A 72,089-nucleotide genomic window follows, 5' to 3' on the forward strand; every position below is an offset into this window, starting at 1 on the left:
ACTCAACATCAAAGCACCTAAATATATAAAGCAAACATTAACAGAACTGATAGGAGAAATAGACAGCAATACAATATTACTGGGGATTTCAACAATCCACTTTCAACAATGGATATATCATCCAGGCAGAAAATCAATAAGGAAACAGTGAACTTTTTTTTAAATTTTTTGTTTATTGCAGTAACTTTGGTTTATAACATTGTAAAAATTTCAGGTGTATATCATTATACTTCTATTTCTGCATAGATTACATCATGTTCACCACCCAAATACTAATTACAACCCATCACCACACACATGTACAGAATTATCCCTTTCACCCTCCTCCCTCCCACCTTCCCCTCTGGTAACCACCAATCCAATCTCTGTCTCTATGTGTTTGTTTATTGTTGTTATTATCAACTACTTAATGGAGGAAATCATACGGTATTTGACCTTCTCCCTCTGACTTATTTCACTTTGCATAATACCCTCAATGTCCATCCATGTTGTCACAAATGCCTGGATTTCATCATTTCTTATGGCTGAGAAGTATTCCATTGTGTATATATACCACATCTTCTTTATCCATTTGTCCCTTGATGGGCACTTAGGTTGCGTCCAAGTCTTGGCTATTGTGAATAACGCTGCAATGAACACAGGGGTGCATGTATCTTTACGCATGGGTGTTTTCAAGTTCTTTGGATAAATACCCAGCAGTGGAATAGCTGGATCATATGGTATCTCTATCCTTGATTTTTTGAGGAATCTCCATACTGTTTTCGATAGTGGCTGCACCAGTTTGCAATCCCAACAGCAGTGTATGAGAGTTCCTTTCTCTCCACATCCTCTCCAACACATGTTGTTTCCTGTCTTGTTAATTATAGCCACTCTGACGGGCGTGAGGTGATATCTCATTGTAGTTTTGATTTGCATTTCCCTGATAGTTAGTGATTTTGAACATCTTTTCATGTGTCTGTTGGCCATCTGTATATCTTCTTTGGAGAAATGTCTGTTCAGGTCTTTTGCCCATTTTTTAATTGAGTTGGTAGTTTTTTTGTTGTTGAGATGCATGAGTTCTTTATATATTTTGGAGATTAATCCCTTATCAGATGTATGGTTTGCAAATATCTTCTCCCAATTGTTAGGTTGTCTTTTCGTTTTGTTGATGGTTTCCTTTGCTGTGCAGAAGCTTTTTAGTTTGATGTAGTCCCATTTGTTTATTTTTTCTATTGTTTATCTTGCCCGGTCAGACATGGTGCTTGAAAATATGTTGCTAAGACCGACGTCAAAGAGCGTACTGCCTATGTTTTCTTCTAGAAGTTTCACAGTTTCAGGTCTTACATTAAAGTCTTTAATCCATTTGGAGTTAACTTTTGTGTATGGTGTAAGGTAAGGGTATATTTTCATTTTTTTGCATGTGGCTATCCAGTTTTCCCAACACCATTTGTTGAAGAGACTTTCTTTTCCCCATTGTATGTTCTTGGCACCTTTGTCAAAGATTAGCTGTGCATAGATGTTTGGGTTTATTTCTGGGCTTTCGATTCTATTCCATTGATCTGTGTGTCTGTTTTTGTGCCTGTACCACGCTGTTTTGGTTACTACAGCTTTGTAGTATATTTTGAAATCAGGGAGTGTGATACCTCCAGCTTTGTTCTTTTTTCTCAGGATTCCTTTAGCTATTCGGGGTCTTTTGTTGTTCCATATAAATTTTAGGATTCTTTGCTCTATTTCTGTGAAAAATGTTGTTGGAACTTTGATAGGGATTGTATTGAATCTATAGATTGCTTTAGGAAGTATGGAAATCTTAACTATGTTACTTCTTCCAATCCAAGAGCACGGACTATCTTTCCATTTCTTTGTGTCTTCTTCAATTTCTTTCAGTCATGTTTTATAGTTTTCGGTGTACAGATCTTTCACCTCTTTGGTTAAGTTTATTCCTAGGTATTTTATTCTTTTTGTTGCAATTGTAAATGGGATTGTATTCTTAATTGCTATTTCTGCTACTTTGTTGTTAGTGTATAGAAATGCAACTGATTTTTGTATGTTGATTTTGTATCCTGCAACTTTACCATATTCGTGTATTACTTCTAAAAGTTTTCTGGTGGATTCTTTAGGGTTTTCTATATATAAAATCATGTCATCTGCAAATAGTGACAGTTTCCCTTCAGGAAACAGTGAACTTTAACAATATTATAGACCCAATGGACCTAACACCCAACAGCAGTAGAATACATATTCTTCTCAAGTGCACACAGAACATTCTCCAGGAGAGATTATGTGTTAGGCCACAAAACACCTCTTGATAAATTTAAGAAGGTTGAAATTATACCAAGTATCTTTTCCAACCACAATCATATTAAACTAGAAATCATTAATAGGAGGAAATTTTTAAAATTCACAAATACGTGGATATTAAACAACACACTCCTGAATAACCAAATGGACAAACAAAAAAGCAAAAAAGAAATCATAAAATATCTTGAGAAAATGAAAATATGACTTACCAAAACTTATGGGTTGCAGCAAAAGCAGTACTAAGAGAGACGTTTATAGTGATAAATGCCTACATTAAAAAAGAAGAAAGATGTCAATTAAACAACCTAACTTTACAACTCAAGTAACTAGGAAAAGAAGAACAAATTAAGACTAAATTTTGCAGAAGGAAGGAAATAATAAAGATTACAGCAGAAATAAATGAACTTGAGACAAGGAAAATAGAAAAAATCAACAAAAATAGGAGTTGGGTTTTTGAAAAGGTAAAAAAAAATTGACAAATCCTTATCTAGACTAAAAAAACAGAGAGCATATTCAAATTAATAAAATCAGAAATGAAAGAGGGGACATTATAATCTATGCTATAGAAATAAAAGGATCATAGTGACTACTATGAACAATACATGCCAGGGATTTGTATAACCTAGAAGAAATGGTTAAATTCCTTGAGGCATATAATCTACCAAGACTGAATCAAGAGGAAACAAAAAGCCTGAACAGACCAATAACAAACAAAGAGATTGAATCAGCAATCAAAAATCTTCCCACAGAGAAAGCCTAGGACCAGAGAGCTTTACAGGTGAATTCTACCAAACATTTAAAAAAGAATTAACCCCAATCCTTCTAAGACTCTTCCAAAAAATTGAAGAGGAGAGAACACTCCCAAACTCATTTTATGAAGGCAGCATTACCCTGACACCAAAGCCAGACAAAGACACTACAAGAAAAGACAAAGGCCAATATTCCTGATGACCATAAATTGAAAAATCCTCAACAAAATACAAGCAAACCTAACTCAATAGCACATTAAAAGCATCATACACCATGATCAAGTGAGATTTATCTCTGGGATGCAAGGATGCTTCAACATATGTAATCAATAAATGTGATACACCACATTAATAGAATAAAGGATAAAATTGACATGGTCATCTCAATAGATGCAGACAAAGTATTTGACAAATTTTAATACACCTTCATTAGAAAAGTAGTCAATAAATAGGTATAGAAAGAATGTACTTCAACATTATAAAGGTGATATATGAGAAGGCTACAGCGGTCATCATACTCAATGGTGAAAAATTGATAGATTTTCCTCTAAGATCAGGAATGAGACAGGGATGCCCACTCTTGCCGCTTCTATTCAACATACTACTGGAAGTACTAGCAAGAGCAATTAGGCAAGAAAAAGAAATAAGATGAATCCAAATCAGAAAGCAAGAAGCAAAATTATCTTTGTTTGCAGATGATATGATCTTATATGTAGAAAACCATAAAGACTCCACCAAAAAAACCCTGTTAGAAATACTAAATGAATTCAGTAAAGTTTCAGGATACAAAATCAACATACAAAAAAGCAGTTGGATTCTATACACTAACAATGAACCATTCAAAAAGGAAATTAAAAAACAATCCCACTTACAGTAACATCAAAAAGTATAAATTACTTAGAAATAAACTTAACCAAGGAGATGAAAAACTTGTACACTGAAAACTACAAAACATTGATGAAAAGAAATTAAAGCTAACACAACTATATGGAAAGACATCCTGTGTTCATGTATTAGAAGATTTACTATTGTTAAAATGTCCATACTACCCAAGTGAACTACAGATTCAATGCTATTGCCATAAAAATGCCAATGGCATTTTTTACAGAAATGGAAAAATCAATCCTAAAATTTAGTGGGCCACGCAAGACCACACAAGACCCAAAAAAGCCAAAGAAATCTTGAGCAAGAAGAAAGAAGCTGGAAGCATCACATTTCCAGATTTCAAGATATGCTAAAAGTTCCAGTTATCAAAACAGTATGGTACTAGCATAAAAACAGATATATTGACCACTGGAATAGAATAGGGAACTCAGAAATAAACCCATGCATAGACAGTCTACTGATTTTGACAAGCATGCTAAGAACACAAACTGGGGAAAGGATAGTTTTTTCAACAAATGATGCTGAGAAAACTGGATATCCATATGTAAAAAACTGAAATTGGACCCCTACCTTACACCATACACAAAAATAAACTCAAAATGGACTAAAGACTTAAATGTAAGACATGAAACTGTAAAATTCCTAGAAGAAGATATAGAGAAATAACTTCTTGACATTAGTCTTGTCAATGGTTCCTTGGCTATGACACCAAAAGCACAAGCAACAAAACCAAAATTCAGTGGGACTATATCAAACTAAAAAGCTTCTGTACCACAAAAGAAACTATCAAAAGAATGAAAAGGAAATCTGTAGAATAAGAGAAAATATTTGCAGACAATATATATGATAGGAGGTTGATTTCCAAAATATATAAGGAACTCCTACAAATCAATAGCAAAAAATCAAATAATCATATTAAAAAATGGGCAAAGGACTTGAACAGACATTTGTCCAAAGAAGACATACAACACATATATGAAAAAATATTCAACATCATTAATTATCAGGAAAATACAAATGAAAACTATAATGAGATTTAGCCTCACACCTGTTAGCCTGGCTACTATTAAAAAAAACAATAGATGAGCTGGCAAGGTTGTGGAGAAATCGGAACCCTTGTACACTGCTGGTGGGAAAGTGAAACAATGCAGCAGCTATGGAAAACAGTATGGAGATTTCTCAAAAAAATTAAAAATAGAGCTACCATATGATCCAGTAATCCCACTTCTGAGTATTTTCCTAAAGAATTGAAATCAGGTTCATGAAGAGATATCTGCACTCCCATGTTCACTGCAGCACTGACTATTTGCAATAGCCAAAATACAGAAACATCTCAGGTGTCCATTGATGGATGTATGAATAAAGAAAATGTGGTATATACATGTAATGGAATATTATGCAGCCTTAAAAAAGGAAAATCCTATCATTTGCAACAACATAGATGAACCTGAAGGAGATTATGCTAAGGGAAATAAGGCAGTCACAGAGGAAAAAATACTGCATGATTCCACTCTTATGAGGTATCTAAAATAGTGAAACTCATAGAAGCGGATAATACAACAGTGGCTTCCATGGGCTGGGAGGTGGGGGAGTTGTTATTCAATAGGTACAAAAGTTTAGTTATGCTAGATGAATAAGTTCTAGACATCTGCTGTACACCGTAGTGCCTATAGTTAACAATATGCTATCGTGTTCTTCAAAATTAATTTAGATGGTAGATCTCATGTTATGTTTTCTTAGCCCCCCCAATACACACAAAGGGATACAAGGAAACTCTGAGAGGTGTTGGATATGTCTATCACCTTGATTGTGGTGATGGTATCATGAGTGTTTTCATATGTTCAAACTCATCAAATTGTACACATTAAATATGTGAAGTTCTTTACATATCAATTATACCTCAAAAAAGCTGTTAAAAAGAGAAAATATTATGCTAAATGAAAGTCAGTCACAAAAGATCACCTCTTGTATGATTCCATTTATATAAAATTCCCAGAATAGTCAAATACATAGAGACAGAACATAGTCTGTCAGAACTATAGTTATAGTCATAGTCTCTGACAAAACATAGAATATAGATTAGTGGTTGCTGCTTACGGCTGGGGTGTGGGGTAGTGTGATGGGGATTGATCACTAATGTGTATAGGATTTCTTTTGGGAGTGATAAAAATATCTAAAACTATATAGTGTGGATGGTTATACAACTCTGTGAATACACTAAAAATTACAGAATTTTGTACTTCAAAAAGTGAATTTTATGGTATATGAATTTCCTGAATAAAACTGTTTTTAAAAACTTCAAGGAGACATCAAATTTGAGCAGAGATGAGCATGACAATCAGAACTCATAATTATGTTTGAGATCAACAATCAAAGTAAGATGAGGTAGAGGAACTAGAGCAGGTACAAAATGGGTTTAGGTAAATTTTAATTGGTAGCATCTTGTTGCATCAGGAACTTTTTAAAGCCTTAGACACCACCAAAGAGATGTACTTCCTTATATAACAATATTGTGGTGCTCTGAAGCTAGTATCTCACCCAAGTCATTTTCCTATTATATTTCATTTATGAGTTCCAAGGAAAAACCTGTAGGAGGGCCTAATTATTCTACTTCATGTCAACTACATGAAATTCAAGATCTCTGATAATCTGTGATAAATGATGCATCCTCTGTATTTTTACAATCCATTTAGAAGTTGGATGATATAGCCAAGTGTTCCTCTCTAATTTAATTTTTAGATTGGTAAAATTCACCATGAGGATTGACTATCTTCTTAGGAAATAATAGTCTGCAACTTCCTTGGTTTGAAGTTTCACCAGAAATTTAATATCATATTCCCACTGGAGCCCTCCATTTGGGTCAACACATCCTCACAGTCCAACTGTGACTATTTCCAGAGGGGAATTTAGAGAGGAGGTAAAATCTTTTCCTAGAAAAGCAGGACAATATACAGTACCTAGCAGTTCCCTGGAAAATTATCTTAAGTTTGACGGAAGAGACCCACCCTCAGTCAGATTTATGTGCACACCCAAAAGAAACAGCTCCCCAATCCATCTCTCTCTCTCTTCTTTCCTCCTCCTCTTCCTCTCTCTCTCTCTATTTGCTTGTTGTTATTTGAACTCTTTCTTACTCATTCTTTAAGGACCAGTTCAACTGTCAGCTTCTCCAAGAAGCCTTTACCTGTTCTCCATGTTGGTTTCAACTTGTTCTTTACTCAGTACTTCCACATATCACTGTCTCCTCTACAGAAACATGAGCTCCTCGTTGGCTCCACACATTCCACTGTATACGTATTTCCTGGAATAATATCCATTAGGTTAGCACATGCTTAGGTAGTGTTTGTTCAGTGCATGACTATGATCTTAGTCAAAGAGATAGTCATGCTTTAGAAAAATACACCCTGAGGAACTCAAGCATTTTCCAAATAGTTTTTCTGCTCTTTCAGTTTTCATGAAGACCAACCTTCCACCTGGGAAAATGATACAGCTGTCTACATAGTATTATATGAGATCTCTAAGGAACTCGACTCTTCTTGCCCCAGGGCCTAATGCAGAGACCTTTAGAAATGAGCATTTAACTAATATTAGTGGTAAGCTTTTATTAAATGATGGCTACTATTCTGTGCTATGCATTAGTTAAGTGCTTTACATCCATTATCCCATTTAATCCTTTTAGTGTTCATTTTACAAAGTTGAGTTGATCTGGAGATTTTTCTTCATGATTTCCATTTCATAAATAAGGAAACTGAGGCTCAGAGAGGATTAACATATTGCCCAAGGTCACATAGTCAGTAAATGAATAGTAGTGGGACTTGAATTGTCATCTGCTTGTCTAGGTGCACAGCTAACATGCTAAGTAACATTTTAATTTGTTAATGTGTACCAAAGGAAACATGTTAGTTCATCTCATTACCAAATCAACATCAACACTCACCCTCAGAGAGTTTGGCTTTGTATAGAGAAGATTCAGCTATTTCTGATGAGGAAGAGGAGCAAAGAAAGATTAAGAGTGTGAGTTGCTGCAGGGTAAGGCCTTATAGAGTAGGGCATTGATTATAACCTATGAGGTCAAGTTCTTACCATGGGTAGAATTTTAAAACCGTACACAAGCAACCAAGTCTTACTATTTAAGAATTACTGAAAGTAATAATAGATGTTGTTGTAATAAAAGATGCTACTGGTGGAAATGTGTTATGCATATTAATAGTGTGAACATATAAAATAAAATGGCCAAGAAAGGAGATGAAGAGCCCTCAAAGAGGTCCGCAGGGAGGGGTCTGGTAAATAAACTTTGAAAACTTCTTAGTTCAGACTACAGCTGACTCAGGTGCCGGAGTACCAGCATCAAGAGGCCATGGGTGGGATGGTAAAGAGGAATCAGTTAACAGAGTAAATTCTGGCTTTCATTTGACCCTGTATAAGGCTTTCTTTCAAAAACCCAAAGGGAGTCAGCTGAGAGAGACATGTTAACTCCTGGAGCTGCCAGGACCATCTTAAAAACAGGACAATTTACTCTTTACTGATATACCTATTGTCACTTTCATCTTTCAGAATTCTCCTGTCTACTTTCAACTCGTGGTACACCTTATTCATCTATCTCAGACCTACACAGCCCCTGGGAGAATTAAAAATTCTGGAAGCCATACTGCTAGTTGATTTGGTTCTTTGACTGACTGATTTTTTCCATGGATTTGAAAGCTAGTACATAGGCTTATCTCTTGATCCAAATCAGATGTTTTCCACATAGCCATACCACCAAAGTCTCCTGGGGAATAAAATGTTCCAGGCTGAATCTCGGAAGAAACTAAAAGAAAAATTCTCTTTATATAAGTCAAAAATTTAAGACATTAGTACTTCCATGGCAGTTACTGCTAGTGACAATCTACTGTTTACCACCAGAAGCTTCCCATTATTTTGGCTTCTCTTCCCTTGTTATTTCTACCTCAAGTCTCTGTCCTTGCTCCTCTTCTTTAATGTACTATTACACGACTCACAACTTCACATACATATTTCTTAAACCTACTAATGGTTCTCATGGCTGAATAGCTTGCAGAACTCAAGATTATACATTTTACTCCCAAAGAAATACTCGTTTTATAAGTATTCTTGAATTGGTCAGTGGTTAAGTTGCTCCTCAGAATTGAACAAAGGACTGGCTTCAGGGATGATTGTGGCAAGGGGAAGAAAGGAATGGGAGAAACATTTGGGGCTGAACCTCAGGCTTCTTACATACTCTTCAACCAAATAACTTTGGTTTTATATATTATGCTCCCTTGTGACATGGGGTGTTCAGTGGGACTTTAGATATTTTAGTTAACTGGAAAAACATCATTGCAAATGTGGCAGCAGTATTCTGTCTTCAGAAGGGAGAATGTCAATCCACCTCTAGTGCAGGCTCTCTTTGGAGAAAGCCATTTAAAAAAAAAAAAAAAAACTTCCCTTGGTTTTAACTATACTTCTGAATAAAATATTTTCCTATTGAACGGGTATGTTAACATTTTATTTTCAGTACTTATCATATCAAAAAATATCGTAAGGATCTATCTTCCAGTTTTACTTTAAAGAAATACAATTTTTACAAGCGTATATGAAAAGAAGTTTCTTCACATTTTCATGTTACAATTGGCTGTTCACTCTTCTGCATGACTCATATTTTGGAGTTAATCGAAGACAGAAATTAGCAAGGCCGCTGTGTATAGTTTTGGAAATGGAAATCAGCACCTAAATTTAGTTCAGGCTAATATCTATTCAACTTTGGCTATGACATTCTTTTTTATTTTTTATTGGGTTATGATTACTTTCAGTAAATGCACAAATCTTAAGTGTGCACTTTGATTAGTTTTGACAAAAGTCTACACTAAATCCAATACCTCAATCAAGATGCAGAGCATTGCCATTACCGTAGAAAGTTCCCTTCTGTCCTTTTCTGGTTTATCCCCTGCACCTCCCAGAGGCAACCATTTTTCTGATTTCTGTCTCCATAGATTTGTTTTTCCTATGGTAGAACTTCAAAAAATTGAATCGTACAGTGATTACTATTTTGGGTCTGGCTTCTTTAACTGAGTATGTTTATCAGATTCATCCACATTGTTGTGGGTATCAATAGTCCCTTCCTTTTGGTTGTTGAGTAGTAGTCCATGTATAGATGTGCCACAATTTTTTATTCATTCTCTTGCTGATGGATCAGTGGATCATTTTCAACATATTTCTATTATGACTAAAGCTGCTATGAACATTTTTGTACAAATCTTTGTGTGGACATATGTTCCCATGTTTCTTAGAGAAACATCTAGAAGGGGAATTGCTATATCATAAGGTACTTATATGTTTAGTCACAGCAGCTGCACCATTTTACATCCCACCAGGAATGTATGAGAAATCCAGTAGCTCCACATCATCTCCAACATTGAGTGTTTTAGTCCTTTTAATTTTAGCCGTTCTAGTCTATGTAGTGATATCTCATTGTGGATGTAACTTGAATTTTCCTAATGATTAATTATATTTGTGCATCTTTCATGCTTTTATTGGCCATTACTATTTCCACTTTTGTGAAGTGTCTGTCCAAGTGTTTTGTCTATTTTTTAATTGGGTTTGTTTTTATTGTTTATTTGTAGAAGTTCTTTATATAATCAGGATATGAGTCCACTGTCAAATACATGAGAGAGCGAGAGAGAGAAAGGTGAGAGAATAGGGGGAGGGACATTTTAAAATTATATCTATGTATCTACCTACCTACCTATCTATCATCTATCCATTCTGTATGGTATCCGTATACTAACACCTCAGCAAACACAATTTCCAGAAAACCATGCTATCAAATATTTTGAATGCATTGCCAGACCTTGGAAGTTTCAGGGAAACTGTAAGCACAATTTGCATAGGAGCCTGGAGTCCCTGAAAGAAAAGAGATAGAGGTTTAGCCACTCTTCCTAGAGATCCAAAGTTACCAATACCTTGACCTTTGAAGTAGGCAAGATGTAAAGTAGTTGGAATGGTGAGGGAAAATGTAATATAGTCAAATTCCCGATATTCAACAGCAGGGCTGCATCACCAGAGGGCTGCATAATATACTTGCTCTGTGCACAGTATGTAATTGATGCCAAAATTTATCTGATATCAGGAATTTTGAAACTCTAGGAACGTTTTGGAGAAAATAGAGCTTCATATATAAAAATTGAAGGTGATATTTATAAAACTGTAACACCTGGGGGCTGGGACAATTTTACTTTTGTTTACTCAGGCTAAACATAACACCAGGGGGGAAGGCACATGCCCTTTCATTCCTTGACAAACCACTGAAGGGAGGAAGGCTAGAAATTGTAAATGGGTTCTTTTAAAGAACTACCCATACTTCTTGGGTTTTGGCATCATTAGGGTGTTTTGGCAAAGGGAAAAAACAGCAACAATAAGAATTTTATGTATGTAGGGTATCACTGGATAGCAAGGTGTTGGCTTGGGCTTTCTGCTACTTCCTTTGAAAGATTACAAATAATTGATTTTTAACTTGTAATTTCCCTTCTGAATCCGGGTACCTTTGGTGAGGCCACAGAGTAACATGCCACGTATTTTGTTCTTTAGCTGCTTCTTGTCTTTCCCAAGGTCCTACTTAAGCAGAATCATTACAGCAAACTTAGCACCAAAAAAGCCACTCATCTGAGAAAGCACACATTGTTCCTGCATGTGCTAATACAGTTAGCACAGATGCAGCCAAAAATTCCCACCAAGCTTCAAATAAACAACATAAGGATAAATGACACTGTTGTTCACATTATTCCAACATCCTGAAGAATCTCTCTTCTGATTCTGATATTTGAATACAAAATTGTCCAGCTTTCCAGCTCTTATTTCTTCTATGTGCTAAATATTGTTTCTTAGAAACAAAATTGTATTTTCACCTTTATCAAGGAAAATGACCTTGATTTATTAAAATGACTTTGTGTAGTCTAAAGAGAAGTAAACTCATTTGGGAATATAAGGCAGGAGTGGGTTAGTCCCAGTAGGAACTGGGCAATCCTCTCAAGTAACCCTGCTATCTGTACTCAAGAACTGACAATATATTCATGGACTGAAAGAAGGGCCACATGCACCCATGGGTACCAGCATGTGTGTGCAAATACACACAAAGATAGAGACATAAAATGTAGTATAGAGAGAAGTCAAAGCAGTATAGTGGGGCAAATTGTAAAAGACTTCATGGAAGGGATGAGTTTATTGCCAGGTTTTGCGAGATATAAAATATGTGAATTGCTAAGTTGGTTCCTCCTGGATTCCTCTCCTCTAGAGTGATACATAAAATATTTGGAATACTTCTGAGGAAAGAATAAGAGAACCAAGCTAGATCTCTGCCAGCAGAGCATTAAGAAAATGAACAGGAATGAAGATGGGTTCACTTGTAGGAGGCAGGATCAATCATTAAAACATGATATGACAAATCCAAGAAGGTATGGATCGAACTTTATTTAATTCAGGTAGCTGTCAATATCTGAAAGATCTGATATGAAAGAGATTGGGCTTGATTCATTAATTCAACAAACGTTTATTGAGCACTTACTATATACTTTGTAGCCTTCTAAATTCTGGGAATATGTCAGTGAAGCATGCAGACAAAAATCTCTGCCCTCTTAAAGCTCATATTCTAGTGTGGGGAGAGAGACAATAAACATAATAAGCACACTATAGTATATGTTAGAAGGTGATAATAGCTATAGAGAAAAATAAACAAGAAGTCATCACAGAGAAAATGGCATTTTAGTAAAGTCTTGAAGGAGATGTAGGCTAGATGCAACATTAAGATTTCTGGCACTGACACACCATAGCATCTGTGGAAAATAGGTTGCTATACAAGGGCATTTGATTAAAAGAATTGATGACTGAGAAAAAGTTTCAGCAATCTCCAGGAGAAGTCTAGAGAATTAGAGATCTACTTGGCAACAACTCATGCCTGACCACTTGAGAAAAAAGTAAAACCAGGTGTCAACACCCAAAAGCAAAAGTGAAGTAAGCAAACTGGCAATGGCTATCTTCATCAATGTAATAGGTTGAATAAATGACATGTGGCTCCCAGGGTTCTGTTCACCTCTATGCCCTTGTCCAATGGGTATTAGGCATCTGAGGACTATATCCAGATCCTACTTGCAAGTTTTGAGGAAACATCTTAATAGCTTATAGAGCAGTCTTGAATAATAGACATATAGAAAGAAAGGCATGTGAATTTCTGTACCCATGTCCTGGGTACTCAAAGTTCTTTTTAGCAGTTTCTTGCTTACTTGTCAGATTCAGATGGATGTATGTAAAGGAAATAGCTCTCTTCCATGTTCTGCTTTTAAGAAGAAAATTGCACTAAGCACATGCATGTCTTCAATACCAATCACCTGACACTATTTCCTCCTAGATCAAAGAAAACATTTTAAGACTTCTCTTTGTTTTTCTTAACTGTATTAATGTCACTTGGTGCATAAAAAAATGTTATTTGAGATGAATTGCAAATATCATGCTAATTCGTCTATTATCTTTTAAAATCATCAACGAGATAAAAGTATTTGGAGGCCTTAATGTGCATATGTGCCCCATTTAGTTTAACCAATAAGATGAACTCCATTAATAATTTTGCACACATTTACTAAAAAATATTGAAGATATTAAAGTAATTATCAAATTAGTAAAGCATTGCTTAAAGCCTTGAGATGTTTTAAACCGGGGCACAACTAAATCCTTGCTAGACATTGTATTGCAAGGATTCAAATTAAACTATCCCATGAGCTTTGTAATAGATTTGCTGTAGAATTAGAATTAGGCAAAGGAAAACTAACTTGCACTCCATTCTAAGTTACCAAAGAATCTCAGAGAATCATAGACTATTAAAAATAAACTGGATGTTAAAATCTATTATCCCCATTTGCAAATTATGCAACTTAGATCTAGAGAGGAAATAACTGGTCTAAGGTGACAGAAGATAGTAGTGGAAATAGGGCTAGAACCCAAGCTGCTTGATATCTAGCTCACTTTGGTCTATCATACAACTTCTCACCACTATAGGATGGCTATTTTAAAGTGGTGGGGTGGGGGAGGTGAACATTGATTTTAGTATGGTATATTAATATAGACAGAGGAAATGGATGTTATTTAACAGTGCATGCATATTCAAAAACTTTGATTAGGGTCATAAGTAATCCAAAATAAGAGCTAATCCTCACACTAGTACATCATTTTGGGGATGCATTATTTGATTTTGTGGGTAGGTAGTAGAGTTAACTTTTTAATATTTTTAGCTTATGCCCATTTCCTTCAATGGAGTGGAGACCTCTGGCTTTCTGACTCTTAAAACTTGGCTTTAAAAAAAAAAAAAAAGCTAGTATTAAATAGGATTTTTCAAAAAGTGGCCTATATGGGGCTACTGTGAAATGAGAGCTATTCAAATAGAATGTGGATAGCCTTGAAGAAAACAGACCAGCAAGGAAACAACTCCAATGTGCATAAATGTAGAAATGAGATCTGGATAATAAGCTTCCCTTGTATAGTCTATTGGTCTTTGTCTAAACTCCATTATCTATCACAAACCCTTCTTAGGATTCATGCACTTCCTATGTTCCTTGGTCATTCTCATTCCAGCGGCATGGGAACCTATGTGTGTATTTGTATGCGGTGGGAGCAAGGATGGTGATGGAAGAAAGTGGCTAGGCATCAGGCATATTTTCTTTATCTAGATTGACAGCAAAAATACAGATATTTTATAAGAATATCTTCTATTGCTCTCATTAATCCTTTGGTTACAATCCTTTAAACACAGATGGGCCATTATCCATCATCATCATTATCACCATCATCATCAATAATAGTATGATTGAATAAAAAGGTGAACAGCCATTACCCATCACAACCAAGCTGGATGGTCTTGTTCAATTTAATTTATAAATTATTTCAACCTACAGCAAAGGAGAATTTCATGAGAAGAATGTATTAAACAAGAAAAGATTAAATCTTTGAAAATATGGCAGGGCAGGATAAATTGCCTTCTAGCACTAAAAAGATGGTTCCTATAGAATAGTGGATGTCAAATATTAGAGAGGAGTAGAAATATTATGATATTATGATATAACCACAGTCCAAAAATGAGTTTGAAAAAAATATTTCATTTTATATTAACTCATATTATAGCACAATGGATCTCTATATATGGGGGCCCTCTGTCTCACTCATCTGTTAAACAAATGTGTGCTGACTGTCTACTCTATGAGAAAGCATTGATCTAGTTGCTAGACATACAACAATGAACAATACAGACACAATTCCTGCTCTTATAAATTCTACCTTCTAACAAGGGAGACAAAAAAAGTTTTATACACACACACACACACACACACACATTTTAGCAGAGACTTGAATGAAGGGTGCTGATAATAATAGTGACTAGCATGTCTTGAACACTGTATGCCAGACACTTGCTAATGCTTAACACCCATTATCTCATTTATTCAGTCCTCATAAATAATTCTCTGAAGGGCATGTTATTCATCCCTATTTTACAGATGAAGAAATTAATGTTCAGAGAGGCAAAGTATTCTGCCCAAAGGTTCGCAGCATGTAGCAGAGTTAGGATTCTAATCTTGATCTTTGCAACAATCCTCACCGAGTATGGGGGCCAAATAAAGTTTTCCCTTCATAGGCAAACTATGTCTTTGGGTAACAGGTTCTTCTATATGCTTAAAATATACTGTTTAGCAGCTCTGTCTATCTGGGCTCTAGGAAAGTTTTGGTGGCTTGTAGGTCAATGCTAACACAATTTTACAAGGGCAAATGGTAGTAGTTGTGTGTTGCACTCAAAGTAAGGCTTCCTGGGCTTTATCAAAAAGAAAATATCAATACATGAGTGAGGACTAATGAAAATCTCTGGACTGGAATTCAAGAGGCTTGAGTTATGAACCTAACTTTGTCACTTATGTATATAAGTGGACTATGGACATTGATCAAGTCAACTTCATCTTGCTTGAGATTCAGTTTCTACACATGCTCCATGTCTCTAAAGAGTTATTACTCTGAAAAACACAAAGAATAGACTAGACAGCTTTTTTCCCTTATAATTTTCTATTTGTCAATCACATAAGAGAAGTTAGACTATGCCTTTGCCTCCTGCCCCTGTTATATTTTCCTTTTAAGAAACAGCATGTTCTTTCCCTACATTTTCCTTTCAGCTGTTTCTGGGTGTGTCAGGGGATGATGTGGCAGTAAGGTGAGGCAAAATTCAACCATTTCTGCATGTTAATGAGCTGACAGATGGAATACAGCTGGGCATTTCTTCCTTCAAATTTCACCCCAGGGAAATCCTTCTCGAGTTACACTTCTGGAAATGGAGATTTGGTGAATCTCAAGGCATGGCCAAATATTGAGTCAATGGCACTTGGTGATTCCCCAGAGAAAGGTGGGGATTTGGAGTCTGGCCCATTATGCACGTTTATTAGCTAACATCTGTTCAGCTGTCATTTCCTGATTGTTTCATTTTAATTCATTGACATTGTTGCTAGCCTCAACATAGGAACCCATTACAAACTAGGTAAATTCTCTGATGAAATGAATGGGAAAGCATTTAGATCACAAGTTTCAGAAATAATAAACAATTCTCATTATCTGTCATGTGTCTTATAAAAGAAAAACAAGCTGACATATGTCAAACAAAATGAAAGGCTGGGGAGCAAAAAGGCCTCCACAGCTGGCAATGAAGTAATGAGGTTGCTTCCTAAAGGAAAGGAAAAACTACCTCCTGAAACAAATGGAGGGCGAGGTTAAAATTTTACATCCCCTGGTTCAAAGGATACAGATCAATTTCTGTTTATACACCAAGAGAAACAGAAGAATCTATTTTTTCCAAGAGCAATTCTCATTGCAAAAAAAGTTACTATAGGTGGAGCTTTTCACAAAGAACTTCCATAGGGACTAGACAAGGGATTCATGGATCACAGAATTACAGACAGCTTAAGCTATAGATAGTGTATCTGGTCAAATTCACCTACTGCACTTCACACATAAGGACAATTATCCCCAAAAGGGTGAAGGAAATTGTCCTGAATTGCACAGCTGCTAAGTGGTAAAGTCAGGCCAAAATCCAGAGAATGATTTCTAGTTTAGTGTTCTATACCACAATGCTTTGTTTTCTCTACTGAAAGGTATAGAAAGGGGAAGGGGGAATTATGTTTTCCCTTGCTGATGCTCATATGTCTGGTTTTATTCCTCTTAGAACATGTGATCCAATTGAAGTTCACCACGTTGCAAAGACAGTAAAGGGAGTTCACAGCAATTGCTCAATGTGATTCATTTCCTATGGAAGTATATATCTCAGAGAACTGCATGCTCCTTAAGGGCAGTCACTGTTGTGCTTTCTTGCCTTTGCTGCCTTTATTACTATGATAGCATGAAATATTTGAGTACAGCAAATTTATATAAATTAGTAAGTTAATTAGTATCCTATGTATCATTTTGTAGGTAGGTGTGATTTTCAGAGAAATCCTACTACAGTCTTAGTAATTCTTGCATTCTTAAAGGTTGGACATGTGTTAGGATTATATATAAATTAATTTTTTGGCTAACGTTTATTTAACATGGTTCAGTTAATATACTCTAATATATATTCAAATAATTTCTTACTATTTACCTTTATTATATTTTTCTTTTGAATTCTTATTATTTTGTTAAATCCCCAAATAACAAAAGTGGATCAATGGTGCAAAACCTGTACATCAAAAAATGAAAGTAATAGTAAAGATAGCGATATAAATACCACAGCTCAGAACATAACCATAAATACAAATCATGATTTTATAGATATACACATATAAATATATAAAATGAGATTATGTATGTGATAGTACACGTGACTTTGCAAGTGTGATGATTTTAAGGAAACAGACAAAAATAATGAGGTGGGTTAAAAATGAATTTCTATGATTTTAAATAACTTGGTCAATTGGCATACCTCAGCAGTGACCCATTATGAATTTCTTATATATAAACCTATTGTTTTAGGGATAAAATATCTTGCTTATTTTTATGCTAAAAATAAAATAGCAGAACTGCATAAGAAGACTCAACTGTGATGCAAGCAACTTGATTACCAAGGGTTTGCCTCTTTTGGAATACTTGGTAATATTCTTTACTCATCAGAGAAAGAAATCAATGAATTTCTTTAGGCATATTTAAAAACCATATATAGACGTTGCAAAAGAATATGAAGACAAATTTCCCAGAATTGAAAGAAACCAGAGAGTAGATTAGCAATCCATTTATATCTATCAGGCAGTGTGAACATCCAAACATCCAACTTTTGCATATGATATATTCATCAACTTAGCTACTGACAAAGTGCTGAAAGCATTCTTAAGTGAGAAATATATTTTTGATAATTTGGGGGTTTCATACAAATATCTACCAATATTTGATGGAGTCATGATACCTAATTATATTTCGTAAGGAATGGCAGTGAGAAAGTTAAAATTTTCAAACTTCATAGAAATAAATTCTAAGAAAAGAGAATTCAATATAAAATCTGATCTATTGGTCAAGCTGTAATTCAGCAGGCTATAGATGCATCTGTGAAAGTTTGTGAACAATAAAGTAACTTAAAATATTATATTATTTTTTGTTATTTTAAAATTATAAATACTTTTTATACTTACCTAAAAGTGGTAGTTGTGTGTGTAGTAAATGCCCTTTAACTGTTGACTATGCCTAAATTTCCAAAACACAGGGCTAGATGACTCTCTTATTCAATCAAACTCACTGAGTTGATTCTTTTCTCTCACTCTTCCTAGGCCTATCTCAATAACTTTTATTTCTTTTGCCTCTTTCTGTTTCTTCCATGTTAAAATTCTGCTTCTTTTAAATTATTCTTCCTGGATGCTTCCCCTTTTACTCTAAACTAGAACACCTTGAATCATCTAATGCTAATTTTCCATTCCAGTCTCAAACGTTCTTCAATTCATACTCATATACTGTCTGTACATATGGACATACATATACCCTTGTTGGACGTGAGGTATGTAACATAAAAGTACACACCAAAGTATTCCATTATATAGCAACAAGCTTCCATGATTTTTTTTTTTAGTTCTCTTTATCCCTTTACTCTAGCTAATTTTTAGTTCAACATAGATGTGTGCACAAGTAATGGTGTTGACTGTCTTATAACAAATACTTTTGGCTAGTTATCACATTTAGGTAACCCTGCATGAAAAACATGACAAATTCAAGCTTCGTGTGGGTCAGTCAACTTCACACAGAGAAAACCTATTCCTCTGCCTCATACTATGTCCCTAAGCTAGATCAGCTGTCTCATCAATGCCTAATTTTCACTCTGCCCTTATCTTACCACAGACATGAATTTATACACCTATAAGAATAGAATCATATTAGGTAAAGTGGAATTTCACCCAGCATTCTACTCTCATACACTTTTCTTCATGTATTTTCTCACTGCCTACTTGACTCTCAGCTATTGTCACTGTAATCTCCAGGATGACAGTTAAGCAATAAACTAATCTTGGTACAGCTTTAACCTCTTACTGAACACTCCCCACACCTTCTTAAAGTAACTAGAACTTTTCCCCAAAAACACTTAACATTCCAATGGATGCTTTTCTATCCTCATCTCTCTCTTTGACATTGCAGTGTGTACCACTTCTTAATATTGTTGCTCTCTTGGCTTCTGTGATAACACTTCTTTTCTTGTAGGACACAAAGTATCTAACATAAAAGTACATACCAAGATGGTTCATGATCACAGCTACATCTTTTATTACTTTATTATTCCTCCTTCAGTCTTACTATGCCTAGTACTATGTTAACATACTGTTTGCTCATGGAAATGCGTTTGACTAACTGACTAAAAGTATTCATGCTTTAACCATTGCTTGCCCCCAGAGTGCTCTCCTTGGCTTTTTTCCCTGCTCATTCCTCACTTTCTCTCTCAGCCATCTCATTCATTCCCTAGAATTCTATTGTCACCTATATACTGATGACTCAGAGAGCTTCATCTCTAGTCCAGCTCACTTTACAAAACTAGATTTTTGCAGCCAACTATTTAACAACATTTTCAGTATGCCTCATACATAACTCAAGCTCAACATGTTTAAAACTAAATTCATAATAATTTCCTCCATCCTCAGCCGGGCTAAATCTGCTCCCTATATATTTACAATCATGATGAACGTACCACCACCTACTCAGGAATCCACATAAGAATCTAATGTCTATCCTACACTCTTCTCTTTCTTTTATTACCTATAGCCAGTTGATCACTAATTCTAGTCAGTTCAACATCATAAAAACCTTAGTTATTGGCCCCATACATACATTCCATCCCTACAGCCCCCTATTTATTTCTCTCCTTCACTATTACAATAGTCTTCCTCTCAGTTATATGGCTATAGGAACTTCCATTTTAAATCTAGAAAGTAAACTTTCTAGCACATGTATCTGACCAAGTTACTCCTTTACTTATAATAGTTCAGTGGCTTCCCATTATCTACAGGATAATGTTCAAAGTCTTTAGCATGGGAAAGAAAGCCCTTCATGACATGCTGCCTGCCTACATGTTCAGCCTCATCTCCCACCACTCACTATACACGTCCTATGCTCTATATCTGCATACTCACGGTCATAACTGTACACTTTAGAGTTTACCCTCAAACAATTAGTTTGGAACAACACTGCAGTTGCCCTGGGGTAGAACTAAAGTGGTAGAAGCTCATCATATTCTCTAACTCCTCATATCTTGGAAAATCCTATTACCACTGAGGAGTCACTTGAGACTGCTTCTCACTCATAGCAGCAATACTAAGAAAGCTTGTAATAAGTAAAAGATTTATTAAATTCACCACTGACTGAAGCTTTTCAAGTGATTTGAAAGAAGCTTTATGCAGGTTCCTTAGTTTCATGGGCGTACTAGCATATAGCTGAGCAAGATGACATTTCAGGCTCTAAGCATTGGCCTGGAGTCAGAAAAAGCTAGGTTAGAACCTTTCTTCTATCACTTGATTTCTTTGAGTCTCAGTTTCTACATTAGTAAAATGAGGAGATAATAATTAGTTTGTGAGCTGTTTGGAGAATTAAATGAGATAACAAAGTATCTTGTATAGTGCCTAGAACATAATAGGTGCATGTACTTATGACTATTATATAATAATAGTGTTGACAAATTGGAGAGGTTATGGATTTGGAGGGCAAGATAGACACATAACTCATTTTTCATATAAGAATAAAATGATTTTTTAATAATAAATATTCTTGGATCTTTATAAGCTATCAATCAATGAATATGTACTGGTATGTGTCTGGCTTTAGGCTGGGAGGGGTGGTTACAAAACAATAAAACACATGCACGATCTCTATCTTTTAGAGACTATGTTATAACTGGGGAGCGAAGAGAAACACCTGAAGCAAAGCTCTCTTGCCACTACTGCACATATGAGGCACCAGTTCCAGGTTCCCCAATCAGCATTTCCTATTCTCAGCACTTTGCTGTGTACCCAGTTCCAGGGTGGAGCCAATTGAAAGTGAAATATTTTTCTCAATTTCTGGCTACTTGCCCCAACCAATAAGGAATAGAAAGGCTCTGGGCAGATTACCTGAATAATTCATATAGGCTGATAATTGATGATAATTGTGTTTGTAATGAATATCCTTTCGCTGAGCAACATGGAGATATAAAGCGGACAGGGAAAGAAAGCACAGTAAGTTCACAAAAAAACACAGGAATTAATTGTGAGAGAGAATTTCTCCTCTCTGGGACCTCTTCAAAATTTCTGTAGACCCTTCCAAAATAGCGGAAGTAGTCACTATTGCTAAATAATCATAAAGTATTGCTAATAATCTTGGCAGGTAATTATCTTCACTTTTAAGCATAAAGGTTCCACATTCAGAAGAAAGGGAAATTTTGGGAAACTAAAGCACTTGGGGAAACTAAGAAAATATCAAGGAACAAAGCTCGTGTGGTTGCTATTGCCCTCAGCCCCACAGAATATCCTCAGGAATTGCATTTGACCATTTGCTCCCCTAACCAGCCCAGCTGCTCTCACCAGGGTTTGTTCTGTCCTAGAAAACTGCCTGGTGTGTATTCTATTTTAGAAGTACACTTATCATTGCTCCTGAAATTCCATTTTGCCTTTGGAAACACTCACAGGAACTAGCATTCAGAAGGTGAAAAGATTTTTGGAAGCTTGAAAATTATTTCCCAGTAGGAGCTCCAATTCTCAGAAAGCCATAAAAGAACACAGGCTGGGTCATAGCTAATACAACAACAAAAACAAAGCTGATAATATCACTCAAACCATAATATTGCGGTAATAATATTACAAGATGACAAAAAAATTATTATCAGTATTAGTGGCCACGCATTGTTTCCTACTTTTTGCTAATGCTTTACATTGATTATCTAAATTAATATTCACAACAGCCTGTATAAATGTAGAAATTGAGGCTCAGAGAGGTTAAGCAATTTGCCTACGGTTACTCAATTACTAGTAAGTTGGCCAAGATGGGATGTGAAGCCAAAGTGTCTGCTCTTCCTATCACCCCAGTCTATTTGAGTCTCATCCAGGAATGGAGCCTAACCCTTGAAACAGGGAGAAATGTGATGGACCCTTGAAGTAAGTAAGCTGAGCTCTGCATTTATATGGTGAGGAAAACAGTTTCTTCTGACATTTTGTATCCGCTATATTTTATCTACAGACATCTTTTGCTTTTGGGGTTTCAAGAGAAAATGGTGCAGAGTTATAGAATTCTGAGAAGATATTAATAATTGATTTGTGTCCAAGTACTTGGACACAATATATGTCAAGTACTTTACATATATTACTTCTTATTTTTAGGACAGCCCTTCAAGTTATATAGTATCATTGCCATTTAATTTATGAGAAAACTAAAGCTCAGAAAAATGGTTATACAGCTGGAACCTGAGTTCTTATATTCCAAAGAGTCTTAATGCCTACTTTTGTGTTTTAGCAATTGGAGGCATTTTGGTACTGATGCCCTCTTCCTCAATCCTCTCCTCTTCTGAAGCAGCTTTTGTCATAAACAATTTTTAAATTAAAATTAAATAGAAAAAAGACAATTTTGTAAAATCCTTTCCAGAATTATTAGAGGAGAGGTAGAATTATGAAATCCTGCCTTTGGTCAGGCTTTGGGTGTACGAAATTTAGTTTTTACCGCATGAATCAAATCAATCAAATATTTTAATGAAATTCAAGCCATAGTTCATTTTATTTGCCAATAGTGGATTATTGAAATGTACCCATGTAGGATATAGTAGCTCAGAAAAGGGAGGCTTCTTCATTATCTATGGGCATCAGTTGTCAAAGGATACAGATTTCTCCCTCCATCTCTCCCTTGTTTATACATTAACTTGTTTCTATCAGTTACTTATTGCCATAATAATGCTGTGTAACAAACCACCCCAAAACTCAGGGGCTTTAAAATTGTAAGCCTTTATTTAAGTCAGGAGTCTGTGGGTTGGCAATTTAAGTTATACTCAGATGGATGGTTCTTCTGGTCTTAGATGGGCTTACTTATATGTCTGGTGGTTGGTGGTTGATAGTTGGGTGATTGGGGTGTCAGGGCCACATGTCTTTCATCACGTAGCAGTCTAAACTATGCATGTTCTTATGTTGAAGGGAGAGTAGCAAGAAAAGAAGCAGAAACAGGCAAGCACTTTTTAAAGCCTTTGCTTGCATTAAGTTTTCTACTCTCTAATTAGCCAAAGCAAGTCACAAGGCCAAGCCCAGACTCTACAAAGAAATATCATACAGTTAGGCTTGGTACAGATGGCCATTAATAGAATACATATATCATATTCCACTCTTATCATAATTATTCACATCCTTCCTACATGCAAAATATGCTTCCCTCCAACCCAGGATCTGAAAAGTCTCATTCAGTCATGTCATCAGGCCCAGAATCCAGTATCTCATGATCTATGATCAGGTGCTGAAGTGGCTCCTTAGATAAGGATCCAAAGACCAATAAACTAAAATGACAATTTATTTGCCACCCACATACCCAACATTCTGTAATAATAGAGGGACTGGATAATTATAAAAACACTCTCTCAGAAAGGGAAAATATGGGACGCACCTAGCCCTGGTATATATATATAGCAATTCCTATTGGACAAATGTGGCCAGGAGTCTACAAAGTAGGGGTGGGAAATGTTTCCTAACTATATCCCATTATGCTTCCTGAGAAAGGCTCACTTGTTCATTGTTTTCCAAGGCCCTTAACTTTATTCCCTGAAATATTATTGTTTATCCATTCTGCTTGGTCACTTCTGAAGAGGACATTTAAAAATATGATTTCTGAGCAACTTTTTAGCCTGTTTCCTGCTCATAGAATATTGAAGTCCCAGTGTTTTTCTAAATTTTATACATTCTCATTCTCATTTAATCCAGGCTGCTAGAACTTTTGCCCATATAACTCCCTTAAAACTTTTTGGGCTTCCTGTAAATACAGTTCAAGTTCACTCCACTGGCAAAAAGCCACAGCCATAATTTTTTTGAGATAAGCCTCTCTTTCTCTAGATTTTATCAGTTTTTTTTGGGCATGTCAGGCTGCTGTAAGACAATGCTCTTAAGATTTCTAGAAATACTTTTGTCTAGTTGAGAGGGTCTACTTAGCACCCCCTTAATTCCTTCAGAGATCTTAGAGTCTTACAAAACTGTTTCGATCTTTAGTACTAAGACCATATGTTTCTGGCAGCTCCCTGGATTTGATCTTTTACTAGCCTGAGAGGCTAGAGATGAGAAAAAAAAATATTTTCCAATCCAGTAAGTTCTGGTGTTCTCAAATTTTACTCACAAACTGGCCAGTTCTTTCTTTAACTTACCTCTTTCTTGTATCTTATCATACACAGCTAGTAAGAGCCGGGTGACATTTTCAACATTCTGTCTGTCAATATCTTTACTTAAGTATAAACGTTAATTTGGTATATTTTCTATATTCTAAGCTACCATGTTTCACCAGTAGGTAACATGGTTTGCCATTTATCCAGCCTGCTGTAGCAGTTTCCTCACCATTTTTCGAGCCTTTACTCTTTTGACACTGTTTTTCCAGTCTCTACCCAGTGCCTTTCCTAAAGCTAATGACACATATTTTATTACAACACTTTGCTTATAAGAACAAATTTATATATTAATCTACTGTAATCTTTCTGTAATTATCTACTGCTATAATAATGCTACATAACAAAATAACTCCAATCAGGGATTTAAATCACTAAAATTTATTTAGCTCACAAGTCTGTGGGTTAATGATTTAGAATGGACTTATCTGGGCTATTCTTCTGGTCTTAGTTGAGCTCATTTACATGTTTGGCGGTTGGCTGACTATCAACCAGGGTGATAGCCATGACTGGGCCATGTGTCTTACCTCATCCAGCAGGCTAGTCTGGGAATTTTATCATGGTGAAGGAAGAGAAAAAAGAGAAGTGGAAACAACCAGTACTTTTTCAAGCCACTGATTGCATCAAATTTTCTAATGTTTCATTGGCCAAAACAAGTTTCATGGTCAAGTTCAGAGTCAATATGAGAAGGCACTGCCAAATGATATTGACACGGGGAGACATGAAAAATTGGAGCCATTAATTCAATCAGTGTAAAACACTTGTTATATAATTGCCTCAAATGTGTTAATATTTTTTCTTCCCAATATGATGATAGACATCCCCAGGAAAAGGAATTGCTATGCCTTTTTTGCTTTTACTAAGAATGGCTAAGGAAACACGTATTTTTTGAAATGGAAGATATGGAAAACAGAGTAATAGTTCAAAGAGATGAGGACTCATATAAGGATTTTCAATATCCAATGCCCACAGGCGTTGAAGGTAGTGTAATTAATAAAGCCAGTAGGGGCAGGAAACAATGGGCTGTGATAGAGACAGTGGTGACTACAAAGCCCCATCTAAAAGAAGAAGCTACTCTTCAGTTCCAACAGATCATTGTCATAAAGATGGACAGTGTTGCTAGATGTCCCAATTTTTCAAAAGAACCTGGAAATCTAGATTTTTTATGTGAAATCTCCTGCTTTTTAATTATTGGCAACTAAGCCAATGAAAAATAAACAAACTCTGAGAACACCATTACTCTATGGATTCACACACACACAAAAAGTCCACAACTGCAAGCTGAATCTGACCCATAGGTTGCCAGTTTGTGACCTTTGCTCTAGACCTTTGTAGATAGATGTTTTTTAACTTTTTTCCAGCTTTATTGAGGTATAATTGACAAATAAAATTGTAAGATATTTAAAGTGTACAACTTGACGATTTGATATACGAGTACATTGTGAAAGAGTTCTGCCCAACAAGGTAGTTAACACATCCATCACCTCACATATTTACCTTTTTTTTTTCTTTTGGTGAGAACATTTGAGTTCTACTCTCTTAGCAAATTTCAATATATAATACAGTGTTATCAACTATAGTCACTATGTTACACATTAGATTCTCAAACCTTATTCATGTTATAACTGAAAATTTGTACCCCTTTACCAAACTGTCCCTATTTTCCCAACTCCGTAGCCCCTGGCAACCACTTTTCTACTCTCTGTTTCTATAAGCTTGACTTTTTTTCTTTTTTTGAGATTCCACATATAAGTGGTACCATGTGGTATGTGTCTTTCTTTGTCTAGCTTATTTAACTTAGCATAATGCTCTCCAGGTTCACACTTTCTTTATCCATTCATCTGTCAACAGACACAGGTTGTTTCCATATCTTGGCTATTTGTGAATAATGCTGCTATGAACATGGGTACAGATTTACATGGGATGATAGATGATTTTTAATTGCAAGTTTGATACATCACAAATAACTCTAATCTAGCAGTGAGTTGCAAATTAGCACATAATCCAGGATTTTCCATCTTTCAATGATATTACATTTGCATCTAGATATTTCTCTTGGTTTCGTGATGATCAGGCAAATAAACAAAGCCTGATTCAAACTGGCATAGGCTTAATGAGAATCTGGCATAAGACCTGATTTCTCTTTCTAGTATTTCCCATATATGTTGGTCTCCATGGAAATCTGGGATTTTCCCTAAATATGCATACATACAATGCTCTGAAAGAAGTCATTAAAGAGAAGGCTAAGCTTGATCCAGAAGACCTTTAGGGTCCCTTCTGTTTCTGTTTATAATGTCTATGATTCTATTAAGATCATAGGATATTTTGATTTAAGTAAGACAACCAATAGAAGCTTGAAAATCTCACATTCATCGTCAAAAAAGTAATAGGAGAATTTGAAATAGCAAAATAAGCAGAATCATAGAGGAGGAGAGAAACCAAAATTAATCTGAGGTTAGTGTAACAACTGATGTAAGCTGTCAAGTCACTTGGAGCAGTCTGGGATAAGAGATCAGCCATGGATGAAGAAAGACCATTTTAGAAGAGAATGAGAAACAGTCGCTGAGGATGGTAAAGTAATTCAAGCATTAAATTAATTCTTACATGTTTACCAAAGGGATGAAGAAAAATATGCCTACTCCTCTGTGTCTCAAAAAAAGTATTTAAGTCACCAGGGTGACTGAAATGCCAAGTAGCTAGACAAGATCAGTGTCAAGTATTAACCCTAAGTTTGCCTGCACCAAATTTCTGTATCATCCAAGAGAGAAATTCTAAGCCTGTCCTTGACTCCTTGCATTTAGGTTAAGTAGCACCAGGAACTGGCAAAATGCAAGTCAGAGTCATGCCCAAAGTACTCCCATCTGTCTGCGACCAACCGGTTTTTGTGCCCACAGGGCAGAAGAGCCCTTCACAAGATTGAATGAAAAAGAATTGGCTGAACTCCAGATCCTGAGGCACTAATACAAATTTGAATTTTATTTTCAAAATCTTGCTTTCATAACACAGTCTACTTTAGTTTGCTAATTTGCATAACTTTCCCACTCCTATTTCCTTATCTATATTAAGGATGAGTTTTGTCTTTAGAATAATTGAGGCATGAGAGTCAATTGCAGTCTGCTCCAAATAAAGTCACAAAGAGAGAACAAAAGTTACACTTACTGGATTCCCACTGAATGCACAGTTCTGTACTAATTATTGTGCGGCTACAAAGAAAAAATAGGTGCATCCCCTGACTTCAATGAGCTTATAGTTCCTGGAGCAAGACAGGACAAAAATACTCCAATTTGACAAACATTAACTGAGCACTCACTAAGGGCTTAGGTACTTCCACAAAGTTGTTTTAAAGTGGATATTGTCCACATCTTACAGATGAAGAAATGTGAATTGCCTATATGGTAACCATATGTACTTTTTTGCCCTGGCCAATCCCAGTTTACTTCTGTTGTCTTGGTCTAATTTTTAACAGCATCCTTTTTCACTCTCCAAAGTTCTCCAGTTTTGATTATAAATTATATAGTCACCTCAATTATCACAATAGTAGATGGCAGACCTAAAATTAAAATAATGGTCTGCTGATTTCATGTATTCTTTTGAACATGGTGTTAAACTGGTTATTTATAGCGAGAATATGACAGAAATCAATTGTTATCTTCTGAAAGTTCATTGCTAACATTACTACTTCCAGACAATTACTCATTTATCTTCACGTAAGCACTCTTGTCCCTTTGTGGCCTATGCTGCCTGCTTGGTCATCTTCATCTGTTCTTTCCTACCTGTATCACAGCCACTACCACACATTTCAACTTATGACTGTAGAACCTCAATATTTGCATTGTTCATGCATCCAAAACCTTGGCCTCTTGACTCCTTAAAATCATAATCAATCCACATGGGACACCCATTCCCATGACCATTTATTGGATACCAAATGATTATCAGGAACTATTCTACCTCTTTTTTTTTTTTTTTTGCGAGGAAGTTCAGCCCTGAGCTAACATCCATGCCAATCCTCCTCTTTTTGCTGAGGAAGACCAGCTCTGAGCTAACATCTATTGCCAGTCCTCCTCCTTTTTCTCCCCAAAGCCCCAGTAGATAGGTGTATGTCATAGTTGCACCTCCTTCTAGTTGCCACATGTGGGACGCTGCCTCAGCATGGCTGGACGAGCGGTGCATTGGTGCGCACCCGGGATCCGAACCCCGGGCCGCCAGTAGTGGAGCATGCGCACTTAACCGCTAAGCCACGGGGCCGGCCCAGGAACTATTCTACCTCTTAAAAACTAAAACTGCAATACCACTTCTATACCAAAACTTCCCTTTATTCCAGCTTTCTTGCAATCATTCCTGCCTAACCAATTTCCTACAGTCTCATTCATAGTTACTTTCTGTTTGTTGACTTCCATGTTTTCTGCCAGATAATCAAACTATTTCTGGCCTCATTTTCCTTTTTACTCAATCTGGACTCCATCAAAATCTCATCCTACAATTTTTTTTTTAATATATTTAACATGGAAACAGAGTCATATGTTTGTAGCCATAGCACCGCACATAAAAACCTGGGTTATAATGGGTACCGAATACATATATGTTGAGTAAAGGAACTATCACAGGTAGATTGGCTGCTGTATGTTAAATTTTCTCCTTCCAATTCTCATAATGGAGTTATAAATAGCATATCTGAAAGGTCTAGCTGGTATATTACTGATCTAATGAGGCTTCAGCAATTAGTCAAATCCTCAGGTGAACCAGCTTGCTTTGACCTACTACATGATGATAAAATAATATCCTAATCTTTGATCAGCTATGCCACTTACCATTACTTTTATGATTGTATTTTGTAATATTAGTACTTGAAAATCTGTTTATTTCTTCCTTGGTACTTAGCAACATATTTTAATTGTTGGCCAGTAGGTATGCAGTGGCTCCTGGCCTTTGGGTTTATGCCCTAAACACCAGAATGTCCTACAGGAATAGCCAATTTATAGGCACAGTTAGAATTACATGTTGAACATAAGAGGTGCTCCATAATTCACAGATAGATACACACATTTTCTCACTCACACATGCACTGAAGAAATAAAAGTATAATTATATAAAAAGAGCCAAATGGGAACATTTAAAAAATTATGTACCATTCATCAACCAATATTTTCAAAATAGAAATAGCTTCATATAATGAACCTTATTTATAAACAATTTGACAATTTTAAATAACTCTGTAATAGAAGTAGGCCTTTGTGAGATTTATTTTTTTACTCACCCTGAAATTTTCTTGAAGCTCAGGTTTGCCTGTAGTTCTGCAAACTCTATCCAGCTTTACTTCATTAGTCTTTGGCAGACTTATGTTTCTGACAATGGCAGACTAGTTACTTTCAGGTCAATCCAGCTACAGAGGACACCAAGAAAATCTGAATGAAACACAAAAATAACATTTTGGTATAAAATAATATAATGTAATATAGATTACACAGAGAGTATATATTCTATATATTAATTATATAATGTAATACAGATTATGCAGCAAGTATATATTCTATATATATTGTGTGTGTGTGTATATATATACATATACACCATAAAAACTATAAACTGTAATTCAGGATTCATAAAAAAAAGAGGATACTTGCTAAACATCTAAGGTTTTCAGTTTTGAATTTGAAGAGCTACACTCCAGAGCAAGGATGAACTAGAGTAGACAAATCCTCATGAGGACACTCAAATCTTCATAGATTAAAGAAATCTGGGATTGTTAGTACTTTCACCTGGCTATTCACCAGGATGAAAATTAAATCATCTCTGGAGGAAGAGAACATCATCTAGAACCTCAAATTTATCTACAATTTTATACATAATTCTTTGGCCTTAAATAAAATATAACCAACTATGCACAAATAAAGGATTTCAGAAATTAAAGAAAAAATATACACTAAAAATAGACAAACAGGAGATTCATATATTGGAGTTATCAGACAACGACTATAGAATAATTATGACTACTATAGTTAAAGAATTTAAAGAAAATAACGAAATTTGGCAGAGAGCCAGAAACTAGAAATTAAGAATCATATGGAAATTCTAGAATTTAGAGATACACTAATTAAAAGTAAGAACTCAAAAAATAGTTTTAATGGCAGAGTAGATACAACTGAAGAAAGACATAGTTAATTGGAGATTAGTCAGAAAAAATATTCATCCTGAAGCACAGTGTAACAAAATGAGATGAGCATGAGTACAGGCTTAACATCAGGCCGGGAACTTGGAAATTCAAGTTGTATAAATATTGTGTCTATATCTGCCTTATTTTCTATGTGAGACTGCATTTGTATTGGAAGAGATAATGAGTTGGCATTTAGGACTTGGGCCTGCATGAATAGAATGATATTCAATGGTTAAAAACTAAAGCAATGATATATTTTGTCAAAGTGATCCACACACATCTTGGCTCTTATCTTTGGAAGTTGTAAATGGCCTATGTGCATGACAGACTGACCAACACTGTATATACTTGGGTATCTTTTGGGCCCCCTGACAGAATGAAGGTGCCATATCTGCTGGATTTCTTGTCTTTGAACCTGTACTCACAATTGTGGTGCTACAAATGAAAATACAGAAAATAACATAACCAAAATATTGGATATGATGGAACAACCATATATATATAATTTTATATATAGGTGATTATATAATATGAATCATATGATATATACCAATATATAACATATGATATATATATACCTAACATATATAATACATATATGATATATAATAATTATATATATACAGATATATAATTGGAGAGGAGAAAGAAAATTGATATCCAAGCTGATAAATGACATTAAGCCACAGATTCAAGAACTACTATAAACTCTAGGAATATAAGTACAAATAAAACAAAACCTAGATACATCATAAGATAACTACTAATAACCAAAGACAAAGGGAAAATATTAAATCCAGCCAGAAAAAAAAAAGACATATTGGCTTCAAAGGAGCAAGGATATCACTACGGATAACTTATCAACAGAAACAGTGTAATGATATTTTCAAATTTCTAAGAGAAAATGATTGTTAACCTATACCTCTATAAATAGCAAGAAGTGACTTCAAAATGAAAGTATCAAAAGTTTACTTCTGACTTAGTAGCAGGCATCAGACAACCCCTTCCACCAAGAAAAGTTATAATGCTATATAAGAAATAAAAAGAGTGGTTTGAAGGCATACAACCACACCCAAGGCAGCCAAGACTTGAAGAGTCAAGCTCACAGAGAGAATGGGGACAAATTGGAGTATATGAAACACAAAAAGCGCTGTTTGAAGACATCAAAGTGTACCCAAGGCAGGCAGGACTTGAGGCATCAAGGTCAAGAGAGAATGAAGATATATTGAAGTAACTAAAATTGTGGCTATTTTCCCTTTTAGGGTATTTGCCAATTCTTGCAAGGAACATGAAAGCTAACAAAATGCAGATTTCTTGAGTTTACAGCAGTCTCACTGAGCTTAGAAGACAAATATTAGCATTTAGCACTACCAAAAAAGCCATAATCTCGGAGCCAATATTTCAGAGAAAAGGAAACCACACAGAAGTGACCCTAACATTCTATACACAATTTTCCCTTGAAGCATTTTTATGAGTCCCAAGCTGTACTTGTGTAGAGGGTTATCTGAGAAACCAAACTAAAAGTAGCAGTAAGAGGTGAAAAGGCTAAGCAGAGATTATACCAGTGTCATGGCACTGAGAAGACAAAAAATACAGTTCAGGGCCTACAAAGAAGAAGAACCTTGGTAAATGACCAAGGCTTTCTGGTAAGACTCTGAAAGCTGTATATCCTAGAGAAAGGACAAAATAGACCATCCTCAATGGGATCAAGGTAACTGATCATACTCTCTCTTCCTGCAAGAAGAAAAGTTTATCCTTTCCAAAGGAAGATAACAGGATCCAGAGCCTCTACATTTTTTCTTGCACCATGTCTAGTATTCAATATAAAATTAACAAGTATAGCATGAAACAGAACCAACCGACTGAAATCCAAGAGAAAAGGCAGTCAATAGAAACAGACCCATCAGTGATCCAGACATTGAAGTTATCACACACAGACTTATATACAACTATGATGAATATCTTCAAGAACATAGATAAAAATATAGAAAATTTCATAGAGAAATAAATAATAAAATAATCAAAAGTAAATCCTAGATATAAAAATTAAGATGAATTAAAAATTTAAATAACTGAAATTAAGAATTTGGTAAGTTTAACAGCAGATCATATAGAGTATAATAGATGAATAGTGACCTGGAAGATAGGTCAGTAGAAAATTTACAGAATGAAGTATAGAGAGAAAAAGATGAAAAATATAAAAGGTCTATTATATGTGTAAATGGAATCTAAGAAGATAAGAGAGAGAATGGATCAGAAGAATATTTGGAACAATATCAGCCAATAGTTTTCCAAAAGTGATGAATAGCATCAACCATAGATAAGAGAATATCTATGAACCCCAATCAGGATATATACATATAAATATATCTCCACACAAAGCACATCATGTTGAAACTTCTGAAAATCAAAAGCAAAAAGACAATGTTAAAATCAGCCAAAGGAATTTTCTTAAAGGTCCCATTACCTTCCAAGGAGCACTAATAAGACTATTCGCTGATTTTTTTCCCAGAAAAGACTAAAGGAAGAATAAAATAGTTCTTTGAAGGACTGAAAGCAAATAACCATTCAATTTACAGTCAAAATATCTTCATACATGCAGGCAAAAAACTATCTTCAGACAAACAAAAGCTGAAAAAATTAATTACTAGCAAATATGCACTAAAAGACATACTAAAAAGGAAATATTTATGAGAGGGAAATGACCTAAGGTAGAAGTACAGTAATATAGAAAAGAATGATAAACTCCTGAAAGGGTAAATTTAAATAGATATTGACAATTTAAAGCAACAATAATGCTAAATCATGCATCTTTAAATATGTGTATAATCAAAATTCTTGGCAACAATGTCACAAAATGTAAAAGGAATATGAACAAAGGTAAAGTATTAAAAGATCCCTGCATGTTTGGGAAGTAAAAAAGCACTAATTTATATTTCACTTTAATGAGACAAGGATGCATTAACAAGGGTAATCATTAAACAATATGAAATGATTTATTATTAACAGGGTAATAAAGGAAATAATAGAATAACAAAAAACCGGTTGATTAATTCAAAAGAATCCAAGGAAGGAGAAAGAGAAGAACATAACCAAGATAAGCCAAAAAGAAAGTATATGGTTAATTGGTAGATATAAACCCACATACATCAGTAACTACATTAAATAAAAATGACTAAAGGCTCGAAATAAAAGACAAATATTGTCAGACTAAAAATGAAAATAAAACCCAAACACATGCTGCTACTAGAGACATACCTCAAATATAAGGAAATATAAAACTTGAAATTTAAGGGTGGAAAAAATATATCATGCATACAACTAACCCAAAGGAAGGAAGGAAACCAATGTAACTATATTAATATCAGAGACCTTAAGTAAGAAAATAGAGAGGAGAGGAAATAAAGAGGCAAATTTAATAATGATAAAATGTCAACTCAACAGGAAGGAATTCTAAATCTGCATGTATCCAATAATATAGTTTAAAAATATATAAAGCCCACATTGGCAGGACGGAAAAAATATACAGACTCACCATCAGATTAGGAGACATTAACACACCTCTTTCACTGAATAACCAAACAACCAGACAAAAAAATTAGTGAAGATATGGAAGATATATAAACAAATTGTCTCAGTTTGGGCTTTCCCAGAAGCAGACCTGGAGACAAGGATTTAAATGCTAGTAATTAATTTGAGAGGTCCAGGGAATACTGGTAGTGGGCTGGGGGATTGTTAACGGAAAGAAAAGCCAGCTATTGCTTTGTACTGCTGTGGGCAATGGAGCTTATTCGTGTGAGTCATCTCTGAGAAAGAGTAAAAAAAAAAAAACTTCCACAGTATTATTCCAACCCAGGGGTAATAGACCTGGAATATTTATACACCTACTCCCAAGAGTCATCATTTAAGGGTGGCTCTCTAGTGATATAAATTCTCTAGCACTTCTGGCCTACAATGTGCACATGGGCACCATGACTTTCCACCTTTCTGGAAAAAGCCCTCAGTTCCAGAGTTGCAGGTCGCTGGCAATTTGAAGTAAACCAGAGCACACGGTAGTGTCCCAAGGATATGAGTGAGACACTGACAGCATCTGCTACAACAATTAACAAAAAGTGACCTAATTGACATTTATAGAACACTGAGCTGAAAAACTGTAGCATACACATTATTTCCAAGTGCTCGTGGAACATTTACCAAAATAGACCATATGCTGGGCCATAAAGCAAGTCTCAACAAATTTTAAATGATTAAAATCATACTGAATATGTTCACTGACCACAGTGATATTAAACTAGAATTTAATAACAAAATGATAGCCAGAGAAAGCCACAAATGTTTGTATGTTAAATACCACACATCTAAATAACCCACAGCTCCACTTTTAAGAAAAACTGATGTTGTCCAGTGTGGCAGGGAAGGCCTCCCTGAGGTTGAAAAATGTGACAAGACATGAGAATCAATCAGAGAAGGATAGTGAAAAACCATGTTCCATACAGAGGGAATAATATGTGTGAAGGCTATAGAAGTCAGGGAAGGCTTCTTGGAAGAGGCATCTTGAAATAGACCTTAAAAGATTATTAAGATTTGGCTAGGCAGAGGAAAAGAAAAGAAAGGACATTGCAAGCAGAAAGAACAATTTGAGTAAAAATAGGAATGAACACAACATGTTGGTGACAACGAATCTTAATGAAATCTATATTCCTTGTTGTGTGGCCGTGGGGAACTAACTTGGTGAAGTAGGATGGGATCAGATAATGGTGTGGAGGGCAAAGATTTTACCTATAGCTCAATACACAAGAGATGCCTGTGTATATACTTATGGAGCAAGCTTCCTTTATAAGGGAAGCTTCAGTAAAACATTATTTAAAATCCTATATTTACCCACAGAGATAGTAAAAGCCACTGAGTAAATAGATCCTTTTAATAGCACATGTAAAAGTGGTCCACCTTCTGTTCCAGGAAAGGCATTCTTCTGTTTAGTATATATTGTAACAGCAGGTTGCTATCAAGCCCAATACTATTTAGTAACAGATTGTTACAGTAGAACAATCTAAGTCAGCCCATTCTTGGTCTTCCAGCAGTCCAGCAGTAATAGACTGTTTCGGTTAATTGAATATTCTGTACCTTTGCCATGCAAACACAGAAGGTTTAGTAACATTTACAAAATTTGAGCACAACTCAAGTCACTTAACACAGATTACAAACTCAAAATTCATGTGCTTAAATTCTCTTTCACTTCATTTCAGTTTATCTTTCTTTGTGGATTCAGAAAGCTCTTTAGGATCTTACAAGTAGGGTCTCAGGGTCATTTTTAGAAACACTGATTCTTACTAGATTATGTGTTCAGAACTGCTGAGCCAAGAAGTATCCAGTCAGGGATTGCTGAAGAAATGAATTTCTTATAAGGTGATACTCTAAACCAGTATGGGAAAAAGTGTGATGGGTGTTGGGAAAACCTTGAAGAACATCCTGCCAACAGTTGCACAGGTTTGGAAAAGGAGAATATCTCCTGTGCTGGGCGTAAGGGATGTAGGGCTGTGTATTCCCAATTAGAATCCTCAAAGAAGATACTGCTTCTGTCCTAAGTCACAGTGGATATATTCTATAGCTCTGTTCATTCACAATGATCACCCTCTATGTCCCTATTCTAGCCTCTCATTCCAAGGTGAGAGTGCGTCACCATCTTTGGATTCTGCTCCCTTAGGTTCCAGATCTTCAGAGTTCCGAAACCCAGAATATTATAGATGGAAGAATTAAGGTAGGACACCATAGTAGGAATCCACAGGGACAAGGATGCGTTACAGTATGTGCAGGATGATATGGAGAACTCAGAAAATAGAGACAAAATATATTCTACTGTTTAAACTGTTTTGAGGTCCAGAGAGTGTTGGTGAGAGAACTAACATTTAGTAAGATTGAATCTTCACAACTATTATTATTATTATTATTATTCATAACATGTTATATTTATGAAATTATCCCCATTTTATAGGCAAAGAAACTGTAGTTCACTGAGATTAACTAAGCTAAGGTATGTAACCTATCCATACTCACATAGCCAATATGTTTTTGAATTAATATTTAAAGTCAGGTTTGTTGATTTCAAAACGGCTCTCTTTTCACCATTCCCCACACTCTCACGTCCATTTTGGCAATAGCTCAGGAAAGTAAAGAGGAAAATAATAATAGCTAATATGCCGAATGCATGTGTCAGATAGTGAACTAAGCAATTGTCACATGTTTTGTCATCTTAAAGTTTTAGAAACCAAGGTCCAGAGAGCTTAGGTAACATGTCCAAATCTCATAGTAAATCAGGGAACCAGAATTTGAACCTAGGCGCTGTGATTTCAGAGTCTACTTTCTTAAGCACTATGCAGAGGATGCATTTCTCAGAACGTACCCCTGTCATTATGTAACACTTGACTATATTAATGGAGTACAGTGTTACATGTAATTACACTCAGCTATAGAAAGGCCAAGGTTTGAAATGTTACAAATAGACTAACCACTCCTACTCACACACTACTCATTTATAATACTGGTGTCAGAGGGGAAGAAAGGCCTGACAGCTGTGTTCTAAGTGTCCTTTGTTCCATCAGATCTTTCCACTAAGAAATTCTTCCTCAGGGGATACCCCCTCATCTGAGGAGTGTCCAAATCAGGTACAAGGTGATGAGGCAAGGCATCCTACCTGTGACCAGTAGCTCTCTAGAAGCAGGATTGGATAAACTACGGCCTGTGGGCCAAATTCAGACTACCGTCTGTTTTTGTAAATAAAGTTTTATTGGAACACAGCCACGCCTATTCATTTAGGTATTATCTATGACTGCTTTGCCATTACAACTGCAGAATTGAGTACTTGCACCAGAGAATGCATAACCCACAAAGCCAAAGATGTTTACTATCTGGTTCTTTATAGAAAACGTTTGTCAATCCCTGGTCTATGGTAATAGTTGACTTGGAAACTGTCAATGAACACGAAATCAACCAGTACAAATTCCCCTCAGGTGCCTTTTGTTCCCCTCCACCCTCCTGTTGTTCTCTCTCCATGTTCACTGGAAATCCTAGAAGGAATATGCCCTATAAAAACTAACGTGGAGCTCTTGAAGGAACTTGTGATTTCAGTTAGTGGAAAAAAGAATAGAATGAAAAAAAAAAAAAAACCCTCAGAATATAGAACATAAGTGCTAGTGCTGAACTGAGAAGAGGACAAATTTAGGAGGGTTTAAGTTAACATGAATGCACTTAGGATCTCGAGAGAGAATTTTTTGGAGTATGAAAGGTTTTCTAGTGCCTATTTATCTTTAAATTTTTAATAGAAACGTCCTAATTCATACAAAGCAAATAGGAAGTAAATAACTCTTCTTTAGTCCTTATATTCATTCATTCGTTCATTATAAATTTTTGAGCCAGGTACCAGACTAGATGTTAAGAATGCAACAGTGAATAATCAAAGCTTGGTTTCTCTTCTCATGGGGCCTACAGTTTAGTGGGGATAACAGGAATTAAAGATATATTCACAAGAAGTTATAATTCTGATAAGTACCATAAAGGAAAACTATAGGATGCTCTAAGAGTATATAACAAGAAGTCCTTATCTAGATTGAAGGAGTGGGAGGTAGACGATCAATAATGGCAACATTGATAAAGAACATTTAAGCTAAGACCTGAAGTGCGGATAGCAGTTGATATGAATAGCTCTTTCTCCCATTCCTATTCTTGCCTGGGGTAAGAACTTGGCATCTTCAAAGACTTGAAAGAAAACCAGATTCCTTAGCAAGGGTGAAAGGAATAGAATCATTAGGTTGAATATATAGATAGAGTCCAAATCACACTGGACCTTGAGAACTCTAGATTTTTATTACAGTAATAATGGAACACAATGTATAAGTAATGGGGCATCATGATTTGACTTACAATCTTGTTCTATCATTACAGGAAAAAGGTAAAGAATAGATGAAAAGGGTGGGATGTCATAGGTTACATGGGCAAAGTCTTCGGGGGCTCTTGCAATAGCTTCTGTTTCTCCTCCTCATGTTTATGCATCTTTTTTTCCTTTTCCATACTCTACTTTTCTGGTTACTTTCTCTTTTTCCTTGCCTTCCTCTCCTCCACTCTGAATGGTACACTGCCCTTGCATTTCAGCTTTCAAGCTTATGCTATTAGTTTTACTGCTTAGTAATCAAATCATCTCTTGTGGACTGGCATGGGAAGCCAGACACCACGTAAAGTGTTCGAACATAGGTTGCATGACAGGTTGAGGCTTGTCTATAAGGGAAAATACCTTGTGTTTGGAAGTTGGAAAACATTTGTACTATAGGTCTTGGCTCAGTGGGTGCCCAACGCTTGTTTACTCATAGGTTACAGTGGACTCTGTCTTGGCATACAAATTGAGCAACAATACATAAGTCCATCTCAAGGTCAAAAGATGATGGTTGTGCATGTGTGTGTGTTTGTGCACATGCACACTCTAGGCATCTTGCTTCTTTCCAACTAAATTGTAACACTCAGTCCCTTGTCCATCATTGAACACACACCCTGGGCTCTCTGACTTTCTCCTCTCCTACTTCTTTTCTTCCTTCCTTGTTTGTTATTTCATTTCATAGCATTTCTCTCATTAAGGAACAAGATGCTTTATCTCCAGCTAAAGAATTGTGTCATCAGCAAGCAGATGGAAAAAGCATCTTTTGGTACAAGGGTCCTTCTGAGCACAGCTGCAAGCTCACCGTATTCACAACTGACTACTTAGGCTAAAAGGAAGGCTGGCCTGTTGCAAACATTTACAACTACGGACTAAAAGACCACTGCCTACTGTGATTCAATTATTGTTGCCTATATACCTCATATATCAATGCTGCCCATCACGATAATGTGCAGCCATTAGAGCCCTTATGTCACAGTACCCATAGCTTGAATAATATTGTGATGGAAATTTCTGTTTAACAAAAATTTCCAAGCCATGAGTGATGGCCCACTTATTTCAAGCAATATACATTTATATAACCTTCATTTTCTGCCACCTAGAAACCAAAAGCCAGGGTAACAGTGTACCTTCTATTAGGTTTAAGCTCTCCATATTTGTGTCCTGTCCTAGGGTTTCTTACTTGATCAGACCTCCTTCCTCTTCTCTCCTCCAATGCCTAGTGATAAGTCCCATGAGAAGGAAATAAATATGTAACCATAGAACAGCCTCTGCCTTGTCCTCGAGTTTCTTAGGGATATCTAGTTAAAGTAGTCAGTTTGCTGCTGAGATATCCAGGTGCCCCTTGAGGCAACAGGGCCCCTAGTTGCTCTGGGTAACTTAATGTATTTTTGTCCTTATTCCACCTGTGTTCTGGTCTAGTTTGGACCTGCAGCTGCTGTTAATTCTACTGCCATGTCCAAGGTACTGCCATCACCACTTTCAGAAATGAAGCCTACACTATTCTTTTCTTTGGTGTTTCTTCTCAATTTCAGCTTCTTTCTCCACCACTAGTTTTCTCCAGGTGTTACTTATTTTCACCAGTCACTGGCCCTTTTACTGTTTCATAGATTCAGTTTATTCTATTGGAGATTGGTGTCTCCTTAAAGGGTGAGGCAGCATACCATTGTCATTTAGAGCAGTGCTTCTCACAGTTGAATGTGCATAGGTATCACCTGGGGATCTTCTTAACATGCAGATTCTAATATAGAGGTCTGGGGTGGGGCCTGAAAGTTTGCATTTCTAATATGCTCCTAGATAATGTTGATGGTCCTGGTCCACAGGAAGATTAACACCTAACATACAGGTTTGTGTATTAAATAAGCCAACCAAATGAAAGTACCTAGTAAGAAAATGAAGGGAATCAACATATTCTTGAGTCCTTATTTTGGGAACTGCTATGAGATTTCCATATATGATCTAATATAAACCTCACAAGAACATTATTACGAAGCTACTATTAGCTCCATTTTCATAGACATTTCATAAAGACACAGGGTTAAGGTAGAACAGGTACCTTGTCCAAAGTTCCAAAGCCACAAATATGCCTGATACAATGATCAAGTTTTTAACTGTTACATTATACTATATCTACGCTTATTAAGAAAATAGGCCAAAGCCAGCCCTGATGGCCTAGTGCTTAAAGTTTGGCACTCTCACCACTTCGGTGGCCCGGGTTCGTTTCCCAGTCTTGGAACCACACCACCCGCCTGTCTGTTGCCATGCTGTGGCAGCAGCTCACATAGAAGAACTTTCAACTAGGATTACAACCATGCACTGGGGCTTTCGGGTGGAAAAAAAAGAAAATAGGCCAAACGAAGAAGTACTTAGTAGGGTAAAAGTAATTATTTTGACCCAAGGTATAGCCACATAATTATAGGTGTTCAAAAGAGCTTAGATACTTGCCTGAATATGGTGTGCAAACACTTGATTATCAAACAATTGGTTGGACAAGACAAGAGTGAAGATTCCTCTCAATAACTTAGACTCTACGAGGCTATATTTGGTAATGGTGACATTTCAGATGACAAACATTGATCACTATTCTGGATTAAGAATGGGTACAAGAAGCCAAATGAGGTTCAAATAATCAGCTTTATCTATGGTAAATCTAAATTTGAAAACTGGATTTGGTTCTAAAGGTAAAATTGGGCTTCCTACTCCCTCAACACTCCCAATTTGAAGATAACTGGACTCCAGTAAAGCACAAGCATGATTTATCAATCCAGGTGAATACATTAGAAAAGAGAGAGCTGAACAATAGTGGGCTTAAAGGAGGGAGCCACTACAACTGATTTGCTTATTCCATGAAGACTGCAAGCATATATGAAGTTCACCTTGCCTGAACATAGGGGGTTTAAGAGAGAAAAAAGAAAAGAGATGAGAGAGAGAAAGACAGGGAGAGAGAGAAAGAGGTTGAGATGAGCCTGCCCTGCCTTTTCAATACATTTATTCTGTCTTTTGGTTAAAACACAGTCCTTGAGAAGGAGTGTGTAGAGTTTGGAAGATAAACTGGAAATATTCTCTCCAAAATATCTCTCCATATCCCCTTTACCCCCAAAAAGCAAATCTGAAGTTCCCTTATATAAAGTTCTAGGCAGGAATCATGAGACAGATGAAAAAGTGTCCTCTCCCCAGGTAATGATGAACATTTACTTTGTTGACTTGGCAGCATAGAGTAGAGATTAAACTTATGTTTTCTAGTTAAATTGCAAGGGCTTGAATTCTGGTTTGCTAATTACTCTGTAACATTGGGAAAGTCACTTAAGCTCCCTGTATGTCAATTTGCCTACATCTAAAAGGATGATAACAGAAGAGGAGATGGTGGCAACAGAAGCACGGCTTTTGAATCTCCCTGAATCCTCCAACAATAGCAGATAGAATAACTAGATATTAAAATTAAAAACTCAAGGGGCTGGCCTGGTGGTGCAAGCGGTTAAGTGCGCGTGCTCTGCTGCAGCGGCCCAGGGTTCGCCGGTTCAGATCCCAGGCATGCACCGACGCACCGCTTGGCAAGCCATGCTGTGGCGGCATCCCATATAAAATGGAGGGAGACAGGCATGGATGTTAGCCCAGGGCCAGTCTTCCTCAGCAAAAAGATGAGAATTGGCAGATGTTAGCTCAGGGCCGATCTTCCTCACAAAAAAATAAATTAAAAAAAAATAAATTAAATTAAATTAAATTAAAAACTCAAGAGCAACATTTATAGCAAAAGTACGTGGCAAGATATCCTTTCAACCTCCAAATACCAGCAGATCAGCAGGACAAATATCAATATGGCAAGACCAGCATGATATCAGGGGGTGTGTAGAATAAAGTAGAGGGAAGTAACAGGGCATCTGATGGACCTTAGAACAAAAGCACACCAACATAGCCTAAAAGTGTTCACTGGAAATACAGAAGACAAAATTGAGAATAACAACTGAAACTGGATGGAGAAAAGAAGAAAGGAACTAAAGATGTAATGTAGAAGAGGTTAAGTAAAAATCATATAGCCCGAATTAGAATTGGAAGTATACATATGAACTCACGAAGTATTATATTTTTCTGTCTATCTATCTATCTATCTATCTATCTATCTATCTATCTAATCTTCACCAGCTCTATATATGGGAAAGGCCTAGAAACATTGATCAAACAAGTAGTAATAAGTTGTCTAACATGCAGATTGCAGACTTGAAACACTGCGTTCCATCATAAGACAATAAGGCATCTTAGAGAAATGTCTGATTCTAGGTCAGCCACATCTTATCATACAAGATATGAGTATGCTATCAAAAACTATTAGGATCATGTTAAAAGAACTCATAGGCTAATTTGCCAAGGATCTTACTGACCAAATATGGGAAAGCTTGAGATTCAAAAAGGGTTACAATAGGGTACTAATGTCAGCAAAATGGCACATAGGCAGCTCCAAGGTTTCATTCCATCACAGAAACATCACAAAAAACCCAGAAATTGTCAGAACTAATTTTGTCAAAACTCTGGAAAACAGTCAAAGGTTTAGAGCAACCAAGTGAACACTGAATCAAGAAAAAGGCAACTTTGAAACAATAGAAAAGATTTATGGAACTTTTAGTAGGGCTTGACCCATACCCTCCCCAGCATTCTGGCAGTCTTGAAGATGGAAGTCTGTATTACCAGTTTGGGATCCTGGGCCCTGGATCCAAAGGGAGCAGAATAGAACTTATTCATAAATTATTGTACATGTGCATTCTAACCTGTCTGGGGGATAGCTGAAAGATAAACACAAGGCAATTATCTGTTTCACCTAACACAGAGGTCAGGCTAGAGAAGTGGTAGGCTTTGCTCAAAAATGCTGCAAGCTGAAGTAACAACCCACAGATGTCTGGGGACAAAACACACAATAGTCCGCCTAAAGCCCAGGAGACAAAACTGGAGAGTTTCTTTGGGAAATTAATACATTTAGAAGGACCAGGGAAATTTAGAAAACCACATGCATGTTCAGTAAAGACCTGAGAATACTAAGCTTTCAGCTAAGACTGATCCCTAAGCTCAGCTCAAGCTTGGCTAAGTGTGGAAGGAATGTTCCTGCAAAGACTGGGAGAGGTGTTTGTGTTCTTGGGGGGAAGAAGGAAAGCATGGTCTGTTTTTTGTTCTTTATATTTTTTAGCTCCTAGCACGCACAGAAATCTCTGTCAAATATTAACTGAACACATACTAAGGATGAGAGACTTCAGAGACCACACACGACAATGAATATAGTATTTACAAAAATAGTTTGGGACAGTCACTAAAAAAAAGAACTACTACAGCCTTCAAAACAACAATAAAAAGCAAACTTTGAGGAAGGAGGAGAATCTGATATCCAGAGTAACTACATTATAATATTCAAATGTTCCATTTTCAACAACCAAAAAAATCAAAAAGCATATAAAGAAACAGGAAAGCATGGCTCATTCAAAGACACAAAATAAAGTGACAAAAACCATACCTGAGGAAGTCCAGACAGTAGACTTACTAGAAAAAGACTGTAAAGAAACTATCTAAAATATACTCAAAGAGCTAAATAAAACATGGACAAAGAACTAAAGGAAATAGGGAAAGTAATACATGAACAAAGTGAGAACATCTATAAAGGGATAGAAATTATAAAAATAAACCAAACAGAAATTCTGGAACAGGAAAGTACAATAAATGAAATGGAAAAATCACTAGAGGGGCTTAACAACAGATTTGAGCAGGCAGAAGAAAAAATCAGATAACTTGAAGATAGGCCAATTGAAATTATAGAATCCAAGGAGAAGAATGATAAAAGGATGAAGGAAAGTGAACCAAACCTAAGAGACCTGTGGAAGACCATCAAACAGAACAACATACACATCATGAGAGTTCTAGAAGGAGAAGAGAGAAAGAAAAGAGAAGAAAGAATATATGAAGAAATAGTGGCCTAAAGCTTCCCAAATTCCATTATAGATATGAATCTACAAATCCAAGAAATGTCAATGAACTTCAAGCAGGATAAACTCTAAGAGACCCACATCAATATATTATAATCAAACTATTGAAATCCAAAGAGAAAGAGAGAATCTCAAAAGCAGCAAGAGAGAAGTGACTTGTCACATACAAGGGATTCTCAATAAGAGAACAGTCTATTTCTCATGTGAAACCATGGAGGCCAGAAGACAGAGGATGACATATTTAATGTACTGAAAGAAAAAAATATGTCAACTAAGAATTATATATCTGGCAAAATTACCCTTCAAAAATTAGAAAGAAACTACGACATTCCAATATAAAAAAAAGCTGACGTAATTTCCTACCACTAGACATGCTCTACAAGAAATGTTAAAGGGATTCCTTCAGGTTGAAAGAAGGGGCATAGACAGTAACTCAAAGCTGTATGAAGAAATAGAACTATGGTAAAGGTAAATACATGGGCAAATATAAAAGTCAGTATCATTATATTTTGGGGTTATAACTACCCTTTTTATATCCTACAGGATTTAAAGACAAATATATAAAAAAATTATAAATTCATGTTATTGGACACATAACATATAAAGATATAATTTGTGACAACATAAAGGAGGAGAGGATGGAGCTGTATAGGAGCAAAGTCTTTGTATGCTACTGAGACTAGGTTAGTATCAATTCAAACTAGATTGCTATAAATTTAGGATGTTCAGTGTAACCCCATTGGTAACCACAAAGAAAATATTTTTTTTAAATATGCAAAAAAGGAAATAATAGAATCAAAAGGATAAACAACAAAAAAATCAACTAAACACAAAGAAAGGCAGTGAGGGAGGATATGAAAGACAAAAAAAGAAAGAGACATACAGAAAACAAATAGTAAAATGGCAGAAGTAAGTCCATTCTCATCAGTAATTACTCTAAATGTAAATGGTTTAAACTCCTATCAAAAGGCAAAGATTAGCAGAATGAAAATAAAAAACCCATTATCCAACTATATGCTGTTTACAAGAGATACAAAGACACAAATATCTTGAAAGTAAAAGAATGAAAAAAGACTTTTCATGCAAATAGTAACCAGAAGAGAGCTAGGGTGCCTACACTAATATCAGACAAATAGACTTCAAGTCCAAAACTATTACAAGAGACAAAGAAGGACACTATACATGTATAAGAGGCTCAACTCATCAATGAGATATAACAATTATAAATATATATGTACCAAACAAGATCTTCAAAATATATGAAGTAGTCATTGATAGAATAGAAGAGAGAAATAGATAGTTCTACAATAACAGTTGGAGACTTCAACGCACCATATGCTATAATTGATGGAATGACTAGACAGAGATCAATAAGGAAATAGAGTACTCTAACAACAATATAAACCAATAACACATAATAATCATATACAAAACATGCCACCAAACAAAAGCAGAATACACATTCTTCTCAAGTGCACATGGAGCATTCTACAGTATAGACCTAATGTTAAGCCATAAAACAAGTCTCAATAAATTTTAATAATTTGAGTCATACACTGTATCTTTTCAGACTACAATGGAATGAAGCTAGATCAATAACAGAAGGAAAACTGGAAAAGTCACAAATATGAGTAAAATGAAACATTCTTAAACGATCAAGGAAGAATTCATAAGGGATGTTAGACAATACTTAGAAGCAAATCAACATGAAAACACAATATATCAAATGTTAAGAAACGCAGCAAAGAAAGTGTTCAGAGGAAAATTTATAGCTGTAAATGCCTTCATTAAAAAAGAGGCAGCATCTCAAATAGATAAACTAAGTTTATACCTTGAGAAACTAGAAAAAGTAGAGCAATTTAAGACTAGCAGAAGAAGACAGGACATAAAGATTAGAGCAGAAATAAATAAAATGGAGAATAGAAAAGTATAGAGAATTTTAAGAAGCAAAAATTGGTTTTTTGAAAGTTAAACAAAATTGACAAACCTTTAGCTAGACTGACAAAGAAAAAAGGGAGATGACACAAACTACTAAAATCAGAAATTAAAGTAGAAGGGATGTTATTTCCAACCATACAAAATAAAAAGGATTGTAAGTGAGTACTATGACACTTATACACCAAAATTAGATATCCTGGATGAAATGGACAAATTCTTAAATACACAAAAATTACCTAAACGGACTCAAGAAGGAATAGAAAAACTCAGCAGTTCTTTAACAAGTAAAAAGATAAAACCAGCAATTGAAAATCTCCCAACAAAGAAAAGAACTGGACCAGATGGCTTCACAGGTAATTTCCATCAAATATTTAAAAAGGAAAAAACCAATTTTCCTGAAGCTCTTCCAAAATATAAAAGAGAGGGGACCACTTGCTACCTCATTTTATGAAGCTAGCCCTGATACCAAAGCCAGAAAAAGACATCACAACCAAAGAAAGTTACAGACCAATATTCTTTATGAATATAGGTGCAAAATACTAACATACTGATTTCAATAATATATTTAAAGAATTACACACAATTACCAAGTGGGATTTCTGAGGGGAATACAAGGGTGACCCAACATAAGAAAATCAATCAATGTAATACACTACATTATAGAACAAAGGAAAAAAACACATGATTTTATCAATTGACAAAAAAGGCATTTGACACAATTCAACACTCTGTCATGGTAAAAACACACAAAAATAGAAAGTAGATAGTGGTGATGGTTACACAACATTGTGGATGTAATGCCACTGAATTGAATTGTACGCTTTTTAAAAATGCTTAAAATTGTAAATCTAATGTGATGTATGTGTAGCAATTAAAAATTTCAAAAAAGATTGCGATGAATTAAAATCTATTAAATATGTTAAATCCATGAGTACATAATGATATTCAGCAATAAATGGATTGTTCCCCTTTGGAAGTTCATTTTTCTTTATATAGAGACAGGTAAATAAAAGCGAAGATGAAGCATTTATCCTGCCCCTCCTATGTGAATTTTACCCCTGACTAATCAATTGGTAGATGAGAGGATGCATCTATTTATAAGTGAACTATCTATAAGTAATAATAGAATTTTTACCATTTTCAATCCCTAATTAATTACTCAAACTAGGCATTGAACATTAACAGATGCTAACATCACAAAAAGGGAGAGAACCAAACATTTACGTGCTTCATGATTATAGAACACTGTCCGTGGTTTTACTAAAAAGAACTAACTTGAGTCTGATGCAGGCTTCGGGTCCAGCTTCCAATTCACAAGAAATACTAAGGATAGAGGAACTTGCTTAATTACACCATGAGTATGTAAAATATTCTTTGGGTTCTTCATCAGGTAAATTTTCACAAAAACAAAAAGTTGGAAGGGGAATCTGTAGATTAAAAGAAATTTTAAAAACATAAGTTTCATAAAAATGGACAAAACAATAAATACAAGGAAATGATTACTATAAAACCAAGATGGAAGTGATTTTAGAGGAAGGGAGAGGTTTTTGACTGGACAGGGAGAGTGGAAGGGCTTCTGGGGTGGCTGATACAATTCTGTTTCTTGACCTGAGTTGGGTACACATGTGTTTGCCTTATAGTAACTCATTATGCCATACATTTGTTCAGTGTGTTTTCATAATCTATGTTTTATTTTATAATAAAAACACTAAAAAATTAATTGATTAAAAAGAGAAATGCATTCACAGAGTTTAAAAAATGGCAACAATAGTAGTACTACCTTAAGAGGATTGTAAGAGTTAAGTGAAAAGTATATATATAAAGCACTTAGCATGTCTAAAGTTCTATTATTATTATGGCACATTTTATTTCTGATCCTAAAACTAATTTTTAAATCTACATAGTTATAATACAAATTTAAACACATTTGTTATCTCACCATTATCACAACCATAGAAGTGATGTATTCATTCTTTGTTTCAGATATGTAGCTAGCCTTTGCCCTAATATGTAGGAGTTAAAGTATCTGTTTTGCAATAATAACGGTGAGTTGGAAATTAATTCAATTATGAGGCAATTGACTTTGAGTAAGGTACTTTGCCATTTACAAGCTGTGCAAAATTTCGTGTGTGAGAAATAAACTTCTATTCTGTTAAGTCCTGAGATTTGGGGGAACTTATTAATATTATAGCAGCTAGAATTATCGTAACTAAGACAATTTGGGCAAGTTATTTAACATCTTTGTACTTTAATTTGCTCCTCTGTAAAATGGGTAATAGTCTCTACCTCATAGGGTTATGGTGAGGATTAAGAGAGTTCATCTTTACAAGAGTTTTGAACCATGCCTGGCACCTAAGGCTCTCACTATTATTAATGACTTTCTGGCTGCTTTTGTCAGAACTGACTCAAGGACTGGGTACTGCTGGTCCTGTTATTGATGGAAAATTCTCAGGACTGCAGCTGACAGGGCTTGGGGCAGACAAAGCCCAAAGGTAAACGTGGGCTTTTGGTTATCTTTTTATACAGCTTAATTTATCTGTGCTGACCACACATTCAAAACACCTCAAATCTTTTCTTTCCCTACTCCACTTCTGAATCATTTGTGCTACTTGGTAATTTATGGGCTTCTTCTTCCACTTAACCACAGGGGTCCTGTCATTTGTACAAAGTAGCTCCTCCTAGAAGCAATTCAAAAGTTAATAATTCCAATAATATTAACCTGAGAGAACACACTGTTTGTCTGAGGCTGTGTGGCTAGTCCCTTAAGTGTCACTTGCTGCTTGCAATAAGCTGGGAATGATGCCTTGTTATAACTTGGCCTGCTTTCTACACTTTCTTTGTGGTCCCTCAGGTGAAATAGGTAATACTCTCAAAGTAATTAATTATGGCTAAAATGAAGAGCTGTATTTTCTGAGCCTGAACCCCTAGAGAATGGGAATATGAGGACATTGTCCTCTCTGGACGAATTTGCTTATGTTTATACATTTTAAAACTGCTTATGCCTGAAGAAAAGAAATTAAGTCTCACAGCTATGGATTGGAGAGTCATGAGGCCTTTCCATTTTGAACACAAACGAAGGTTAAGAGGAGTGGCTAAAAGTAAATGCCCCAAATTCTCTTAGCACTGCAGTTTTTCAGAGGGCAGGACTAATATCCATCTTAATAGCCATCTAGGGTTGAGCAGGCTGTTGCTGTATAGGGTAATGTTCCAGGATGTCAAAATGTGACTTTTAGAATAGGCTCTGTCCTGTTGTAAGTGGCTAGAAACCTAGGTCACAGGCATAAAATGAGGGTTCTAATCCAGTCTTCTCCATTACTAACTGTGTACTCTCGGGAAGGTCACTCACAATTCTCATTATAAAACAGTTCCACAGACATATATTGAAACACCAACTGTGGAAGTCATTATGCCAGGTGTTCAAGTGACAAAGATAAATAAGACATGGTCCTTCTCTTTCTCTTAAACACAAGTAAGAAAATTGAAGCCATTGAACTATGTGATCTCTAAGGCTCTTTTCAATCCAGAAAATCTTTGATTCAACCATGCCCTATGTTTCAAGTGTTTTAATTATTATATGTTTCAAATTTAGTATTTTGAGGTTGCAGCAATTTGGATGGATGTCCCTATTATTCTCAATGATCTATCACTTCCAAAATGTAACAGGAAAGGCAGCAGAGTTTAGCTGTTTCCCAAATTTGGGCTCCTGTAGGCAGCTCTCCTGCCCTGCACTCTTTCACTTGAGATATGGGATGAATGGTTTATATCAGTTCCAAATCTGAAAGGTCATCTTCTATCTTAATATGGATATTATTTTTAGTAAGGTTCACTACCTTCTTAAAACCTATGGGACTTCACTAAGCAAGGACTACTTGCTAAAGTGACAGTTGGAGATGTGCCAGGTAGAAGTATAAGTTAACCTCTGGTGAAATATTCCTTAACTTAGGTGCTTCAATGTGCAAAGACATATACTACAACAACCTGCACAGGAAAATAGAAGAGAGAGCATTTTTCATATGCTCTAGACTCAGAGAGGAGAAAAAGGAAAGACAAAATAGGCGGGTTCTATGTCGCTAAAGAAGGTAGTGAACTGGACTTTTGAGAATACTTGATGGGAAATCAAACAGTACTTGTGAAAGGCAAGAAGACACAAGTTTAGCTAATGGCTAGGTTCATCCCATCTCTCTCAATTGAGTAGACCTCTTTCCCAGGGAAGGCCCCAAAGGGCATCCTAAACATCCCAAGAGTTGATATCACAGTAACTGAAGTATGAGGATGGCAGAATAGCACCTCAGAGATAAATATGGAGATGAAATGATGTTTGTTCATCTCTTAAATAGAAAACCATAATAATAGTATCTATTTCATAAGATTGATGCGAGGATGAAGTGAGTTCATATATGAAAGTGTGCCTGATACATAATAAGCACTATAATTGTTTGTACAACAAAAAAAGAAAAAGAAAATGAATCTCACCAATTGAAGACTGAATCAGACCATTTTTTTCATAGTTTTCTTCTCAGAAGTGATTTCAAATATATTTGTCACACACACTTGCACATGAATGTGCACATGCAGACTTTATAGTATGGTTGAGTTGATGGGAGTATAGGTGTACATGTGTATACATGGGCAGGGAAGGGGCTAACGTGTATACATGTATAGGAGGGAAGTGTGTGTGTACTTGGTACAAGCTGAAGTTGGACAAGTACTTGGACGTGATTGAGTATGATATTGCATGGTTTTGCTTAATATTCCTGCTTCAATAAAGCCTTTTTTTGTAATTTATTTACCTGCACATCCAGCTACCATCTAGTCTACCTGCTTGATTCCTCTTCCTAATACCTTTCCTAATATACTAATATCCTTATCATTTTGTGTGACCCTAAAGCATTTGCTATAAAAGAGATTGCCTGCCCTATTCCCTATGTACTAAATTTTTAAATATAAAATTGGCTGACTTCCTGGTTGATTTTTCTCACTAGCACAATGTCCTGAAGATACCTCTTTCTACTGTGCAGGCTGACACATAGCAAATAGGGACCTTTAATACCTTCTATTGCCTGCTAATCTGGTTCTCCACCAGACTTAAATTTACTTTCTCTATTCATCAGGATGTCAAATAGGATCGAGATATAAATCTAATAAGCATCTCCACTATCTTGTGATTTATACATGACGATAAAAACTCTAGGTCAAAATGAAAATCAAGGCAGCTATGATAATTATGTACCAGTTAGCTACCTTACCCTTCCTTCCCATAGCCCTCCCCATCTGTACAAAGATGTGTCAAAGTTCCACCAACCCAGGGAAGCATATCCGTAGTTCTTCAGATTATTTTTAGGAGACTGAAAATAAGGATCCAACTTTTTTTGAGCTTGTTCATTACTAAGTGATTAAATCTTCACGTTTCCCTTTCTAAATAAGGTAGCTATATTGTAACAGAGGGCTTCAATGTGTTTGGTTGTTTGTTTTTTAACATCTGAGTAATCCCTTCAAGATTCATGGCACCATGATGAATTGTTAGGGTTTCTTTCAACTCCCTCAGGTCATACCACTTAGGATTAGATGTGTTCAGGTGGAATAATTGTAGTAAGAATCAGTGATAGGACCCCAAATGTAAGTTTGAGGCATTTTAAGAGATTGTTTTGTTAACACGAAGACCTGTCATTCAAAGAAAAATATATCCCTGTGTACAAAAGATCAAGATAAGTTTAGACTGGAAACCCTATAAGAATAGTTCCATATTAAAGGTCAGAGTTGGCAAGGATAATACAAATAACTCTCCTTCTATATATTTCTTCTTTTTTTCCTCCCCTCCTTTCTTCCTCCCTTCCTCCTTACATTAAACATTTACTGGGCACTTGCTATGTGCCAGGCGCTGTGATAGCTGCTATCTATGGGGGATACAATGAAGAGTAATTTATAATCTCTGTACTCAAAGAGCTCACAGTCTACTGTCCATGCACCTCCTCACCATCTCTATTAACTTGTTAGGCAAGTTGATTATAGCAGTAAGCACTGGTTGGTATGAGGGCATGGAGAAGTGACATATAACCCAAATTATAAAGACAACTGAAAAAGCACACAATGTTCTAATATTTTTTGTTTCTCTGTAAAGTCAAACCATCACTGATAGTTCAAGTACTGATTTCAGCTCAATAAAGTCAAGAACTTTCTCCTGCTCAGTTTTCCCAAAATAGAATGGACTAAATTGTATAGCTATGATTCATTTTCACTTTGAATAATCAAATATAAGTTTGTATCTGCTTGCTTAAAGCCTAAACAATGTGGAGATTGGACTACATGAGGTCTAATGCCCCTTCAAATTCTATATAATGATTATATTTAAATAAAATAACACAGAGCCCATTCTATCTCTTCCTCCCTCCTCCAGTTCATGCACAGTGTATCATTTTGGCTCAGGGCCCAGTGAACAAGCAGCAGCCTCAAGCCCCATATCAAGACATCTACACTGCTGTTAGGCTAATTCTCCACCAATGTGTTCAGTCCCAAAGCTTAAGTTATATAACAAATGTCTGTGAATTTTTGGGGGCGGGGGGCTTGTTTATACACCCTGAATTTGATATCTGGCAAGGATTCTAGGGATTTGAAATAGAAATAAACTATGATAAAAACAAATAAGAGTCACAGCAAAATCACTGTAAAATTTATTTTAGACCTGAATGAGAAGCATTTAGGGAAAATAAACTCCTTGATATAACATTACTACTACTACATTTGCTTCATTTGAAATGCAGAAAAAAAATCCGGTTGAATCAAAACTACATTTTTCTGTTCATTCAAGCATACACATATATTTTTATTTATTTGCTGTGGTTTGTTGTTGTTTGTTTTTGGTAGCCTCTTCTTAATGTAACATCCAGTCAAGTGAATGCTTTTCCTGCAGACTTTATGCCATTATTTCCAACAGGATAATAAAATTAAAAAAAGAAATAAAAGATTCTATATTCACTAAGAGCACAAAAATATAAGCTTGCACCTGCTGACACCACAAGATTCACACACATACACACATAAGGAGAGAAAAGAGGTTAAAATTTGTTCTAAAAACAGACATTTAACATCTAGTTTTAAAATCTGGATATTGTTCCCAAGATTTAGACTTAATTATGTTACTATTTCCTTTATATACTTCCCTCTTAGTGATCTCATCCACTTTTACTATTTCAACCATTACTCCTAGTAACTGACTCTGTAATCTTTAACTCTGTATCTGTCTTTTCTACAAATCTTCTCCACCTGACTTCTGCACATCTCCACCCTGATGTCTCAATGGTATATCAAACATAAATTCAAATGTAAGACTACTCCGTCTCCTCTTAGTCTGCCTTATTTCTATTACTGTAAAGGAAAATCATTTTCCTAATCACTCAAGTTGTGAACACTTGATCACACTCTTGCCCTTCATTTTGGCTGTTCACATGTAGCCAATAATCACATTATGTTGACTCTTCCTTCACAGTGGCTATTATCTTTCTTTTCTTGCCCATGGTTTCTACCTTATTTTAGAGATTTATCATCTTTAGTCTTAGGTATGGGAATGATCTCCTAAATGAGCTCTACCCAGGCTCTCCCTTTCCAATCTACTTCACAAAACACTATCAGACAAAATCTTCTGAAAATAATATTTGCACACATCATATTTTCTCAAAAACCTTCAATGGCACTTCCAATTCTTTTAAGGACAATGTCTGAAATCAGTAGCCCAGAATTCAAATTCATACATATTCAGGCTCAGCTATTATTCTTTTATTTTTTACATTAATTGAAGAGGCATATGTTTACTATCCCTTACCACATTGTAAAAGGAGAATGAAACAGGATAAAGAAATAAAAATATTGTGCAGTAAACACGAGTACAGGATTTTCAGGTTAGGTCTGTGCCTCTCTGTCTGTGTCTTTGCTTATGCCATTCTCTCCACCTGCAAAACCATCACTGATTCTTTCCTTGCCCAGCATATGCTTACCCATCCCCAATATGTGCTCATGTCCACAGTGATCACTCTATTTGATCTTCTCTAGCTCTATTGTCTGTTTCCTTCTTGCATTTAGCATCTTCTGCTTTGTATTGAAATGATCTCTTTCTGGGTATCATTTAAATTGTCAGCTAACTAAGGACAGGACAAGGCCTGGCACTTCTTTTGTAGTTCTTGTGAATACTAGCCAAGTGCTCAACACATGTGGGTGTTTGATTATTATTAACTAAAATTTTGCCTTTGTCTGGTTTAGGGTAAAAATACTTGATTGGATTCAATTCTTTATTTTACTGATGCCAGTTTGTGTTTCTGTGTGTAGACCTAGCCCAAATTAGCCTTCTATTCCTATATATTATAACCTGCAGGGCCATATACCTAGCGTCTCTCTGCAGATTGAGTTTCAAACTGTGACTGTTTCTTTTAAGCACATCAGTCAAAATCCTGCTTCAGAGTTATTTAAAGTGGCTTGTATTTTATGGTCCTATGAAGGCTTCTCATTGCAACTGCTGAGCTTTAAAAACACAGAAACTAGAAAGAGGATACAAGGAACTGCCATCTGTCCCTATAAACAATTATCGGCCGGCCATCTGCCCATATACTGGGTAATGATTTTAATGCTGGTAATATCTGACTGAAATACTCTCTCTCCAAGGAACCAAAGAAAGGGAACCCATTAAAAAGTGCTGATCCCTCTAGTTGTTGCTTGAGAATGTTTTCTCCCATACAAGAGCCTATCATTTAATTTGTATCTCTATGCTTTTCATTATGTATTGAAGTTATTCTTCATGACCCATCTGCAAACATCTGCATCTTTGCAAATAGGTGCTTCTTTTTACAAATTACCGGAAGAAGTTAGTGCAACTGTGGAATATCATTTAGACCCATTCAAAATAAACCAAAGTGTCCAACACATTATAAAAGAGAGTTAATAGTAAAGGGATTAACAATTAACCTCAGGCTCAAGCTAAGCAGGATAAAGAAACCCACAGCCAAATGAAAACCAGTTCAGGAGAACTGCCTTTTGAAATCAACTCTGCAAAATTCATAATCCAATGTAACCCTTCTAATGGATTTATTGCTTTGTTTATTTTTCTGTGATAAAAACTGAGGTAAGTTAGCATTTGAGTGATAGTGAATTATTATTTGAATTTGGGCAGACTCCATCTAGTCATTTAAGGCAAAGCATTGCTATTTGACAATGCATAGATTTCTAGATGTGTGACTTAATATATGAAATGAAGGTCTTGCTGGTGGTATTAAGTCTGAGTCATGGTTCATTTAGCCCAGATTCTTTTTTTATACACAGCTGTTCTAAAAGATATGATGTGGTAGTTTGTAGCCTTTATCAATAACATAAATCTCAAGGTTAAAAATATTACCAAAATGGGCAACGTGGATTTTCAGCCAATGCCATTTCTTGAGAGGCATGCATTAACTTAGTTTCAACCCATAGTGTCCTATACTTATTTATTTGTCCTTAAATTACTTGTTATTCAAGTGTAGATTCAATTTTTTTATGAAATGTGTTTCAATACATTTGCTGTTTTATAAATTTCATGTGAGATAGAGATCTTACAAATGTGGGAGATCAAGATTTGGCCACCCTGAAATATATATATCTTTACCTTGATTGTTTTCTCTGACGGACATTTGACCTCCCCCACTAACTGCCTAAAGAATTTGACATAGAAGATCTGTTCCAGGAAGGAGTTACTATCTGATGGCTGTAATATAATGTAAAATAGATGTTACAATAGGAAAGGCACCAACAAGCCCATCTTATCAAAAATTCTGTCTCTCTGGCCACATTCTCTATATGGCCCTGCAAGAAGTTGCCATACAAACATTTACATTTATAAGGGAAATCTCCATTTGTAAAGGTATATCCCTCTCTGTATTGGGAAGAGGGGGGATGACCTCATTTCTAGAAACTTATCAATGTGGAAGGTGAGGCCTTAAATCTGCATAATAACCTTACTTTGTTTACTGTGCTTTAGTGGTAACCTCCTGTAACTGACTCCCCCCACCCCCAACATCCTCCTTTGTCTTTAGCTGAAGATGGTATTTAAGATGAGAATCTCTGCTATTGTGTTGAGAAATGCAGTGTCCCTTGTTTCTCCCATGTATACATGTTATTAAACTTGGTATTATTTTCTCCTGCTAACCTGTCTTGTTAATTATTTGGCCAGCCATAAGAACCTTAAGGGAAAGGGAAGAGGGGGATTCTCCCTCTTCCCCCACACAAACATGTTTCACATCTAAACTAGTTCCAACAATTTATACTTAAAAAATTCAATTATGTTTATCAATTTTTTTGCCTTGCCTTTAGTTATTTATATTCTTTCGCTTCTTTTCTCCAAACAGCATGGCATCTCAGAAATCTTGTTTAAGTAATGGGTGATTAGCTCCTACAATACTGGCTAGCACATTGAAACTACCTTGGAAATTTTCAGATAGCTGATAGAGGGTATGAAGAAAATAATTCTCAGTCACTCTGCCTGATATAAGCTTTGGTTGTTCTAGGATGTGAGAACTTATGCTGCAAATTTTGGATCTGGATCTAGAAATAAGCATCACTCCCATCGCAACTTCAGGGGCTGGAGTTTTAATGGCTATTAAAACCCTAAGGAGAATGCATGCTCTTCTATAAAATGGCCAGTTTCTTTGACTTGGCAAATGATGTTAGACAATGTGTAAAATAAAACTGCAATTAAAAGCAAATAGCTATTAACAAAGTAAAGTTTTATTTATAATTTTAAGTAAACAAATAAAAAAGAGAAAAAAATCAATGACAAATCTTCTTACAGAAAAAAATAAAATGAGAGACATTTATTAGTGTTGTTTTAAAATGTATATAAGGGGCCGGCCCCGTGGCTTAGCGGTTAAGTGCGTGCGCTCCGCTGCCGGCGGCCCGGGTTCAGATCCCGGGTGCGCACCGAGGCACCACTCCTCCAGCCATGCTGAGGCCGCATCCCACATACAGCAACTAGAAGGATGTGCAGCTATGACAGACAACTATGTACTGGGGCTTTGGGGGAAAAATAAATAAATAAAATCTTTAAAATGTATATAAGAATTTCTTTTTTCCTCTGCACCTGACAATTTTAAATACATGGGTAGTGCCACTTATATTGCAATAATCATAACAATGTTGTTTAAGAATAAAGGAAATCATAAAATCTTCATGTCATTCAAACTTTCATTTGAAATCTTTGCTTTCTATTTTTTCTAAATCTTTTCTGGGACTAACAGAAATTTATTTGTGATGATCTTGACATTTCAGGTGTGAAAGAGACATTAATAAGGTAGATATTACCGTCACTGCCCCACTATGGGTATGAAAAGATAATAGTGTATCTGCCAAAAAAAAAGAGAAAGAGAGAGGAAAATCTATCAGTGGCAATATTATTCACCAATGTCAATTGATGACTCATTCCCACTAGCTAATTCTGTAGCCTGCCAAGGAACTTTGCAGGAGAAAGGACTCCTTCTGGGCTCGGTTACTGCAGTGCATTTTTGCTTGATGGTGTTAGATTCCTGCAGCTGTTGCTCTTTCACGCAACAGGGGCCGCCTCTACACAAGCTCAGATGCTACTGCAGTAGCAATATGCATTGGATACTCAGAAAGTCCTTGGTAAAACCGTGAAGAAAGTGAAGTAAATGCCTGAGAGTCAGGCAGACCTGAGTTCTTGTACCAGATCTTTTGCAAATTAGATGTGTGAGCCTTACTAAGTCATTTGCCCCCTTTAAGTGTCACCTTCCTCATCTGTAAACTAAAAGATACGGATTCAACTATATCATCCCCACTACTTCTCTTACTTTATGACACTAGGATTGTCTTCTTTTATCTTCCTCTGACTCAAATACTTCCAATCTTCACCCCTTTTTGACTTATTCCTTTCCTTCTCATTTTTAGATTTTTTTCCTTGTCTACTGAGGGAACAATATACAATAGACCTCCGAATAAAGAATTTTCTAGTTGCAAAAAATTAAGACAAAGGAAGAGAGAACAGTAATGCCATAGAAGGCCTATGAGGAAGGTATTTTGACGATTATAGGGATTTATAGAAGTCAAATATATATGAAAATTTTTGCTATTTGTATGTAAAGCCATCTTGAATGGAGCCGGTGCTAACTTTATGGAAACAATGGAAATTTCACTTTCTCCTCTCACAGCCTATATGTTTAACATTCAAAATCAGTATTGAGTGGTTACAGCACTGCGAGATAGGTAGTTTATTCTTTTCAAAAAGATTTGGTAGTGGTGAGAACAAGTAAGAAGAATAAAAGAATAAACAATGATATGGCAGTTTTGTCTTTTTCTGTATTTCAATTTCCAATTGCTTGAGCACAAACCATGCTCTTGACCTGAAGCCAAATCCACTGCTCACATTCAAAAATTTTAATATCACACTGATTTCATTTATGCTAAAAAGAAAATCCAGACTAATTTCAATCCTATCAATAAATTGATCAATCAATCAAAAAAGAAAAATCAAAACAAATACCCACTGGAATTGACAGACATCATTAAGGTTAAGTAATACAAACCATTCCATTTCATCCATCAATTCTAAATACTAGCATTTACATTCATTAAAATGGAGGATTCCTCTTAAGAATATTTAAAGAGGTCTAACTATTTTTTCTTTGGCTTAGGTACTCTGCTTAATGACTGATCGAGCTGTGACTTAAAAATTTTTCAGGCATAACCACACAAATATAAATATTATGCTGGCCCCAGGCCTTTCTTTAAAAACAACCATACCAAAATATCCGAGTACCTAACACAATATGCAATCTCATGTACTAATAGTTATCCTATTGTTTGCTATTTAGCAACCATTCTCTCCTTACTCCTTGCTACCCATATCCCAATTTTGTTCAGCTATTGGGTGGCCAAATGCTTCAGGGATCTGCTCTCTCCAGTCTCAAGGGATGAACTGTGATTAGTCTAAGCCAATCAAGGTAATCCCATTTCTCAGCCCAGAGAAATGTAAGGGTAGATTTTCTGGGATAGGTTTACTTGTTCACAAAAAAGGATTTGTAAAACTAAATATGTGAGAATGTGATGCCTGGATCACAAAATGCCACAACTATTTTGCAAACATGAGTGACCAAATTGCTAAGGATGGCAGAATAGAAAGAATGAACTTGGATCCTTCTTGACATTATAGAGTCTCTTAATTAACCAAACCCTGGTGTCTCATAGTTTGATATTTCTTGAGAGACAGTAAAATGTTTTTACTGTTTTAGCTACTTACAGTATTTTTTTTTGTAATTACAGCTACAAGCATCGTGATAAACATATTTAATTAAGCAAAAGAAAAGAAAGTATAAAAAAACAAACTGAACACATTGTAGATTTTGCCCTCAAAATGATGTTTCTACTCAAAAGTTTGGGAATCTTGTTTCCTTTCCTATTATAGCATGTAAAAGACAGTAAAACTTTCTAATCTGCTTATTTATATTGATAGTTCCAAATAGAGATATCTGCATTGTGTTTGATGCTGAAGCACCTGTTAACCAAATTTTAATTATTTTCTTGAATGTTTGTCTATACCATCCCACATATTCAGCATTATTGAATTTTATATGCAAGTTACTAAAATGACCTGCTATTTTGGAGTTCTGTATATTTTATCATAGAGACACAGCTACTTTTTATCATCTTATATTTAATTCACAGAAACTAAAAACAGTAATGTATTATGTCACCAGATGAGAACATCATAAATTATGAACAGAGAGTGCAAGGTTCCCCAAATGACAGCTCAATTCATCCACCTGATTTTTTTTCATGGAGGTTCGGTGTGGGTCTCACTCTCAACCAAGGGCCACAGTTAGATCATTCTATATTCCCCAGTAGGAGGCATCCTCAGAAATGAGACTCATACTGTCGTCTGAATCAAAGTCATCCTGGCTCAGAACTCTGGAATCTCCCTTTGATCCTCTCTTCTCCACCTCTTCATTTGACAAGTATCAAATCTAGTCAGTCCTCAAGTTCATTTTTGCATAGATTATTTGCTGAACACTGGTGGATGCTGGGTTTTTGGTGGTGAACAAGATAAACAAAATTCTGGTCTCCTGAAGTTTACAGTTTAGTGCTGTCATCCTGTCTCTAGTGTCACACTCTCTACTATCCTTGTAGTCTAGATGGTTTTGTGCCCTCCATGCCCTTATCCAATATATTTGGAAAACACATACAGTTGTTCCCCATTGCTTACAGAAACTTGGAGAAGGTTTTTGACAGACATATACAGGGTAGAGTTTGGACTTTTTAGAAGATGAATTTACCAGTAAATCTCATGGTCTCAGCTTCAAGACTCTCCAAAATTTCACCCAATTCTACATCTCCAAATTTTTTTTTCCAGCACTATGTTACACTAGCCATGGCACTAGTCAGGCTGGGCTATTTGTTATTCTCAGAATTGGCCACAAGCATTTTTGATATCCTAAATTGTAACTCAAGCTGGCTTTACCCACAGAAATAAATCATACTGGCAGTTAGGTATTGTTGAAATGTTGCTATAATTAGACATTTCAAGTATATTGTTGGTTAAATCTTAAAAGCTTAAGCACCAAGCATTTAAAATATTGGAACTCAGAACTCATTTTGCCATAGAAACAAACCATTCTATTACAAATAAATTTTTGGAGCACAAGTCATTTGTAAATTAGGTATTAAATGCTTGTTTATGCAAAATGTCACCATTCTGATTTTTGAAAAGAAAATTAAATATCACTATTTATACTTTGACTACATTTTTGCAAAAGTACATGTTACCACTAAGCCTGGGCAAATGCTCAATAGCGTTCTGGAACAGTCTACTACGAGCTTGTTTTATTATGCTTTGCCTCCCTGTAATGTTTTAAATCCCTTCAAATTTAGTTAACTAAGATATCCTATTAATTGCTCTCTGGGTAATTAGAATTTTACTATCTTCACAAGGCCAAGATTAAACTGATTCATTTGAAAGAAAGAGTGTGCTGCTATCAATGAATGTTATAATCATTTCCCACCAGCTATCTTGATAAAACATTTCCATACTGGTTCCTTTCCTATGCTGCGTTTCTTTGCCATGCTTTAATTTCTGAACAGAGAATAACTTAGGGTATTTGAAGAAAGAAGAAGTACTCACCCCTGGATAACAGAAAAGAGGAAGTGGTTTGTGTGACAGGGAGGGCAAAAAGACTCCTTTAAAAAAAAAATGGACCTAAAAGCTCTTTCCGATCCTAGTAAAGTTCAAAGGCATGGAAAACTCAGAAAGTATCAAACACAACTCTTTTTGAACATTTAAATATAAAAGTTGTTAAATGGGAAGTGGGAATCTTCCTAGTCATCTCTATTCACTAATCCCTGAGAAGGACATATAAAATCCCCAACCTGGTTTTGTTTGATAAAGGTAGCAGATTCATTCATACTGAGTAGTCCCATCTGGAAACTACCTTTGCCTCTAGTCCCAATCCTTCAGCTAGCATCCAATAGAAGGGATTCTATTTGACCTTCTCCCTCTGACTTATTTGTAACTAGTATTTTGGAGGTGAACATGATGTAATCTATGCAGAAATAGAAGTATAATGATGCACACCTGAAATTTTTACAATGTTATAAACCAATGTTACTGCAATAAACAAAAAATTAAAAAAAATAAAAATAAAATAAAAATAAAAAAAAAAGAAGGGATTCTAGCTCTCCTGCACTTGGAGTCTGTCCTTACATTCCCACTCTTCCCCCACTAAAGACTCAAATAAGCACCAGGAAGCGCTTATGTAAATAGCAACTCATCAGATTCCATCTTGAAACAGAATTCTTATGATTCCAAATCATTCTCCTGCCCACATCCTAAACATATGTCTTTAAATTCACTTATCTGAGAGCACCATGAGTAAGCCTGCTGTTTCACAGATAAACTTGTGTAAGAGGATTAGGAAAGCTTCACATTTTGTCTCAGAGTAGTTAAAAGTCACAGGGAAGATTTGCCTCAAATTTTCAAATAAATTCACTCTTTTTGCCCTTTTACCAATTCATTTCAACAATGGTTAAATAATATTTATTTTATTTATATCGTTTCATTTTAACCCTTTTCTTACTCACAATTTCCTTAATGTATAGCTCAGAATAAGGAAATTTTAGCAAGTTTTCCCTCATTCCTTAAGGGAGAGCCTGATTATAAATTTTCAATTTCTTCTTGAACCAAGAACTTTCATTAAACTCAGAGATGGATTGTAGGGTATTTTCATGTGACACCACTTCAGTTGGCCAAAAATAGAAAAAAAAAAATCAGTACATTCACTGATTGCTTTGTATATACAATGACGACTAGTCAATTAGATAGAAAATAATGTGTGACACGAACCTGGGTGTTTTAGAAAACAGATATATGAGAAATATGAGATGACTGACTGGAAGCAGGTGAAAGTTTAGAGGAATGGTTTGAAAAAAGAAAAAGGAATACCTACTTTTCCAACCAATCTGCTTAGTAACAGATTCTTTTTTAAAATTTTTCTTTTATTGTGGTAAGAACACAACGTAAGATCTACCCTTTTAACAGATTTTTGAGTGTCCAATATATTATTATCTAACTGAGATTCTTAATGGGAGAAACATACTACAGTGAATGAAGAGAACTGTGAACATATTGTCTATCTTTGTCACAAGGATGGGGTGGGTATGTAAATCTATACAGAGACTTTTGAAGAGATCTACTGATTGTGGTGGATAGACGTCTAAATTCTGGAAATTCTTAAACTATATTTTAAGTCTCATCTCTCACTGGAGTCAAAAGTGTTGGATTTTAGTTAAAGATCTGCTGCTTACTAGAAAAAATGTATTGCTTGTTAGTATGTTAAAAAAATTATTTATCAGTAAATTCTATATTCACAATGAAAAGTGTTTGTGGAAGAACATTACATTAATCTGGCCAACAACACAGTTTCACTGTATGTTCATTGTAATTTTAGTTCCTCAATTAAACTCAAGTCAATAGGAATGTAGTAAATTCTTAGTATGTACAAATATGTACTGAATATTGAGGGTGAGTGAAAGAAAATGTACAGAGATGGCAAGACATAGTTTTTGCCCTCCATGGGCTCACAGTCTATTGGAAGGGACAGTCAACTCACTGTTACAGAAAGCAGAATGAAAGAAACGCTTTGAAAGAGGACAAGAAATATGATATGGGATTAACTTCCATTTTGTGTTGGAGTTATTTATGTACACTTTATTCACCCCACACAGAACTACAGTTGACACCCTTTGAGGACAGAAGATGAGTGTTGTACTTATATTGGATTTCCAACAGTGCCTTTCACATAGCTGGTTGTTAATAAATATCCGTTGAACTATAAACTGCACTCATGTGCTCTTAAGAGAAGCCCAACATGTGTGTTGTGATGGATTGTAATTAGTCTCTGGGTGGTGAACATGATGTAATCTACACAGATAGAAATATAATGTTGTACAACTGGAATTTATATAATGTTATAAAACAATGTTACTGCAATAAAAAAAAGGAAGAGGAGGAGGAGGAGGAGGAAGAAGAAGAAAGAGGAGGACGAGAAAGAGGAAGAAGATTGACAACACAAAAACAAGTTTTCCCTCTTTATACCCAAGCAAAATTATATTTGACATAACTTTTCCCTATTGCCCCCCATTGCCTGCTATATATTTTTAATTAAAAAAAAAAAGCGTCCTATGGGAGGCTGTTTTGCTCTTTACAGTTATGCTACTATCTGTAGTGTAGCTTAAGTCTTCTATGTTTGGCTATTTGAGTGTGCAGAAAAATAAACAAGTAAATATATTACCTTTCAAATTTTTTTTAAGAAATTAGTACAAAGGAAATAAACAGTAGATAATAAAGTTGACTGCCACCATTCAGTTTTGAGCCAGTCACTTTCCCTATCTTGACCTCAGTTTTTCTACTAGGGTCCATCCAGTTCCAGCATCCTGTGATCTCTCCCTTGACTACAAGTTCTCCTCAATCTACTTCCTCATTTTCCTGCTTCCTAGCAAATTTTCTCAAAACTGAGATAATATTCACTATTTTCTTAAAATAGTAGCTAATATTCCTCACCTCCCAGTCTTTCATCAACCCACTTCAGTTGAGGTTTTCTTCCCACCACTCCACTGAACTACTCTTGTCAAGATTATCAATGACCTTCATTTTATTAAATACAATGATTACTTATCTATCCTTATCTTCTACACCTCTCAGCAGCATTAAACAGTTGATCATCATCTCTTTCTTGAAATTCAGTCTTCATTTGTTCTTCACGACAACACACTCTTTTGGCTTTCTTTCTAGTTCTCTGGCTTCTCTTCCTCAGATTCCTTTCCTTGCCCTACCTCCCCTAATTGAGTGCCCTGCACTCCATCCTGGAATGTCTGCCTATTTATGTCTATGCTTTCGTATTATGTGATTTCAACAAATCCAATGGCTCTAAATACCACTATATACCAAGGATTCTTCCTTTTATATCTTCATCCTTGAACACAATACTTTTACATAAAATTTCATGCTTTGCATCTCTAGTCCAATGCCTAATAGGCCACTGCAATTTGTCCAAAACTGAAGCCTAATCCAGAGCAATTCTTTCAAACCTGCATTATCTTTCTCCTCATTATTTACCTCCACAATGTTGATGGCTAAATTACTATAACGTTCTTCTACAAACATTGAAAACTTTGGAAATAGAACTTACCATAAAATAATTTTCTAAGCATACTGCCAAGAAACTCATTTTTTTTCCTAGTAAGTAGCAGATCTGTTTTCAGCTGTGAAATTTCCATTTTTTCATAGTTTATAATTCTCTGCTGAGAACTACTCTCTTTTCATTCATTTTAAAAGTATGTATCTTTTCCTCATGGAGCATGGCTATAATAGCTGCTTTGAAGGGTTTATTTTATAATTCCATCATCTGGGTCATTTTAGGGTTAGCATCTGTTGATTTTCTTTTCCCTTGAGAATTGGCTACATTTTCCTGGAATTTTATATGGCAAGTAATTTGGGACTATGTCTTGGGTTTTGAATATTATATTGTAAGATTCTAGGTCCTGTTAAAATTCTCTGGAGGATGTTGATTTTGGTTTTGGTTTTGTTTTAGCAGGCAATCAACCTGGTTATGTTTAGACTGCAAATTGTTTCTCACTTTATGTAGGCAATGGTTCCAATGTCTGTTCAGTTTTCAAAGCCTTTTCTATATTCTTCACATCAGTCCTGCATATGAATATCTCAGTGGTGAGTCTAGGACTTGGGTGGCATTGTGTATTGTAGTTCCATTCTTAAAGCCTTTGTTATGTTTCTTTGGGTCTGTTTCTTGTATGCATAGTTTGGGCATAGCCTGGGATGTGACTGATTCATGCAAAGAATTTGGAGAGCCTTCCTTAGTTCTACCTTCTTCGGGATAGATAACAGGGGCTTCTTTTCCAGGTTCCTCTAGCCAGAGAGACAGGTTTTGTCTCAGGACTTGAGGTGTCCACATTGCCTCCTCTACTGCCACTGCAGCTATGCAGCTTCTTGTCTGGGACTTGCCTCAAGGCAAGGCCAAGGGAGAAAAGAGAGGAAAAGAAAGAAAAACAACTCGGGTATTCTTCATACACTCTGTAACTTACAGGGTCCACTTTTACTAATCCCCTGGCTAGAAAGAGATGGTTTCTCTCAGAGTTTTTGCTTTCTGCATTCGAAGTGCATTTCTGGGATTTGGTTGATCCTTAGGTTAAAGCCAGGTGGTAAATAAGGGAAGAAAACATTGTTTTAAGTAGTAAAAAACCAACCTTCCTGCCATTTTTTACTTTTCAGCATCTTTAGGCAGTTACTTTTTGCATTCTGCCCTGTAGTTTTAGCTGTAATCAATTGGAGAAATGGACTGTAGTGACATACTCCATCCTAGCCAGAAACAGAAGTCTCACTATTTTATTTATTTATTCTATTTTGCTTGTTATTTTCTGTCTCCTCATATTAAAATGGAATATCCATGTATGCTTTCATATTCACTGCTGAAGTCACAGTGCCAAGAACTGTGCTTAGCGAATAGTGAGTTCTCAATATATATTTGTTGACTGCATTAATTAGCAATTAATGCATATTATTCTTTTCTTCCATTGACTTTCTTCTAAAAAGATGCCAACTATGGGAATATGAGTTTTAGGACCTCTCAAGATCTTGGCTCATTTAATGATGTTGTTTCCCTTCTCATGACACTGAAAAGTGGTCCTTCCATGATGTTCAATTTAGGAGGATGGAGATTAGGATTAGAGAGTCACTTGAGAATTTTTTATGGAAGAGGTGAAAAAGGAAAGAAAACTGAGTTGCTATCTTATTTAGGTGCTAAATCAACCTCACCCTGATTCTATTAGCATTACCATATATTGCAAATCTTTATGAAAGTAACTCAAGATCCCTAGAGAGTTTCAAAAATTCTAAACAACATTTTAAAAAAGTCAGCTCTCAGAAGCCAGCATCTTAGTAAAATACTCCTTAACAATACTCCAAACATTATGTAAGTTGCTGTTTAATAGTTCTGAATTTTCTTCCTTTCTGGAGATAAAGTATTAAAATGGCCTGTAATTTAAAGGAAAGAACACTGCACCTATCTTTGCCCTTGTTATGCACTGAGGCGATTGAGTTGACTTTCCACAGGCACATACTGATCATTAGGCTAGCAGTAGAGCAAGAACAAAAAGAAATGAATTTAATGAGTAGCTAGGCATTTGAGAAATGCAGCACTTCTGATAGCAAGTATCATAGAGACACTGTCAACAACTCTTTTCCAGCATCTTATGGATGAACGTACCATCCAAGCAGTCCTAAAACTGCTTGAGAATCCAGTGGCTGAAAGAATCCCAGAGCACATACCTGGAAACACAGTATAGAGTTTCTACCTCTACCTTCTACCTCTACCTATAGAGTTTCTACCTCTTCTAACTCTACCTCTTCAGCTGTTTCTTTCAGGATTTGTCTAATTCATATGAACTATTTCTGGAGTTCTATTGGAGAACTTTAAGAAATAGGCTAAAACAGTGCTGCCCATAACATAAAATGACCATATAATTTATAGTCTAAATTGGGACATATATAAGAAAGAAAGAAAATACTGTTGATAATTCTGGTAGAAAAACAGGAATAAACTGGGATTTTCCTGGACAAACCTGGATGTATGGTTTGTCTATATGATATAGAAGGTATGATGTACCATTTATAATTTACAACTTAGCTAAACTCACTGAACTTATAGTAAGTACACACTAAAACTCATTAACAGTAAAAAATTCCATTGTATATATTTAAAACCACCATCTTAATGACATTCAAAAAGGAGAGAGCAAAAAATTATTGTAGATAGGGATCCAAAACTTTGCTTTCAAGATAGACAATTAAAGAAAAAAAAACGAAGAACTATTCCTGACTTAACACTATGAACTGTCTTTCAGGGTATCCAAAGAGCCCTCACTTATGAGTAAAAGTTCTTCCTCTCAGTAGATTTCTTGCTATTACATATTGGAGAAAGGCTAGAATTGGAAAAATAATTATGTTGCAATCCCTAATGAATTAATTTATTCAAGCAATAATCATTAATGAATGAAACCATTAGATGAAAGATCTGAGGAGAATTCCATAATAGATGGATTATACTGATATCATCTGAACCTACTAAATACTTGATACCAGTAAGTGCAGGAAAAAAAGGCATTATCTGCCTCTTGATGTGATGCAATATGAATTGTAAACCACCACCCATGACATATTCTGACATAAAAAGTTTAATCCAGAGCTAATCAAGCCTTAATAGATGATTTCTTATTTACAGGAAATAAAGGGGTAGAGAAACAAGTTAAAAAAACATCACAGGGAAGCAAACACACCTAGATTATGAGATATGTTACAAGACAACTGAGCTTCGTTCTTCAACAAGTCAGTAGGATGAAGAAAGGAGAAAAAACCAAGGAAGTGAGGAGTGTTCTGAATTAAAAATGTGAAAGACATTAAACCACATACAACACGTTGGATTCCGATTCAACAAAACGAATTCAAACAGATATTATTTTAGGCATCCAGGTATTTGAGTAATGACCGATATGAGGTGAATACAGTTTTGTTGATATATTTTATTTACCTCTCCTAATACACTCTCTGCTCATTTTCTGCCCATGGAGGCTGACATGTATGGCTTACATAAAAGGGTACCATTGCTCTCAGTTTTCAGTTTGGTTTGTCCAGTGGGGTGTGCTGGCAGGAGACCGGAGGATTGGCTACAATGGTGGCATTCCTCTACCAAAGATAGCTCATGTCTGGTGGATCTAGGGGCCAAACCATCCCAGTTTTCCTAGGACTTTCCCAGTTTTAGCACCAAACTCCCACATTCCAAGAAACTCTTCAGTCCTAGGAAAATCTGGATGGTTGGTCACTATGGGTGAACCTCTCCATTTAGCTAGATTCTCAAGATTCTACCAATCGCTTCTCTCTCCTTGGTCCTTTAGGCCTAGTGCAGGTAATGAGTCCCTGATGTCGTCAGCCCCAGAGTACTGTTCTATATCTTGTTTTACCTAATATTTGCCCATGTCTTTGTTAATAACCCATCTTAACCATTTTTGAAAGTGCTACTCGTTTTCTGCCAGTACCCTGAGTGTAAAATAAGAAAATTTTGTCAATCTTCAAGTGTGTGATATAATGACATTTTTTTTTGATGCAAAGAAAGATCCATGGTTTGAAGATGTGTACTGAAGTATATTAGAGCAAAATTACAAGATGTCTAGGATTTTCTTTAAAATATTTCACTAAAATAAGGGGAAGGGTGTAGATGAAGCATGAGTACTAAAACTTAACAATTCTAGAATGTGGATGTTGGGTAGCTGGAGGCTCATTTTACTATTTTCTATATTTGTACATATTTGATTTTTTAAAAAAAGTTAAAAAGAAGTAATTCATGCAATTTGAGTTGCATGAGGAAAGTGAGAAAAGTTACTAAACATACAGTCATATTTTAAGGAAAATATAAGGCTAAAATGATCATCAACATACGAAGTTATTTGTAGCCTTGGAAAAAGATTATGCTGAATTAATCCAATTTTGTCCAAGTCCTCCTTATGACCAGTGAAACACACATACAGAAATGTTGGTGAAGAATAGAGATTTAGACCTGAATAGAATGAAGGTCTATTGGCAATGTATCAATGCCAGGTAAAGAGTCTGACTGGACCTGCTAGAGTAATTTACTCACTCTTTAAACCAGTCTTGCTAAGGGGATGAATGCCTTATTTTGGCCTCTGTTCTTAACAAGAGAAATAAATGACATTGAGTCATAGTTATTTTTCATATACATCAAAAACAAAAGCACTTTAAAGGTAATAGATGTTCAATGTTGAAAATTTAGAAATTACAAAGTACTATAAGAAAAAATAAAATTCCCATATAAGTCTGTCACCATGTAATAGTAACTGTTAATTTATCAGCGTATTCTCATCTAGTCTTTTCTTAAAAGTTTTTCATATGCGTACACCCAACACACAGATATAGATTAAACTTACATAGTTATCATAGCGTAGTTACAGTTTTCCTGTTTAATCCAAATTTTCACTTAATATGAACAAATTAAAAATGATCAAATACAAATATGTTAAAATAGTATTTAATGACACATTATACTCTATTATATAGATATTCCTTATTTTATTTAAACATTTTCCAAATCTTGTTCTTTATTATCTGTTATACTGTACTAAACATGCTTTTACATAAATCTTTGTATACCAGTATGATTATTTCCTTAAGATGATTTCTCAGAAATGGAATTTCTAGGTCATAAATATAAACATTTTTAAAGTTATTGTTACATATTGGAAAACTGCTTTCCAAAATGTTTATAACTTAATCATCTTCTAGTAATAGTGAGCATATTAATCTTACTCTGATGTAGTACATTTGGAGAACTATTGTTTTGTTTTCTTGTGTTGTCTACTCAGTACTATTTCTTATCCTGTTTCTTCTGATTAGGCCTAGCAATAATGATTAGTTCAAATAATGGTTACATGACGCAAACCATAATCCTTCCTGTGATTGACATAAATACATTGGGTGAAACAAGCTTTCTATTTTAAGTGGACTTACTAAACTGGAATTTCTGGCATTCACAATCAATACAAATCAAGAGGTCCCCTGTACAATAGGAAAAAATGTGGGATGTACACAAAGCAAAGCAGAGACATGGCATGCAATTGTGAAGACAATAAGAAATAAAAAGTCCAATAAACAAAGAAAAAGAATCATGTCATCAGGACAGAGGCCCTGATTTCTTCAGTTCTTCTCAAAATAATCAAACTGCGTGAAGTAACTTAACTTTGTCCTAGAAAAAATTTCAATGATATTTAAAGAAATGCAATAATTTTCAGCATGCAACTGGGTAAGATTCACAATGTTTGGCATCCAATCAAAAATTACCAGTCATTCAAAGATGAAGGAAAATATGACACATAATGTGGAGAAAAACTTGAAATCAACACAGAAATGACAAAGGTGATGATAGAATTAGTAGATGGGGATGTTACGTCAGTCACTATAATTACATTCCTATATTTAAGAAGGCAGAAGGAAACAAAAAATGTTAAGAAAAGTCATAGAAATTATATAAAAAAGACCTCTATTGAACTTATATAGATAAGAAAAATACAAAGTCTGAAAAGAAAAATTATTAAAATGAGATGAACAACAGATTAGACATTGCAGAATAAAAGATTAGTGAATTTGAAGGTAAAGCAATAGAAATGATACAAAATGAAACACAAAGTGAAAAACAGATGGAAAAAAATGAACATAGAGTCAATGACCTATCACAATTTCAAGTGACCTAACGTACATGTCATTGAAGTCACTGAAGAAGAGGAGAGAAATAAGATAAAAAAATTTTAAATAAATAATAATATTTGAATAAATAACAAATCTATCAAATTTAATGAAAATTGTAAACCTATAGATTCAACAATTTCAAGCAACCCCAAACAAAAGAATTATGAACAAAACTACATCATCATATCATAACCAAATTGTTTTTAAAATGTGATAAAGAAAAAAATCTTAAAAGTAGCCAGTCAAAAAACACACATGTACAAAAGAACAAAGATAAGAATGATATTACACTTAAAATTATTAAATAACTCAAAGTCTGTTATCTGACCACAATGGATTTACATTAGAAACCTATATCCAAATATCCACAAAATCCCTAAATATTTAGAAACCAAGGAAATACTTCTAAATAACACTTCTAAATAACCCATGAGCCTAAGAAGTAATCAAAGAGAGGATTAGAATGCATTTTGAATAGAATAAAAATGA

At 35.5% G+C, this 72,089-nt stretch overlaps 1 long non-coding RNA gene across 1 annotated transcript; it reads right to left on the reverse strand.

The window, feature by feature from the left end:
* Positions 1-6,302: 6,302 nt before the first annotated feature.
* On the reverse strand, positions 6,303-48,086 carry LOC147911784 (uncharacterized). The gene is made up of 3 exons (XR_015550453.1): positions 48,038-48,086; positions 30,047-30,194; positions 6,303-7,209 (listed from the first exon to the last, which is right to left on the reverse strand). It is a non-coding gene; the product is annotated as an uncharacterized LOC147911784 (long non-coding RNA).
* Between the last annotated feature and the right edge of the window lie 24,003 nt (positions 48,087-72,089).

This window comes from Ceratotherium simum, chromosome X (assembly GCF_057802395.1).
Source record: "Ceratotherium simum simum isolate JZ-2026a chromosome X, ASM5780239v1, whole genome shotgun sequence".
Lineage (NCBI taxonomy): Eukaryota > Metazoa > Chordata > Mammalia > Perissodactyla > Rhinocerotidae > Ceratotherium > Ceratotherium simum.